The 72,089-nt window shown below is 37.2% G+C and overlaps 4 protein-coding genes across 4 annotated transcripts; 2 read left to right on the forward strand and 2 right to left on the reverse strand.

The window, feature by feature from the left end:
- Positions 1-9,157: 9,157 nt before the first annotated feature.
- On the reverse strand, positions 9,158-10,335 carry LOC149657108 (uncharacterized). Its single transcript, XM_089844798.1, has 2 exons — positions 10,127-10,335; positions 9,158-10,049 (listed from the first exon to the last, which is right to left on the reverse strand). The coding sequence occupies exons 1-2, from the start codon at positions 10,156-10,158 to the stop codon at positions 9,749-9,751; spliced, it is 333 nt and encodes a 110-aa protein (XP_089700924.1). The 5' UTR covers positions 10,159-10,335; the 3' UTR covers positions 9,158-9,748.
- Positions 10,336-30,134: 19,799 nt separating this feature from the next.
- LOC149657109 (uncharacterized) lies at positions 30,135-38,983 on the reverse strand. Its single transcript, XM_089844673.1, has 10 exons — positions 38,825-38,983; positions 36,659-37,252; positions 36,417-36,608; positions 35,379-36,279; positions 35,007-35,257; positions 34,393-34,907; positions 32,862-34,334; positions 31,615-31,888; positions 30,504-31,498; positions 30,135-30,381 (listed from the first exon to the last, which is right to left on the reverse strand). Exons 1-10 carry the CDS (start codon positions 38,981-38,983, stop codon positions 30,135-30,137), a joined length of 5,601 nt encoding a protein of 1,866 aa, XP_089700799.1.
- A 907-nt stretch (positions 38,984-39,890) lies between these two features.
- LOC149657110 (uncharacterized) lies at positions 39,891-40,759 on the forward strand. The gene is made up of 3 exons (XM_089844799.1): positions 39,891-40,034; positions 40,115-40,366; positions 40,606-40,759. The coding sequence occupies exons 1-3, from the start codon at positions 39,977-39,979 to the stop codon at positions 40,677-40,679; spliced, it is 384 nt and encodes a 127-aa protein (XP_089700925.1). The 5' UTR covers positions 39,891-39,976; the 3' UTR covers positions 40,680-40,759.
- Positions 40,760-43,038: 2,279 nt separating this feature from the next.
- LOC149657111 (uncharacterized) lies at positions 43,039-45,158 on the forward strand. The gene is made up of 6 exons (XM_089844674.1): positions 43,039-43,366; positions 43,486-43,542; positions 43,792-43,862; positions 43,916-44,039; positions 44,360-44,456; positions 44,855-45,158. Exons 1-6 carry the CDS (start codon positions 43,039-43,041, stop codon positions 45,156-45,158), a joined length of 981 nt encoding a protein of 326 aa, XP_089700800.1.
- Positions 45,159-72,089: the final 26,931 nt, after the last annotated feature.

Here is a 72,089-nt window from a genome sequence, read left to right on the forward strand (position 1 = left end):
TCAAGTTCAAATTCATTCAACAAGCTTTTACACTGTTCAAATTCTTGACTGTCGCTTAATGAAATATCGCTTAGTTTCAGTTTTTTGCAAGCTAAATAGAATTGGTGAAAGGAGAGGCAGGGAAAGTATCCCCCTACTATCACACACTCAATTGTGGGGATCACAGTATCAATGTCCAATTTTCAAAATAATGTCTCAAACTTATTCCAGACATTAGGTAACAAACCCATGAAAAATATCGCGATAAAAACACCCGCTGACGCGCAATTACAGCAGCTACAAAGGCACTCTTGAATAGTTCGTTGAATAGACCTCATACTGCTCTTAATGTATAAGGAGGGTTTTTTCTTTGGATGTAGTTTTTTTGTGTTGTATTAATTGTTTTGAAAAAAATCCACTGAACTAAAATTCGGACCCTTAATATGTGGTTCAAATTTCAAAGAGATCCCTCCATTAGTTTTTTTGATAGAAAATAAAGTTGCTAAGGGTGGTTTTCATTTCCATAAAAAATTCAGTCATTTTGGCAAAAAAAGGGAAATTTTCCCATAGGAATAACATGGGAGATGTTTCCTGTGATGGCCAAAGCTACTAAACCATTTTTTGAAGACTATTTATTCGATAAGTCTGAAAACGGTTTTAAATGAAAGGTAAAACTAGGTCTGTGCGAGTACTCGAATGAAGGCGAGTACTCGACTCGAGACTCGCAAATCAAAATTTTAGGACTTGAGAATCATTTCGAGTCCTTAAAAATCTTCACTATTGGACTGGAGGAGGACTCGAACCGAGACTTGACGCCTTATGAAGTCCAAAAATATTTACTTTGTGACACGGAATTTTAAGTAGAGCGCAGCATCTAGTGGGGTTTAATCGATTTAAAGTTTAGAATAGACAGGTGCTTGGACAAAAATTTAACTTCAGCAAAAGAAGTTAAGCAAACTATAACCAAAGTTAAAATTATTGTTACTGTGCGTCATTTTCGTCGCAAGATTTATACTTTGTGAGAAAAATTTATCCTTATTAGAAATTAATTTATTATAATTTTTGTATTATTAATTATGTAAAATTAAAATAAGTGAATTAAATTAAAGTTAGTATTAATAGAATTAATTTAATAGGACTCGAGTGGGACTCGATATAATTTGTCAGGACTCGACACTGGACTTGAAACCTAGTTCTTAAGCTGACTTAAGGACTCGAGGACTCGAGGACTCGATACCAATTAAAAGACTCGACTCGAAATTCTTTAAGAGCTTTTTTAAGGACTCGAGACTCGACTCGAACCCCAAAAAACTGGACTCGCACAGGCCTAGGTATAACACTTTTTTGGTGCCTTCCGAAGTTTTATTGAAATCAATTAATATTAAGTATTACTTTTTGTACTTTTAAACACATACTTAAACTTACGACCTTTTATTCTGTTAGACTTACGTGGTTTAATCCTAGCTAAAATCATAGAGAAACGTACTGTTGGACTTACGCTGTTTTACCGCTAATAGAGCGACTGAGCAAAGATTTTTGTTTAGACAACGCGTGTGGCTATGTCGAGCTTAAGGCGAATTTTTTAACTTTTCACATAAAAGAAGGCGTTAATTCGTCCTCATTTTATTTTAATTTCGTAAGTTAAACCTTATTATAATTTAATACAAAAGAATTTAAATTAAAGATTTAGCCGATGATTTTTAAATTCACGGATTTCACTAAGCCTCGGTCAAAATTTAAATACAGCTGATTGTATGTAGAGACTAGAGACCAATTGGCCGTGTAGCGTACGTTTTAAGGTGTTTCACCCGGTGCCATCGGCCAACGATAGCCGCTAATTAGGTATTTGTTTAAATTAAATCAATTTTTGTTGTTGAAACCCAAAACAAAACTGTATACTGGGAATGCAAAGATATTTGTAATGTTCGAACTCCAGCCATTGCAAAAGTACTAGCTTTCATAAACACAGTTGCCAATGCTAATGAAAAATCTTTGACTAAAATTTGTGAGTCTGATTTGGACCTTTGTGAATTAAGAAAAGAATTTTGCAAAAAATCAAACGTGTTTATACCACCAGATGGGGACGAAGTAGTGGTGAGAATAGTTCCGTTCCTAGGACACACCTCTAACTGCACTGATAGCGAAGAGTGCCAAAGTAATTTGCGTTCTTTCGCTGAATTGGCTCCACATTATTCGGGAATTATAACTATTCTGAATAAGATGTATCAAGTCAAAGCCTTGCTCAACGCGTTAACTAAAATTTCAACTGAAATTGAAAGTGGTGATTACGATTCTCTGACGACTGTCATGGCGGAGTCGAGAAAAATCCTAGCCACACGTGGGAAAAATTTAAATAACGAACAAAATAATGCTCCCACAGGAAGCATTAACGCTCCTCGGCCGACTCGCGATGAAAGTGAAATCTTGAGTCATTACGAGAATCAATTCGCTCGGGCAATGCTAAACACCAACGAGTTTCACGACACGCCTTGCGACTGCTGTTTTAGATTACTGAAAATAACTGATTTAAGAGCTGTAGAAAAACTAGTTAACTGTTTTTGATAACGAGGCCTATCTGATTTTAAGAGCTGGCTGGATAATGAATACTTCGGACGCAAGCGAAGCGGACATGCTTCTATGTCGTTACTGCGCTACGGATTTGGGAAAGGGTAAAGTTCCCATTAGATGTTTTCTGAACAACTTGGCGGTTGACAATCCTCCGCCAGATGTCACCAATTTAAACATGTTCGAGAGTGTTTTAATTCAGCTTGTGAAGCCCTTCCACACTGTGGTGCGGTTAGGCACTAAAACCAATTCCAACGTGAAGTTTGGTACGGTTAAAGCTTGAAAGGGAAGAGTAATTTATCTTCCAATTCCAGTGGAAAAAAATTTGAAGATGATTCCCAAGACGTTGCCCAAAAATCACGAACTGCATATCTTGGTGAATGGCGTTCCCACTGCGGACAAAAAGGTTTGGCAGCAGGTTGTTTGCCTCGAAAAAGTGTTGAAAGCTTTCAGTGTGCTGAAAAAAATTAATTCTTTTTACAAACATATTGATATTTCGGCAATGAACGAGGATTATATTTGTGGAACGCAATATATCGATGGCGGGGAAAATTCATTGATTCCCGATGAATTACTGAGCGTACCAGATCCACTTGCGCTGATCAACGATGGCTGTGATGCGGTGCCACGTGGTTCCGCTGCGCTTCCAGTGAATTGCAATCATGACATGCAAGTTGACCAAAACGCTTCAAATATGAGCGTTCAGGGTGAAAATCAGTTGACCCATGCAGCAGATGACTACGCAATTATAACACAACCCGAGGCTTTGCTGCGAAAACTTTCTGAAGGCGAAGCCAATGATCTGTACGATCATTACTCTATTCAATTCATCCGGTGAACGTCCAACCACCGAAGGATTTATTGGGTGCTTACCAAATGAAGCGCGTCGAGGCCGAGCCGGTTAGCACTTGAGACAAAAAACTGGAATACATGAGCTTCGTTCATTTGTTCCCTCGGGGTCGCTTTGGCAAGCACGATGATAGACCATTTGGGAAAATAACGGAAACCCAGTATCGTTTATCCCGTCTTTTGAACAAAAGTCCAATTTTTAGACGAGATTACGCCTATTTGTTCCATTCTTATCAAGAATGCGAAATGAAAGCGATTTCTAGCAGTTTGAACTTCGTTCTTCATGTTAAAAAAACCCATGCCAATTGGGCTTGAAAACTTGCTCAGTCGAGTTGAATGTGGCGATAAAGAACTTGAGAGTAATTTAGCCACTTTCTTGGGTCATATTTGAGGAACGAAGGACTACTGGTATAAAGTTCTTAGAAACGTTTTAGTGATGATTCGGGAATTTGGTCCTCCCACCTGGCTTTTAACTCTTAATCCGGCCGAGTACGATGATATGGAACTGCACGATCACTTGAGAAAAGTGAATTCAGACGTTCCGGGAGTAGAGTCGATGATGGTGGCTGAATTGTTGAATTTCGGCCCACTTAGCGTCAATTTGCACTTTCACAACAAAGTGCGGTCGCTGTTAAACAACTTTGTCTTGTGTAAGGAAAATCCAGTTCTTGGCATGATAGAACATCATTTTTGGAGGGTTGAATACCAATCTCGAGGTTTACCTCACTACCATATGCTTTTGTGGGCCAAGGACGCTCCAAAGATTGGAACTTCTTCGACCGAGACTATTTTGGATTACGTGCAAAAACACGTCACGTGTTCGATGCCAAGAGCATCGGTAAGTCCGGAACTGCAACGGCTGGTAAAAAAATTCCAAACTCACAAATGCACCTCCAGTTGTTATAAGAAGGTGAAAAATTCTAAAAAAAGGATTGAAAGTGTGTCGTTACGGTTTCCCTCGAAACGTAACAAACATTGCTACTATGAATTCTGTTAGATCAGTTACACGTCACCGTAAAATGAAAAAGGTGCAGAAACGACTGTAAGACTTGCCGAGAAAACAGCACCAAGTTTTAATCAATGATTACAATCCCACGCTACTTTTGGCTTCCAAAGCCAACATGGATTTGCAATTTGTCGCTGACAAATCGGAAATAGTGGCAAACTATGTCACGGCTTACGTGACAAAGGGAGACCGGGCTGACATGGACCAAACTTTTGCCGAGTTAGGGAACGAAAGTTTGTCCAAAAAATTATTTGCCTAAGATTGAAATCTTTGACGAGCAAGTAAATAAAAATTTATGAAGCTCTCGATATGACGCTGGGCCAAGACCTTTACAACAAGTCCGACAGCACTAAATTTATTAACACCAACTTAAAAGAAAACCGATCGAGAGTTTTGAAAGGTTACAAGGAACTCGCGCGTTTGAGGGAAACTGACCCCGAAAGCACGGACACTTGCCAAAAAGGGTTCGTCGACGACAAATATCCGAATCGTCCTGACAGCTTGGAAAATCTTAGTTTGCGGGAACTTGGTCAGTTTTACGATTATGCGATGCGCTCTGAGGGTGTCGAGAAAAATGCGAATGTAATCCAGTTGAAAAACAATCTGGGTTTCATGAGAAAGAGAATTAAGCCCAACATAATAGAGCACTTTACTCACGACCCGATAGAGGAGAAAGAACAGTATTGTCACGCTCTATTGATCCTCTACAAACCGTGGCGTGCTGAAACTGAGCTATTGGGCGATTTTGAAACATACGCCGATGCTTTCGAAAACTCGCTTTCTGTGTTGAAGGACATGAGAGAATATCACGAGAAACTCTCGGTTTCCAAAGAAGTTGAAAAGAAAGGGGAGGCTTCTAAAAAGGCGAAAGAGCCAGAAACCATAATTTCGGAGGCAGAAAGTGAGGACGATGAAAATATGCTGCAAGGGAAAGAAATTGTTATCGAAACCGAACACGCAATGGCTGATGTGGAAGCTGCCATGGAAATGAATTTCGAGACTGATGTTGACAATGTGGCGTCACTAAACTCGGATCAAAAGAGAATTTATGACCAGATCATGAATCACTTCTCCCAAGAGGGAGAAAAATCTAGAAACAAGTGCCTTTTTGTGTCGGGACCTGGTGGAACTGGCAAATCGTTTCTTATCGACACTCTCGCCAGCGCTGTAAGTCGACGCTTTCAAAATCCTGCTAGCGTGGCCATTGCCGCGCCAACGGGTTTGGCAGCGTTGAATTTTAATGGCGTAACGTTACACAGATTACTAATGTTGCCGGTAGATCATGGGCGTATCGCCGAATACCATTCCCTGAGTTCTGAGAATATAAGCATTATGAAAGAAACTTTGGGTAATTTAAAACTGTTAATTATTGATGAAATTTCTATGGTCTCATCGGTTTTACTGACTCAAGTTCACTTGAGGCTGAACGAATTTTGGGAAATGAACCAACCATTTGGTGGAGTTGTATTTATTCTTGTTTTGGGAGACTTTTTCCAATTGCCACCGGTTCAAGGAAATCCCGCGTTTATCAAAATCGCTTCCGAAGAAGCCAGACTTAGATTCAATTGCATCGGAGGAAGTGATCTTTGGAAGTTTTTTAAATATGATGAACTAACGCAAAATGTTAGACAAGCCAACGACCAAAGTTACGGCGACATTCTAAGCAGAGTTAGAATTGGAAATATTTCCGAAGCTGATGTTGCAACCTTAGGAACTAGATTGGTTGCTAGAGGAAAAAACATCGAGGTGGCTATGGAGCTTTTCACTAGCTGTCCAATGAAGGGTTTCACCCAGTTTGTTTGATGCCTAAATTAGCCATGTGCGTAAAATTCAACTTTGATATGCTGCGAAAAAACGGCGAGAAAGTTGAAGTCATTCCTTGTCAGGATAGACTCGCTGACTATGGCAGAAAAATGAATAAAAACATTCTCAGGAGACTGCAAGGGCTACAAAACGAACCGTCCAAAAAAGGCGGTTTGGAGAGCGAGTTAGTTCTTTGCGTTGAATAATGGTCAGAAGGAATATCAGTTTTGAAAAAGGCGTTGTAAATGGTACGATGGGTTTCGTAACTGGGTTCAAGAAGGACGAACATGGAAACGTTACTGGGATTTTTCTAATAGTAGATCGCGAACCGAATAACGACGACGCTAACACTGACTTTTTAGTTGAGAAAATTTGCGTCAAATTTTTGCTCATGGCAAACATTTACGTTAAACGCTCCCAGTTTCCCGTCATCCTGGCGTACGCTATTACGATACACAAAAGCCAAGGCATGAGTTTAAACTGCGCCATTATGGATTTGGGTTCGAATTTATTCGGAACGGGCATGGCGTATGTGGCTTTATCGAGAGTGACGTCCTTGGCCGGACTCCATCTATTACAGTTCGATCCGACTAAAATTAAGGCGGATGGACGAGCCATTATGGAGCATAACAGGCTTCGCAAAAAATATAGGCCAGATCTGCCTCTTTTGGAAATAACGGAGTCGAAAGAAAGTCGAGGTGGGAAAAGAAGTGCGCCTACACTATCTAAAAGCCTTTTAGAAGGCGAGGAAGAGAGATGTGAAGAAACACCGAAGAAGAAATGGAAAGCCCAACAGAGTTTGGATAGTTTGCCCTTGAAGGGTTTAGCTAACGATGATCAAGTAACGTGCTACTCTAATAGCGTTTTGCAACTGCTCTTATTAGTGCCGGAATTAAGAGAATTGGTTAAATCTTACAATGGGTCATTCATTGAAAAACCAGTTTTACGTTGCCTCCAAAACACGATAAACGACATAGAGAGTTCTCAAGGTAGTTTCAGTCGTAAAGGGTTGGAACTGAGAATGGCTGTCGGAAATCATTTTACGCAAAACGTTCAACAAGACGCCAGTGAATTTTTGATGGTCCTTTTGACGACACTAAGCCAAGAAATGGAAGCCGATTACTCTAAGGCTCTAAAAGATCTTTTTTGGTCAAAGTCACGAAACGTTACCAAATGCCCCAAATGTCAAGTTGAACAAAATTCGGAGAATATTGTTGAAAGCAACATTTTCAATCTTCCACCAGAAAACCAAGATAAAATTGATTGGAAATCTCTAGAAAAAAGGATGAGATTAACAGAGGTGCCATGCGTATTTTGTAACAACTCAAAAATACAAGAGCGTGATGTATTGATATCCAGCGGGAAGTACGTATTTTTGTATCTTCTCCGTGGCGATTACAAAGATGGTCGACCAATTAAGATTTCGACCAAAATATCAAGTTTTGAAAATCAAAATGTCACTATGAGTAAGATGCTTTTCAAAACTAAAGGGGTTATTATTCATAAAGGTGAATCGTTGGCCGAGGGACATTATGTGAACTTTGTGAGAAAAGACAACGGCTGGTACGAGGTCAGTGATACAATGATCAGAAAAAGGGACAGATTCGTCAGTAACTTGACTGACGTCACTGTTCTCCTCTTGGAAAGAGTCCACACACATTAAAGGGAATCTAACGTGCTTGAAGAATCCATACCAAATTTACCCCGGGTAAAGCTTAAAATTTCAATATTCGTACCAGAAAGGATCATCATATCTGTCAAAGATATACTAATAGTTTCATATTCCCTTTAAAGTAATTTGTTAATCCTAGAGCAAGTTTAAGGTAAACGATGGTTCTGGAGTAATTTTGATGTTGCCTACTATAATAACCGTGAAAGGGAGAGGAGAGAGGATTGTAGGGCCATGCTATTGTTACGAAAAAAAGGCGATGATTCTTGCATTCATTTTAGAATTTTCTAGTGAAGGGTTTTTAGTACTCTGTATTAGTCTTGCCCCAATGGTGTTTTATGTAAAAAACACGCTAAAAACGTAACCCCTGTTGGTAATGCTATGTGGTTAAATATAATTCTTTAATAAGCTGGTGAAACTATTCAGACAAACTCATCCTATTAGTTAACATTGAACAGATTTTTTGAACTGAGATTTAGGCACTCGTATCCAAATTTTAAATAAATACTGATTAAAATTAATATATTCAAAGAGTTTTCTAAATATCAGTTTCGCATCTTCCATTTTTTTCTCTTTTAAGCGCGCTATTTTTTTTTAAATTAAGACGCCCATAACTTTTTTACATTAACAAAACCATTCAAAAACATTAAATTAAATTAATCTAATCTTATATTATCCTGTTACAATATCAAAGATTAGCAAAGCCCGACTCTCTCTACCCTGCCCTGTACAGGGCTAAGAGGGAAGACTGGCTTGTAGCCAGACAGTTTGTCACGATTCCCAAGCTTCGGTGGGCTGTCAACTGTTTTGAGCCCTACAAGTCTCCGGGAACCGATGGGGTCTTCCCTCTGCTTTTGCAGGAGGGCTTAGACCACATCGCCTCTCCGCTTTGCAAGATCTACAGACTCTGCATTGCTCTCGGTCACATAACTCGTGACTGGAAACGCTCTAGGGTCATCTTTATTCCCAAGCCCGGGAAGGCTTCCTATCTCGAGGCGAAGGCATTTAGGCCCATATGCCTGACCTCCTTCTTCCTCAAAATTCTGGAGAAGCTGGTGGACAGGTACATTAGAGACGAGGTACTTTCGTTAACTCCTCTCTCTTCTTCACAATTTGCCTACCAAAAAGGCAAATCCACTGAGACGGCCCTTCACGGCCTTACGAATTGCCTGGATAGGGCATTCGAGTTTCAGGAAATTTCACTGGCCGTCTTCCTCGATATTGAGGGGGCCTTTGACAAGGTCTATAGCTCGGTTATTACTGAAGCTGTCAAGAGATTTGGCATCAGCGACACTCTTGGCCGCTGGATCAAGTCCATGCTTACCGACCGCGAGGTGTCGGCGTCCCTCCTTGGGGACTCTCTAGGGGTGACTACCAGCAGGGGCTGCCCTCAGGGTGGAGTGCTCTCCCCCCTGTTGTGGTGCCTGGTGGTGGACGAGCTCCTGGGGAGGCTCGGGGGTGCTGGGGGCTCTTGCTGCTTCGGGTATGCGGACGATGTAGCGATAGTCTTTACGGGGAAGTTCCCGGATACTGTTACCGCGCTTATGAGATCTGCTCTCTCTAGCGTGGAGCAATGGTGTCAGGCGGTTAACCTCACCGTTAATCCTGATAAAACTGTCCTTGTTCCTTTTACGAGGAAGAATACTAAGGATCTGTTCAATGATATCTCTTTCTTTGGCCAGGTCCTGACAAAGTCCTCCGAGGTGAAATACCTGGGGGTGACTTTTGATTGTAGACTCACATGGAAGCCGCATCTTGATCGGTGTATTAAGAAGGCCAAGATGCTCTTCTGGAGGACCAGGAGCTCTGTCGGCCAGACTTGGGGCCTCAACCCCAAGGCTGTACACTGGCTCTATACTGGGATCATCAGACCCATACTATCTTACGGGGCACTTGTCTGGTGGACAAGGGTCCGGCTTAAGACGGTGCAGGCTGCCCTGCGCAAGCTTCAAAGGCTTGCCTGCATTGGTGTTACGGGGGCCATGAGATCGACCCCAACTGCTTCCCTGGAGGTGCTCCTTGACATGCTTCCTCTTCATCTCTTCATTGAGGAGGAGGCTGTCATGGGAGCCTACAGGCTCAAGATTAGTGGCTGTTGGGTTCCAAGACTTTGGGATTACAGCCATACGAAGCTCTATCGGGAGTACGCCGCACTTGAGCCGTCGCTTACGATGTGCTCTGACAAAACCGTTACCAGTTTTGATTTCACTAAGCCATTCAGCATCCACTTCCCCAGTCGGGCAGACTGGACTAACCTGCTGCCTCTTGGCACTGGGGGTGAAACCATTTGGTTCACCGATGGCTCCAAGACTGATTCCGGCGCTGGCGCCGGCTATTACTGTCAAACCACAAGGGTCGGCTTTTCTGCTTGCCTGGGCACCTTCGCTAGTGTGTTCCAGGCTGAAATTGCCGCGATCTGTTATTGCGCAGATTACTGTATTAACAAAGGGTATACCGGACGGACTGTGAGAATTTGAGGCTGCCCTGAACGCTCTGAACCAGTGTCAGATTTCTTCTCAACTGGTGCGTAGCTGCCTCGACCTGCTAGCGCGACTGGCATCCTGCAACAGGGTTCTGCTGTACTGGGTGCCAGGGCATAGCGGATATTATGGCAATGAGCAAGCCGATAGATTTGCGAAAAGGGGTGCGGAGGCCAAGCTCTTGGGGCCGGAGCCGGCCGTCCCCATCCCCTACAGGCACGTCAAACGGTGTCTGCATGACAGGTTGACTGTCATACAAAATCAGCTCTGGCACAGCATGGAGGGCCAGAGACAGACAAAGTTGTTTGTCGATGGTCCCTGCAGGTCTCGTGCTAGGGACCTAATTTCGCTCGGCAGATGGGATATTAGGCTGGCCACCGGTCTTTTGACCGGGCATTGCCGGCTTAATAGGCACCTCCATCTGATGGGTTTTGCCGACGACCCTCTCTGTAGGTCGTGTCAGGAGATGGAAGAAACATCCGCCCACGTACTTTGCGAGTGCGACTACTTCGCCTCGCTTAGATTAGAATATTTTGATTCACACACCCTGGTACCCTCGAGGGTCTCCTCTCTCACGGTGGAGCGAATTCTTCGCTACGCTGCAGCTACAGGCCTATTCAAGGCCTGATTACGAGGATGCACAATATGCCTTTGGCATCGGTGCTAGGGCGCGTACCCTCCTCATCAACAATAATAATGGGTAGCTCAAAAGTAGAAGATGTTGTAGAGTTTGGAGATTTTGAGAGGTCAGGCTTGGACGGGTCGGGTTTCGATAGGTCAGGTTTCGGTAAGTCAGGTTCTGATGCGTCTGGAAATATATATATTTCCTCAACCTCTGTTGGCGAGGGGGTAGGCGGAAGTGGTTCAGAAATAGCGGGTTTTGATAGATCGAGTTTCGGTGTTGGAGTTTTCGGGTCATCTGGAAGTTTCTGGGGATCTGACTCCGGCTTTGGCTTTGGCTGTTCAACATTTGGTACTTCGGACTTTGTTGTCTCCGGCTTTGGCTTTGGTTGTTCAACTTTTGGTGGCTCTGTAGTCAAAATCTTTGAAGGATCTGAAGTAGACGGGGTTGGCCTAGTTGTTGTTGTTGTTGTTGTTGTAGTAGTAGATGTTGGGCTAGTTGTTGTGGCAGATGTTAGGCTAGTTGTTGTGGTAGATGTTGGCTTAGCCGTTGTGGTAGGGGCTGAATTAGTCGAGCTTGGAGGTATTAGTTTATCCGTACTTGGAGGTATTGGTTTATTTGAACTTGGAGGTATCGGTTTAGTCGAATTTGGAAGGGTTGGGCTAGTTGATGGCGAAGTGGTCGTTTTAGGTGGGTCGGTTTTCGGAAATGCTGGATAGTAGGGTTTTGCGGATCAACCTCTGGGAAGGTCTGTTTCGGAAGCGTTATTTTGGGTGGTGGTGGTGGCGGTGGAGTTATTTTGGATGGCTGTGGTTGCACCGGTACTACAAGCGTCGTTGGATCAATAGGTATCGGCAAAAAGGGGGTAGTTCGCGAGAGAATGGGTATAGATGGCGGTAGAGGTTTATATTCTGGTTGAGGTTTTTTTCTTATTGGCGGAACTTCATGGTTCGTTTTACGCTTAATGGCTGCCTTAGGAATGTACTTGTAATCATTTTTTTTAAACTATCTCCAGCATTATCAATTTCGATTTCCACGTAATTGTTAGTGTAATTTAAACTTATATTTTTAGCATGCTTTGATACAGGATATTTAGATATATAAGGAACATCTTCGTAATTATCCTCCTTAAACTCAAATAATGTAGCCAAGGGTGAAGCAGCTGGTATTCTAAACCGTATGTTCTCCTCTCCTAAAACTTGCAGGTAAACGGGAAAGTTTATATCTAATTGTTTTCCCAGGGCCCCGTCTATATATTTATTTACTAATTTAAAAGCTAGTTTGCCTTTTAAATACGGATGACTGTTTATATCATCATTTAAAAGATCGACAAAATTTTGGGGTAGTTCGTAATCGTAAGACTTAACATAGCGTTGGACTGGTAACTCTAATTTATGGTATTCAATAGGCTCTCGAACAGCCGTGTAATTGCCCCGATTAGAGTCATTTGTGACCTGAATTTCAAACTTGTTAAAATCCTCGCTTATATTCACCCAATGATTTGGAAATATGATTTCCGCCAACCCAACTTCATAATCACTAGTCAAGTTAAGGGGCTGATGCAAATAATTTTTAAAACTTGACTGGGTATTGTTTGGATATATATCGAGACACGTATTAGACGCTAGAGTTAAAAAGAAGTCGTCATTCATGACTAACGCTTGTTTACCAACTAACACTGACTTCTTAGGCCAACGTTATTTTATACATAAAAAAAGATTGCCAATGGTTCGGTGAACTGGCCGGGATTTGAACTCGCCACCTTTTAGGTATCACCATAGTAAACACTGCCTTAACCCATTGAGCCATTGGCAATCTTACAAAACACGCCGTTTATTTTTTATCAAAAACTTTAAAAATTCTTAAACTTTTAAAGTCGCTATCCTTGAAACATCTACGTGAATAGTTAATTAAACCCTACCCGCTTCCAATAAAATATTTTCCTCAAAACAAGGAAAGTTTTAAGTCGTCATCCTTGAAACATCTACATGCATAGTTAATTAAACCCGACCCGCTTCCAAAAAAATATTTTCCTCAAAACAAGGAAAGTTTTAAGTCGTCATCCTTGAAACATCTACGTGATATTCTAGTATATAAGAGTCGTGTTTTAAAGAGAGAGTTACCAGTTACCTGGCTACGCTCTCCTGTTTAACCGTGTTCAGTACCATCTCTACTAAGATGACTTTACCCGCCGATCGTGGACTCACACAGCTTTTGCTGTGTGAGAAGAGACCAAATTCGATTTTTCCCTCCGTCTCGTCTCAGTAATAGCCTGGGAAGAGACCAAATTCGATTCATGAGCTGGATTTGGGCAACTTTTTTTTGTAATCTTTACTGGTTACATTTGACTACGCAAAAGTTGTCTAAATTTGTGTGGAGGCGTCCCACAACGCAACATCGAAAAAGTTGCGGAAATTTGAGTGAAGTCGCATTTTTTTTTGCGTCCCACCACTCAACGTCGGCCATAGTTCGGGACCAGATGCAAGACATCTACGTCAAAAATCCGGAGAATTTGGTCCCGGATGATGTTGAGGAGGTTCATGAATCAAATTTCATTGCGATAGTCATTTGCGTACATACAACGGACTATCGCAATGAAGGAGAAGTTCTGGCGCAAACAACCAGACCTGAACAAGAAGACCAGGCCCCCACAGTGGCTCGGATGTAACTTCCTTCGGGAGGTAAAGGGTCAACGAAGAATTTTATGGGACATGGCTCGTACAACCCGACAAGCCCTGCTACCGCATAAGGTTCTGCGTACCCTGCACAAGTTGGAGCACGTTCTCTTCAAAGAGGCCTTGACTTCGATGTCCTTCTCAAACTTAACAGCTGTTCGCTCGATCAACGTGGATACGATTCGGAGCCGAAATGCCCAAGATCTTCTTGAATCAATGGAGGCATGTACTTCAAAATGTGTTTTTTCTAACGCTCCTCAACTACCCTGTTTCTCGGTTATTAAAATTCATCCGTCAACGTTTATCCCGCGCCTTGCCACTCCAGGCCACCAGAGTGCCTGAAAAAAGCTGGTGGCCGACGCCCCGCTAGAGTGAATGCCACGTTGATGTCGTGAAATTGTTAATAAAACGCGGCGCTAATTACGATTTAAAGAGCGGCTTTCAGTTAAGATTTCGACTAAAATATCAAGTTTTGAAAATCAAAATGTCACTTTGAACAAGATGCTTTTTACACTAGAGATAAGAACAATTACCTTCAAAATTACGATTTAAAGAGTGGTTTTCATTAGCGGTAAAAGTGGCGGTAAATATTTTATGTTTTTTAATTTAGAATTCAGTATGTAACACGGTTTTTTATGTGGGAACAAGCCACAACTCAAAGAAAAGAAGTATTGACCTTCTTAATGACAAACAATGGCACTATCTTTGTTTATATTTATATTCTTGTTATTCTCTATTTTATTGTATATATTATTTGGTATTTGTTATTAAAAAATCTTTATTTGTATATTTGTCTTTGTTTCTCAGACATGGGCTTATGGCGGGAAATTTAAACAGGGATCTGGCAAAATAACACAAGTCTGGGTTGATCCATTAAAAGGATCATAAAGGAGGCAAAGCATGCTGGAAGGCAGGGTATGTCAGGTAAGATAAAATAGGCTAATCTTGGTTTGGAAGTTTGGTATGAGTTTGTCTGGATGGGGAGAGGGCGACCATCTTGGGGTGGCGGCCATCTTGGATCCATATGTATCTGGTATGAGTTTGTCTGGATGGGGAGAGGGCGGCCATCTTGGGGTGGCGGCCATCTTGGATCCATGCGTATCTGTATAGCTATCACTACTGACGCTCACTTGGCAGAACGAAAATATTATGTTCTTGTCTGTTGGGCTCTTGTAGTTTTAATTTGTAGGTAAACTATTTTAATACGATTTCTGAATTTATCCCAAACCGAATTTTTGTTGCTCTAAATTCTCTCTGGCCTTTCTACTTCATGATCATGCGAGTGTAGACGCGTTTCGACGGTTTCGGGCTTTCAGCCCTTTTCCCCCGGGAAAGACTTCTGAGCTGAGATACACTGCGGGGGAAAGCGGGGGCGTAGGTTTTTTTCAATATTTCAAAGTGAGAAGCATCGTCGCACCCGTGAATCTCGAGACTCATATCGGCATTGTATTTGGTTACTGCTTTTAGCTCTTTATTTATTGTTTGTTTCAGTAATGTTACAGTTTATTTTACTTAATACTTATCTCAATTAAGTGACCCGCGAGATACTTAATAAAATTGAGTTCGAGGAGTAGTTATCGTTTTAAAGTAGAATGTTTGAGTTGCAAAGCAGTTTTTATCAATGACTATAAGAAACCTCACGAAGCACCTTGACATAATGGTAAGATAGTTACAGTTGAAGGGGGTTGGAGCACCTTCAAATACATTTGACGCTGAAAAACGTCGTAAAAATGAAGCTACTGATATTGATATACCTCAGAGTCACGAACATTCATGTGAACCAAGTAGTTCTATTACAAGGGCTTTAAGGGTTTAGGGTGAGAAAAGACAGAGCCATCTTCAAGTACAAACACACCATGGATTTGCCTTTGTCTCGCGTCGAACCAATCTCACAGTGCTCTGGGTCCATCGCGAGCGAAGCCACCTTGAAAGACAATGAAACGGACGCTAATGACGATCTGAAGTACATAGTTACTAAGCAGCAAGAAATGTGTAAAAAATGCAACTCCATATGTGTTGCGTGCAACACGTGTATTCACCAATTTACGTGTTCTTGTCCGGATCGGTTAATACACACAGTGATATGCAAGCACATTCAACTATGTATTCGGTACCTCAATCAAAACACCATTGAAGATAAAGATTCCACTCCTAGAGTTCATAGTTACGGAAATGCAGTCTCAGAAAAAGGGTCAAATTATGTGAACAATGAAAAAGGTCCAACTGAAGACATTGATGAAATAAGCGTTCCCACAGACAAAACTTTCCTGATGAAGATTTTGGCAGAATCAAGTGGAAAAGAAAATCTCGAGTTGAAAAAAGAAGCTCTTATTTCAGAAGTCATGTCATTGATTGGTGCCATTACAAAATGTGAAAACAGTAATATTTTAGACGTAGTCACCAAACAGACCAGGTCATATAAGTCACTCTTAGAAATTCAAACTGCCGAAACCAAAAAAGATAACCAAGCGGGTAAACAAATGACAGACAGTTCTAGGGAAGAACGTAATAAAATACAGAATGTCCCCCATAATAAGTTGGCAGAGAAACAAAAACGGTTCTTTTCAACAGTGAAGAAAAGAAAGACAAACAATATACGATACGCGAAACCAGATTTAAATGAAAAGGCCTCACTTGTTTTTTATTTGTCACAACCTAACAGCGGAGCCACCACCAGCAAAAATTCTGAATCTGAACATTCTTACTGCAGGTTCAATGCTTCAGATGTACCTTGCCGTTCAAAACCTATTTCTAAGTTATCAAGATCTTTCGGAAAGGAAAAAAAGAAACAAATTCAGGCGTTCCTCGAGTTCTTCGTGAACAAAGAAAAGGTTGAAGAAACTATTAATGGGACACGTCAAATAGACGAAGAAGACATAGATATGATCCCTGAAAATTTTGACGACGACGTAATTAACATCAAAGACACAACGGTAGAGTTCGTCAAAGAATTCATTTCGCCAGATGCCTGGCTTGCAATACGTGAAGTATTGAAAAGTAAGAAAGCGGAATGGAAGTGCGGAAAATGCCCTACCGTATCAACGAAAATTAACATGGTGCAATGTGAAGAATGCGATTTGTGGTACCATTTAAAAATTGTGTAAATTTCACAGAAACCGACCAAAAAAGCACATATTTATGCATTTCTTGTAGACCAATGTGAAAAATAAAGTTCACTTTACCAAAACTATACTTCAAATGAAACATCCATAGTATATCAAAGCAATCCATAATTTAAAGAAACCGCCTACAAAATCACATTCTCTGGTTGGAAGCCTTGCGGGATTTTTTTTTCGGGGTTGGGGTTCCTATATACATACTAAACTAATAAAGACGCTTAATCCACAAATATAAATAAAATATTAGTTGGGATTGAGGCATACTTGCGTCAGAATAACGTGAAAGTACTAGAATACTAACCAAACTAATGCATCTTTCATTACCAATCCAGTAAATATACTCCATGGAAAAAAGGTAAGAGAAAAACGGCTCTTAACGCTCTGTAATTACTTCCCGCTTAGACCTTCACTTGACAACTTTACAGTAACAGCCCCTATATCGCCATATGCCAGCGTCTGACCAACGTAAAAGCACTACTATATTAAAATAAATCGACCAATCCTAAAAGAGGCGGTTGAACCCGCCTCCAAAAAAGAGTCGAACATTTAGTCGCAAGTATCTATAAGTCAGTCTGAATTTGGAAATAAAGCACAAGCGCTTGATGAAACAAATCTTACTAGTCCTTTACCAGATATTAGAAATAGTGCCGATTTGGAAATTCTTAGAACCGTTCACAAAGAACTAAAATTATCAACTGAGTCTGAATCCCCTATTTTAAAGAAAGATTTAGGTGAAAGCACATCTTCAAAACCCTGTGCAATTGCAGCTTTTCCAATTAGTGACTTGGAAACTGAAGAAATTGAATTGCGACTTGAAACATTTATTGAAACTAGCGTTTCTAGTTGTAAGACTGGTGTTTACTGCTGGCTATTCTTTTGCTACAAACGAACGAAAATTCAGCCAATTAACTTTTGTAAAAATGTTTTACGTACAACAATGACAGACGATAGACTAAATTATTCAATGCTTCTCAGCAGTGAAAAGGACTTAACAGATAGCATAGATCTGACTGATATTGTTCACTCGTGGTCGCAATTGAAACATAGAAGAATTAATGTTTTAACTTAAAATAGTATTGCGGCATTTTATAATGTACTTTGATGACAATTCAGATATTTAAGTAAAAATATAATTTAAAGTAAATGTAATTCATCAAAACATTGTAATCTCTCTAACACATTTAAACCTCAGTTTATACATACAGTATGTTCTACTATCTTAGTCTGTACAGTAACTTGATACTACATTACCACGGTTCGCTTGGCAAATTTTGTTTTCTAGTTGACAAATTGAAGTGGGCTCCCCCCCACCTAGTCCCTTCGAACGCCCCTGAGAATAGGTGTCCTTATCTGTCTGTTTTTACAAACTGTATGAAATTTAAACTTCAATTCGAATCATAATCTTTCTTGATTTTAGCTGTTTGTTCCGAAATGCAGCAGTCATACCCGTTTTTGATGTAAAAATTCGAATCATAACAAATGTTTGACCTAAGCAATTAAAACTATATTTCTCTTATCGATTGAACTTAATTTCAAATTACAATACATATAATAATTTCTAATTTCTGGCACTTTGTGGGTTTCAAAAAATGGTCTTGCTTAGCCATGGATTGTGCATAAATGTATTTTTTTAAGGACTGCGAATCAAAAGTCGTTTTTGTATAATTTATGCTCTTGTTAATAAAGGGCTGCGTTCAGTAACCGGCATCAAAAACATCGATGACTAAAAGATGACATCGATGTCTTACTGAACGGTTTTTCGCGTCTTTGGGCGTGACGTCATGATGCTCATTGGATGCCCATCAGAAAAATCAGCTGTGAGAGGAGGTTTTTTTGATGAGCATCGGATTCATGACGTAAATTTCGTCATTTTGCGCCGCGACCAAAAATGGGGGGAGATACATCCCAATCTCTACCAATTTAAAATAATGAAGAATTGACAAATATTATCCTTATGGATAATAATACTGAAAAGCAATATATTATTTTGGTAAAAAAATGGATTCTGAGAGAATTTCTATTTAATTGATAAATTGAAGTACAATATCTTTGTAAATAGTTCGGATTTATTATTTAAGCCTTTGCCGTAACTTTATCATAATATCGTCGCCATTAAGAAAAGCATCGATTACACAAAATTATGCCGTTCAACAACTGCAACGTCATCATGACGTCAAAAGAACACCGATTTCATTTTCCCAAACATCGATGTTTTTCCTGATGAGTGTTACTGAACGCAGCCAAGCATTTAGTAAAAAGTGGAACTATTACTCTGTTTTTTTATTTTTTGGTTTGCACTTACGTTATCCGAGAGATTGGAGTACTCCTTCAGTTCTAATTTTTTGCATTCCTCAGTCTTATTAGGGATTAAAGTATTTGCAAGATCAGACTTTTCCTAAACAAATACTCTTAAACTTAGTACACTAAGGGTTATATGATCAGGGTTGGCCACCACCTGAGAAGGTGTTATAGCAGAAGCCGTTTAGGCTTTACAAATGAAGTGCGTAACAAGTGCCGGGACGGGGTCATCTTTTTAAACTGAACTTTGGGGGAAACAAATGCTCTAGATGAAAAACCCATATTATTTAAAGTACTTACAACGAATTTATAGACATTAGAAGAAAACTCGCATCCGCATATACAGTTTATGTTCCTATTTGAAAATATTAGATTTTGTTTTTAGAGATCAATTTGTTAATAGTTTTGAACCTTGACACCAGGTTTTCAATGGACGAATTTACAACGATTTTCGCATATTTTTCGGAAAATGATAAAACTGTATCCATTACTTTGTCGAACTTCGCGTTTCTGCATAGCGGATGCTATTTCTATTGTTGCGGATTTATCTGTAGGCGCGCCTTTTTTCCACTGTAGGCAAAAACCAATATTAGGCGGTATACGAGTGACGAGGTTTTGTGGGACCGCGTGGTCCGCTTTGTTGAATCAAGTGCCCATTTTGAACTTATTATTATCGTTCATCAAATTCCTTCGTGGCTTTTAATCAGTTCATCTTTTTGACATAATTTCAAAATGACTAAACTCGATTCTGATGATTTAGGAGAAGAAATTAGAAAATACCCATATCTTTGGGATAAGAAGAATTTTAGCTTCAAAGATGATGTAATGAAAGATAATAGGATGAGTTCCATCAATGGACAAGTAAGTTTCGTATTACGTTTTGTGTATAACATTATTAATATTCATATCATTAGAAACCAACTGACTTCGAAATGGAAAGGGCTTAGAGACCGATATCGCAAGTTTCGGAGGGAATTTAGTTATAAAGCAAGCGATAAATTATAGACCAGTTTAACAATTTTGATGAGTTATCACTCTCGTGAAAATTAAAAACGGTAAAATTTCAATTTTCCCACCTTGTTTCTTATTAGCACGAGCGAAATTCACAAGACATCCGCCACTTTTCGTTCAAGGTTTGATGTCACCTAAGACTAATCACCTACCTAGACATAGCGCTCTCATAGAACACACGAGGTTGACATAAACCCTTTAGACGATAGTTATTGCTTGCTAAAACTCGTTTAAAAGTTAGAGAATTTCCCCCAATTACTGCTTACTGCTAAAACGAGCCCGAAGGGTAAAAACTTGAAGGTGGTCTTTCTGCGCTGGTCTCTCGTTTATTTTCTATGGCAAAAACACTAACTTCGGGCCATCGAGGCTAAGCAAAAAAACAACAAAAAAAAAAGCAGTTACTAGCTCGATCATTTACATAAATATTATTACCTAGGGCGTGATTAATGCAGCAAGGGAGTGATTGGGATATTGGGGAATTTAGTGTTTTAAGACTTATTATGAAGGAAAGAAAACATGCCTGTTTAATGAATTTTTGAAAATTTTTAATATCTTTATTGATAATTAGTTAAAAATGTACAAGTAGTAATAAAATTTGGACGAACATTTTCGAAATAACAACACTTCCTTCGAGTTTCAAATTGAAGAATGTTCGTTTTCTTTATTGAACTCTTTCTTTTAAATAAGACTGTCAATTTTATTGGACCTCCCCTAACCCATAACCACATTCTTAATCTTTATTTAAATGACAGACATAAACTCTAATGAAATTAGAGGTAAAGCATTATAATATTCAATAGATTCGCAGGTAGTCCTTTCTCCGTGTGATTAACCAGCCCACATCGTGACCGGTACTAATATAAATAAGCTAATCAATATTCATGTCTAACTTAAATCATTGTTTTAGTGTATGGTTTCAGGTTCAGCACAACGATTGCCCAGCCCATGCGTCCCGACTCGTTGCAAGAATTCTGGACAACGAAGGAATTTACGTTTCGGACTGGCCCACTCTCTCGCCCGACTTGTACAGGCGATTTAGTGTTTAGTTTTAATAAAAGATTAAGAATGTGTTTAAGGGCTAGGAAAGGTACAATAAAATATTAAGCAACAATTGAAACTGAAAGTAACAGTCTTATTTATTGTAAATAGTTCAATAAAGCAAACGAACATTCTTCAATTTGAGACTCGAAGGAAGTCTTGTTATTTCCAAATTTTCGTCCAAAGTTTAATAATACTTTTCTACTTTTAACTAATTATCAGTAAAGATATTAAAAGTCTTCCGAAAATTCTTTAAACATGCATGTTTTCTTTCCATCATATTAAAAATCTTAAAACACCAAATTCCCTAATATCCCAATCACTCCCTAACTGCATTTAATAATTTTTTATAAAAGTGATCGAGCTAGCAACTGCATTGTTGTTTATTTTCTTTTTCTTTTCGGTTTTGTACTACTCATCGTTGCCCGAATTTAATGTTTTTGCCACAGAAAAAAAAACGATAAGAGTAGCAGGCCAGCAGCGCAGAGAAGCCAACTTCAAGTTTTTACCGTTAGGGCTTATTTTATCTGCAATCTGTAATTTTCAGTTGCGAACATTACCGGCTTTCATTTATTTTACATCAAATTTTTTAGGCTTTTCCATCGGTAGCTTGGAACGTCAGTTGTGAAATTCGCCTACGCCCATCCGTTGATTTCGGTCGGCTTTGTTATTTAGCCTCACATTTGCACTAAACGCGGGATTCTATAGCAGCCCCAAGATCCATTTAGCGACGCTCAATCGAGTAGCGAATGTTCCTAGCTTGGAAGCTGTCTACTCTAAAGTTGTTTTATAGCTTTGGTCCCATTCGACAGAAGAGTTTTTTTGTGGTGTCCCATTCGACCAAACGTGGCAAAAAGGTGCGATTTTCAATATAATAGAGTAATATCTTTCACATATATGGCAACGTCATAACCCTCTATCTCTTACCTTAGTGATATCCCCCCTTCCGAAGGCAAATAGTATTCTCTAATACAAAGTTGCCTCCAACGAAGGGGATACACAGTTCACTCCCCCTCTCTACCGATATTACTCTATACATTCCCATTGGACCGAAATTCCAGTCAACTGGAAGAAGACCTAGTGTGTGGTTTTGCATTAAAAATATTTTTATCTTTATCACTGCTTATTTTTCTTGAAATAAATATGAGTTGAAAATGAATTGTTGCACTTATTGTAACTATTTTTACCTAAGGTGAACCTAACATAACCCAACCCAACCTCGCCTCAACTAACCTAACCTACCCGAAAACAGAATATTAATATTTTAATTTGATTTTAAAACTTCAAGACATTGTTGGAACTACCATTAAGACTATACTTCATTTTATGCAAAATTTGCTTATTATTTCTACATATCTCCTGCCTTGAAAGGAATAAAAGTGAACGTTTTAATTAGTATCACGAAACATTTATTTTTAATATTATTAACATACCTTTCGGACATTCGAACTAACAATCCATCGCAGTCCTACACCGTATCCACTACACCACCGAATCTCTGACGGCTCTAGTGTTTCAAGTTATATTGATGTAGTTTTTAGGGGCATATTTGGACGAATGGGATTACGGTCCATCGGGAATATAGCCTTTGGGCTAGAAATCTAAAAATCATTGCGGGATATTCGGTAGAATGGTATTTCGGTCCATTGGGAATTTGGTTGAAAAGAAACATACCGTTTTGCTTATGGAATAGTCAAATTTGTCTTTTTGAGGGGCTTTAGTGTAGTTTTAAAATAATTCGGTGTTATTTCCTGGATATTTCACTGTACATATTTGTCTTATAATAAGTAGAGGAATAAATAAAAAAATCACTTTATTTTCCATTTCACCTTCCCTTTAATCAACGTCTGATTTGTTTCAAAGAATTGCGCCACAAGAACAACATATATATGCATAAAGTGCCATAACATCTAACAAGCATTTTCACGAAAATGATTCGATACTCGATTATTAATTATCGCCACTCAAATCAAAGTTGCCATATTTTGAATAAAGGCTGATTACTCGTGACCTATTCATCCGCATTGAATTTGGTGAAAACTTTTCAAGATGAATCGACCCCAAGGAATTCGAAAATCTCATTTATAACCACGATAATACAATATTTTAAAAAATGTTAATTTTGACACTTCCGGTTTCCGGTATGTAAGTATGCAAAGGACAACTGTTAAACGGATAAAATACAAAGGAGGAATGCAAAACTATTATAACGCACTTGGTTTCAGAGCGCTAGTTTCAATAGTCTTTGAAATATAGTAAAATATGTGCGAAAACTGCAACACGCAAAGGATTTAAAAAACGAACATCTGGATCCACGAATCGGATCTAGCAGATGTTATTGTCTTTCCACCCAATGAGAACCAACACGCGACAAATACCTTTGCGAAAACGGATTGTTCGTGTTTCACTCGTCTTTCGAAATTCACCCGCAAAGAAAATCGCCCAGTGAAAACCGGGCGTTAACCGTTAATGCTATTACCTAGCGCCTAAATAGTCGATGACATATTTTCCTGCTTCCTACAATACGTTTTATACTGGAAAGCCCAATAGTGAAATAAATACACAGCCCACCATTTGTCGGTGTCCATTTACGTGTTTTGTGATTTACGTTTGTTCTACAATGTTTTCCTCGTATAACAGTTATAGGCCAGGACAGATAGGCCAAAAAAGGGCTTGACCTAGAACATTTGAACATAAAGATGAAAATTGGTACATGGGTTGTTTTTGGCCCAACAAAAAATATACTAAAAGTCCCCTGCTGTAGAGCGCGAGCTTTCGCCACCATCTTGGAAAATGGCCGCCGTGAATTCCAGCTACAATGTATTCTACGTTCTTCTTCAAAAATTATGAAAATTGGTACACATTATGATTGGAACCACATGAACATCATGGCAAAATTTTACAGCTCTGTGTTTAATAGTTTGGTCGCCATATTGGAAAATGGCCGCCGTGAATGCTAGGTACAGTATATTTTACCATGTTGTTGGAAAATTATGAAAATTGATAAGTATTATAATCAGAGCTGTGTGAATCTCATGGTAAAATATTGAAGCAATTAGACAGATAGTTTGGCCGCCATGTTGGAAAATGGCCGCCATCAATGTCATATAGATACAGTATATGGTTCAAAATTATGAAAATTGGTAATTATTATGTTGAAGACCGTCTAAATATCATACTTGAATATTGAAGACGTGCTACTGATAGTTTGGGCGCCATCTTCGAAAATGACTGCTCGAAGTGCCAAATATATTACCTATATGTAAATTTTTTTCAATATTTTTTTATTGAGTAGATGATTTTCATGAACTTATTAAATGTCATAAAATTAACTATCTTCGAGTCTAAATTATCGCGCCATCTTCAAAAATGGTCGCTGAAATATTACTATCCTAAAATCTGAAAAAAAGAAAAGGAAAGCCATATTACTCGGATTTTGATTAGGAAAAACCGTTTTATATGGGGTATATACATTCTAGTGTCGTTAAGGATTAGATTTAAGACACATTTTAACATTTCGTTCATATTTCTCTTCATCCTGAAGATTTTTTATTACAGCTAATACCTTGACAATGACCACACATTGCCCAGCAAGCTAATCCAGATCATCTACATTCACAGTTCTTTATACAAGATGTACTGTAGACTGCAGGTACAAATAATGAGTGTTATAAGGTCATCTGATGCTGGAAGGAGAATGGTGTGAATGGGTCTTCGACTTTCCTGATCGCGAGCCAAACCCCACTGTTCGGGATTAAATCGTTTCCTAGCTTTTGTTGGCCTTGAAGATACGCTCGGAAAAAGTGTAGTTTTGCGGCGTCGGTTGTTGGATGAAGCTTAGCGAGATCAAATGAGGACTTGACAGTATGTGTGGCAACGGTTCCATTATACGTGTAGTATCTACATAGTTGAAGCGTGACGTGTCCATTATCACCCTAAAATTCGACAAGAAATCTCTCTTTGGTAGCAGATATGGCTTCCTTAGATGCAATATGGTTATTAAAAAAGCGCAAAGAATTTGTAAGATGTTGTTTATCTGTCATTACTTTAAAATACGCCTTATCATAACCACACCCAGTTACAGCACGTTAATGAAAGAAGTGTTCTCTTAACCTTTTTATCTCAAAGGACTTGTCGTGGCGGAGGGGTCCGAGTTCAGCGTGACGGCTCGGGAGTTCCTTGGGTTCGCCCTTGGTTCAGACCGTTCCTTGTCCCGTTCCGTGAAGGTTTAGCTGGACCGCTTCGCCCCCGCCCAGGTGTTGCCTTGGCTCGCCCCCGCTATTGGCAACCCTCTAGGGGTCGCGGATGCATTATTTGTTTGGGCCGTATGGCACTGTTGTGCTTGGAGGGAACTCTTCCGTCCCCTCGAGCCTTCTCCTACCTTAATCCTTCCCTGTCACTGACCACCTCCTGACTGGGCTCGACGCTGACGGTGTCCAGCTTCTGTCACCTGCTCAAGTGGCGTTTGTCGGTCCCACTGGCCGATCCCGTGTGCCATGACGACGGTTCAGCAGGTTCAATTTGGAAGATGATGGGGAGGGGCGCTGATAAGGCTACCAGCTATGTGTAGCGCCTAATCAAGGGTTCTGACATGCAATTATTATGAAAAATCTTCAGGATGACGATGAATATGTATGAAATGCTAGAGATCTGTCTAAATTCTAATCTTAAACAACAGTAGAATGTATAAACCCCATATTAAGTCATATTCTCTAATCAACATGTTGAGAATAACAGCTTAGAATAACTTTTCTTTCTTTCAGAATTTAGGGCAATGATTTTCATGTGGCCATTTTTAAAGATGGCGTCGATAATTTCGACTTCGAGATATCCATTTTTTGTTGTTTATTACGTTAATGAAAATCATCCATTCAAAAAAGGAATTTCAAAAAGATTTATATATTTGAAATATATTTAGCATTTCCAGCAGTCATTTTCGAAGATGGCGCCCAAACTATCAGTATCACGTCTTCAATATTCAAGTATGATGCTTAGACGGTCTTCCACATAATAATTACCAATTTTTGAACCATATAATGTATCTATATGACATTGATGGCGGCCATTTTCCAACATGGCGGCCAAACTATCTAATTAATGGATTCAATATTTTACTATGAGGTTCACACAGCTCTGATTGTAATACCTATCAATTTTTATAATTTTCCAACAACATGGTGAAATATACTGTACTTAGCATTAACGGCGGCCATTTTTCAATATGGCGACCAAACTATTGAACACAGAGCTGTAACATTTTGCCATGATGTTCATGTGGTTCCAATCATTATGTGTACCAATTTTCATAATTTTTGAAGAAGAACGTGGAATGCATTGTAGCTGGCATTCCCGGCGGCCATTTTCCAAGATGGCGGCGAAAGCTCGCGCTCTACAGCAGGGGACTTTTAGTATATTTTTTGTTGGGTCAAAAACAACACATGTACCAATTTTCATCTTTATGTTCAAATGTTCTAGGTCAAACCCTAAAAGTCCTGGGCTAGTTTGTTGGATTGATTGAAGTGGAGTCAGGAAAGTGGACCTCCAGCATATGCTTGAGAGTCTCAGCCCCAGACTTAGTGTACACAACCTCCTGCAACTTAATAGTATTAAGTCGATGTGTGTTGTCGTGCGCTACGATCTTCATGACCCTAGCCGTGGCAGGGACATTGGAGACTTGCTCACAGAAGGTACGCCAAGAGTCCTTCTTAGCAGCTCTAATGGCCCTGTTGTAGGTATTAAGGGACAGCCTGTATCCAGTCAAGTCTCCCGTGCGCTTGGCTTTGTTAAAGAGCCTGCGCGTGTATTTCCGGAATCGGCTGAGATCCGCATTCCACCAAGGGACAAGCCTCGAGCGGTTAACGGTCTTGAGTGGGCAGTTCCGGTGAAACGACTCAATGATAGAGCACTGTAAGTCACCAGCAGCCCTATCAAGATCGTTAGGTGAAGTAAGTTTAGGGGTGTGACCATCTCCGTAGCGTAGGATTAGGTCTTCCTTATAGCCGGCCCAATTGGTCCGTTTTGGATTGCGTATGTCCGTCCCCGCCGAAACAGAGGTAGTCGCGACAGTAAAGCAGATGTGCCTATGATCCGACAGAGACGGCTCATTAGACACATGCCAGTTAGACACGGAAGACACGAGGTTTTCCGTGGCTAGCGTCAGGTCAATGACCTCTCTTCTATTAGAAGTAACAAAAGTAGGTTCATTGTTTTGATTTGTTGAAATAATTGTTTATGGGAGTTCCAATTTACTATTAGGCCATCATTACTTTTCTCCGACGAGCTTTTTGATGAAATAAATATTAACCTTGAGGAAGTATCTGCAAAACTGAAGTTTTTAGTAATGGTTTCCCTAATGTCGGTGATTTCAACTTGCCTGGGGTAAAACTGGATATAGCTGACACATGCGGATGCACTCCCGCTAGGAAACTAATAGTTGGAGCTGTGACTGACTTTGCTAATGACCTAGGGCTTTTTTAAATTAATGCCAAAGTTAATAGCAAGGGTAATATACTGGATCTAGTGCTTACCAGAAGTAATTCGGTAACAATAATGGAAGATGACACCTACCTGACCCCAATAGATATTTTCCATCCGCCAATTGTAATATCAATATTGAGAAAAATCACTCAGAAGACAAGACTACTGGACGAAAAATATCTTTACCCGCATTATAACTTCAACAAGATGGCCCCGGCCATATTATGCTTTGCGCACCCTCTATTGGCTAGAACTGGTATGATTCCGGCAAATATTTTTGGCGGTATTCTCTTTTTCTTTATCAAATATCCTTTCGATCATGAAAAAAATCAATTTAGTATGACTTTCGTTTAATATAAACAGTACTGATCATTTTGACCTAAAATAAATTCCTTAACAAAAACAATTACAGTTGTTTTTATTTTATACAAACTGCTTTTGAATTAGTATTCACAATAAAATCTTTCTAGTGCGGTTTTGCAAACCTAACAAAATTAGGCTGCTAATATACATAACTGGGAACTAAATTTATTCAATGAATGTACGTTTAAACCAATATACAGCCATCGCATAGAGTTAGCCCCCAGTCATGTTGTATTGAAACTTGATGCTATGGAAAATATAACCTAATGTGTAAAAATCATATATCAGCAGGTTTCTTTATCAAAATTGTTAGATTGTTTTCTTACTAATTGAAATTAATTAAAAATTAGTAGATGTACAGTTTTGCAATGCTTCCCTCGTTGGGGGGCCTTGATTCTCTAATTTATAAAAAAAATGTTTTTGCAGTGTTGGCTCTATTACAAGTATAATTTATTGTTGATCAGGTAATAGTACTTGCTTTTAATGTTTAATTTCAATCTGGAACAGTGCTGATTTCGTTGTTTTATCTGGATTAATGTTGATGTTCCAGAATATACGTGGGCCTCTTTTTTCTAGTATCTGAAACTTAAAAAGGGTGTCTTTCTCAAGGATCCCAAGCCTTATATGGGTTTCTTACTCTAGGTTCCCAAGCCAAATAGGGGTTTCTTTTACTGGGTTCCCAAGCCCACTGTTGATCTTGACAGTTGTACGTAGTGCAATCTGGATATTGTATATCGAGTAGTTTGATCTGGATACCGTAGATCTCGTAGTTTCGTCCGGGTACCGTAGATCTCGTGGTTTCGTCCGGTTACCGTAGATCTCGTGGTTTCGTCCGGGTACCGTAGATCTCGTGGTTTCGTCCGGTTACCGTAGATCTCGTGGTTTCGTCCGGTTACCGTAGATCTCGTGGTTTCGTCCGGTTACCGTAGATCTCCTGGTTTCGTCCGGGTACCGTAGATCTCGTGGTTTCGTCCGGTTACCGTAGATCTCGTGGTTTCGTCCGGGTACCGTAGATCTCGTGGTTTCGTCCGGTTACCGTAGATCTCGTGGTTTCGTCCGGTTACCGTAGATCTCCTGGTTTCGTCCGGTTACCGTAGATCTCGTGGTTTCGTCCGGTTACCGTAGATCTCGTGGTTTCGTCCGGGTACCGTAGATCTCGTGGTTTCTTCCGGGTACCGTAGATCTCGTGGTTTCTTCCGGGTACCGTAGATCTCGTGGTTTCGTCCGGGTACCGTAGATCTCGTGGTTTCGTCCGGGTACCGTAGATCTCGTGGTTTCGTCCGGGTACCGTAGATCTCGTGGTTTCGTCCGGTTACCGTAGATCTCGTAGTTTCGTCCGGTTAACGTAGATCTCGTGGTTTCGTCCGGTAACCGTAGATCTCGTGGTTTCGTCCGGTTACCGTAGATCTCGTGGTTTCGTCCGGTTACCGTAGATCTCGTGGTTTCGTCCGGTTACCGTAGATCTCGTGGTTTCGTCCGGTTACCGTAGATCTCGTGGTTTCGTCCGGTTACCGTAGATCTCGTGGTTTCGTCCGGTTACCGTAGATCTCGTGGTTTCGTCCGGCTACCGTAGATCTCGTGGTTTCGTCCGGCTACCGTAGATCTCGTGGTTTCTTCCGGATACGATAGATCTCGTGGTTTCGTCCGGGTACCGTAGATCTCGTGGTTTCGTCCGGGTACCGTAGATCTCGTGGTTTCGTCCGGGTACCGTAGATCTCGTGGTTTCGTCCGGGTACCGTAGATCTCGTGGTTTCGTCTGGATGTCGTAGGTCTCGTAGTTTTGGTATAATCTGGATATTGTAAAACTTGTAGTATGATTATAACCTCAGATCATGTTCTAGCGCGAGAACCTCTTTGTCTAGCCCAATATGGCTTTTTTAACTAGGTTGTGGGAACCTAGTTAAAAAAGCCATATTGGGCTACAGAAAGAGGCCTAAAATGGGTTTCTTTAACTATGGATTATAGAGACAACTGTTGATATTATAGCTTCTTCTAGAACAATGTTGATCTTCTAGTTTCATTCAGAACAATGTTGATCTTCTTGTTTCATCCAGAACAATGTTGATCTTCTTGTTTCATCCAGAACAATGTTGATCTTCTTGTTTCATCCAGAACAATGTTGATCATTGACAATATGCAAAAATTGTTTTGAAAAGTCAGATGATGTCATAGATTCTAGGTTATTGAAAATGTAAACATATTCCTTTATGATAAGAATAGTAACATTCTCGATAAGTAGCGCTGAAAATGTTGAAAAATGCTTCATCGCCAAATGCTAAATCCAGTTGAGTACCACCATCAGTTGATTGCTTCAAGTTAAGACCTTGTAAATGTTGAAACCCATTATCAGAGAAGAAATCAATTAGCTTCTTGGTTTCAAGAGATGATGTCTCAAGAAGGTTAATGTTGAAGTCACCAACAATGACGCTGGGAATATCATCATCATATTATTCCGCCACACATTTCCCCATACTACATATATTATGTCGCGAATGTTGCAAGATGGGGAAAAGTAAACTGCTAGTACTGAAAGGCGTAAATCACCTAACGTTCCATCCATCCACAAGCATTCAATATGAGAGGTTATTGTTGGTTCGGCCGTGTATACACGAATCCTGGTGTTAGTTACATTTTCTTTCATATAAGCTGATACTCCATATGGTTTTCGTCGCGACTCACGAGGGAGGCGAATACCATTTAACTCCGAGAATCCAGGAAGTTTAAAATCATCCGTTTCTTTGGCCCAGGTTTCAACTAAGAATACCATATCTGATTCCATTATTTTCAGGTCTGAGGTCACATCTTTTAAATGACAATTTAAAGACTGTACATTATGTACATAAATAGATACTTTTTTATTCAAAAAAGGTAGAATCAACGGGCAATCTTTTCGTAGCCGCTCCATCTCTAAGGCAACAACGTCTTTATTTTTAATCACTGGTTTAGGCGCTGTGAACTTTCCCACGATGAACAAACCATTTGATGTCTCGGCTCTACTACAAGCGACGTATAATTGCGATCTTTTCATGGTTCGCTTTTGATTAAGATGAACAACTACTTGAGAGTAGGTGTCTCCTTGACTCTTGTGTACAGTAATAGCTTCGGCAATTACTAGAGGATATTGCTTTCTTGTTACGTAGATGTTCTTCTGTCCTGAACGTCTAGTGAAACTTCTGACAATCTTTTCAATGGGCGTCCATGATTCATTAATATTCTCGGCTGCCATTAATCCTTGCGCCTGCGCTCTAGTCTCTTTTCCAGTCTTTTCATCATTAAATTCAATCCAAACTCGAACAGGAACTTGCTCACCTTTTTGATTTTGGCCATACTGTATTTTTCTTAGCCTACCAGTTGCACCATTTACCAAACCATCGGCAGTGTTCAAATTGTTGGTGATCATGTACCTGAGACCAACCATTAGAGTTAATTCTCTTGGTAAACCGCTGGTTTCTTGGGTTTTTAAGGTTTTGACGGCTTCTAGAATTCTTGCTTTTATTTCGTTGCTGGCATCACCAGTGGCCGAGTCAAATGAGACTGAGAATATCTTTTCAGCATTCCGTGAACATAACTTTAATTCATTGAACGCATTTACTTCATCATTTTTTGCAAACAAATGAAGGGATTCCAAAGGTTGAGGCCTTGAAATAGATATTTCCAGACTTCGAAACAAATCAATGTCATCTCTCCCATGGACATTCGATTTAAAGCCATTGCAAATATTTTGTCATCATTCTGCCTCATAATTTCGCTAAGCTCATAGAGCTTAAATTCTTCCCACAGTGGACTTCCAATTTGGGCCGCATAGGGGTTATTCTTCTCCTTTAGGGGCATGAATGTGTAGTTATCACCAACAGGGGCTAATTGGTTGTAGTCTCCCACGAGAATAACAGAAATACCACCAAAATGCTTTGAAGATCCGAAGATTTGTTGGGCTCTTAGATTAAAGGGACACTATTGGCAAAAATTATGTATTTTTATTTTGATTCCTTATGTTGAAATATGCCGCCTTGAATTGTTTCTGATTTTTGAAGCGCTATTTATAGTACTAAACAATAATTGAAGTTTTGTATCCAAAACATGCATTTGAATTTTGGTAAAGCGACCTACCGGTCAATCAGCGCCCGCGATTTATAAGAGGCAATCCCCAAAGATTTTCTCAGTCGAGTCTCACTTGCGTCGGCTGCATTAGGTTCGGAAATCTATATTCTACTTTTCAGAACTCAAAAGAAAGGCGCCGGGTTTGATCATTTAACGAATAGCGGATAAGGAACATTAATAATTAGCAGGTTTATGCTTTTACATTTCACTTACACTCAAATTTTTCTCTTAAACTTACTATATTGAAATGCAACGTGTCGTAATTTTGTTGTATATCTGATAATCTGAGTGTCTAGTTTTTAGTCTTAGGAATGGGAAGATCAGTGTTCTTTGTGACGTTCGGGATTGAAAAAATTAAAAAACCCATCTTTTAAACCTCAGCAGAGTCAATCTACAACACAATTACTAGCGTCCTCAAACTTTAGCAGACGACGGGTCCCGGGGAGTCAATGGTGACGAGGCCACTCTAAAAAACTACTTATTTCCCGCCCTTTGAAACTCAGCTTTTCCTATTTGAAGCAGACAGCATACGACTAAATATTCTCTAAACTTCACGGGATTGGTTGATTTGTATCTATCCTTAAAGAGGTTTTTATTGGCCGGTAGGTAAGTGTGCTAAAATCGAAACCCATTGCTAAGCCTAACAAATTTTAAAAAATTTAATTTTCATTGAAAAAAATGTTTGAAAAATCAGAAAAAATTAGAGACTTCATATTTAATTAAAACAAACCAGGAAAAAATAAAACACGGCACTAAGATTTTCAGCTGAGAGTCTCCCTTTAATATAATTGAATATTTTGGCTCCACACATAGATATTTCATCTATTATCAGAAGTTTCAAGCCTAAAAGAGAACATCTTTTTCTGTTCAAAGTGTCGTTGTCCATTGGGTTCATCTTTCCAGAAAATTGGTTAGTTGGCAAATTAAAGGCAGAGTGAAGAGTGACACCATCAATATTAAAAGCCGCTTTCCCGGTGAAAGCCGTTCTTAGAACAGATAATTGTGATGGATCGGCACCAGGCTTGTTTTTTTCATGCCTTGAAACGGCTTCAAAAATGGCTTGAATCAAAAGACTTTTTCCAACACCAGCACCGCCTGTTATCAGAATCCTCAAAGGTTGTCCTTGAGATGTTTTGAAATGATTAAGTACGTAGTAGAAAATCTCTCGCTGCTTCGAGTTAAGTTTTCGAACCATGCTGTAATATTCTTCATTGTTGACCAGAGTAATTGTTGGAGTGAAGTTGGCAGCGCTTGTCTGTTGAATATCAGAAGTTACGTCACAAACGGCTTCTTGAAGAGAGTTGACGAAATATTGCGGATCATCCAATGAGAAACTTCTATCACGCTCGTTTTGATGTTCAATCATAGGTTGAATATTTTGAACGTCATTTGAGTGTTGGTTTTCTCTTACTTCTTGAATCATTTGGTCCAGATCCAGATCATCAACTTCACTTATAAATTCCCTTCTAGCTTGAGATATTTCCTGCTTATGGGCTTCGTAAATTTCTTCAACGTTAGCTTCCAGCAACTCGGTTTCCTCACAACGCCAAGGTAAAAATAACATCATTTCTACTCGACAGTAGTTTTTGAGATCTTTCACCATACTGTACTTTTTGAATCTGATTACTTTTGCCTGTATCCTTTTCCTGACGTATCCTGAAAAATCTTTCAGTTCGAGAGACGTTTCAACTGAAATCGTGTCATTTCCTTCATCTTCATCTTCGTTCAAATTTTGGGTTCTTCTATTGCGTTTGGTTCGGGAAAACTCATACCAGGAGGCGAAAGCGGCTAGACTGAGATTTTCCAAGTCATCCGGTCTCGCAATGTAGTGCTCGATGATGCCATCAGAAAAAACGTCAGTACTATCATCAGGCACTAATTCCAATTCCGATGGCCTTTTCAGAATGTGCACCCTTTCTTCCGGGGGTGAAGTATTGATGTAAATATGAGCACGACTGCTTCGACAAATTGGTATGGAAAGTAAGATGTAGCAGCATTCTTGAGCGCTAATTTCTTCACAGTGGATAAATTTATTAGCAATAACCTTTAATCTCTCTTTTATACCACTGCCTTTATTTTTTGCGTCTTTGATAGCTTCTCTAAGGAGCATTGACATACCCTTTTGGGTTTTACCAATGTACGAAACGATATACATGAGACAGGCGTACGGGTCTAAGACGTATTGGAGATCCATATTAGCGTTCCATAACTCCAAAATTTTCTTGTTGTATGGATTTATCCTAATTTCTTTTGGCGATCTTTTAAGAAGTACAGTGCACCTTCTAATTGGATGGATTTATCCTAATTTCTTTTGGCGATCTTTTAAGAAGTACAGTGCACCTTCTAATTGGATAAGTTACAGCTGCAATATATTGCTCTTCCGTCATGTTCAGAGTCCCCAAAAATTCTTCAAATGTTTCCGGTGCAGTTTCAACTTTCAAATTCTCGATAGCTTTTCGCACCAATTTGCTTAAGCCTTCAACCTCATCAACGCTTTCGTTTCCATCACGTTTTGAAGGGTCGTAAATAACGGTTCTTCCCATTGGCGGAAAAGGTATTCCAAAACGACACGATGACTGTCCACTATCATTCTTCTTACGACAGGTTTTGGAATGCTTGTGGGTTTGCAGCTTGACCAAGTTGTTCCATTTTTCACTTCCATCCCCTTTCGAGCAAGTAATGTTGGAATCAATGATATTGATAACCTCTTCCAGATTGGAGTTATCGGTTCTCAATTGTGGAGCGTTTTTGTTCCAGAGGAGAATATGAGCGTGTGGTGATCCCCTCATTTGGAACTCTATTCTAATATAGTAATCATCAATGGTACCAATCGGTGACTCCTTGCTTCGTAGAAACTAGAAAAATTCTCTCAAACGATAATCAAAATATCGGCTGCAGGTGACAGGGTCCTCGTTGATAAGCTTAGCTCTCTCCATAAATCCCAAGGTTTTCACATATTCTTTCGCAGTTTCTCGAGGATGCCCAGCAATGACGCACAAGGACTCCAAAAGCTCTTCCCATTTCGTCTCAGCCGCACTCAGAGTGAGGAACCATGTAGGATTACCAAGTTGGCGAACCATAGCCAGAAGATCTTTTTCACGCTGTTGTAAATAGCCAGGGGAAGATCTGACGCTTTCCAAAACTTTGTAACCATCATCGTGTTTCACCAGAGAATGCAAACTTCCAGGTGCTGTTAAGGCTCTCGCTGTGTATGATTGGCCAGCTTTGGACTTTGGTTTTTCTCATGCAAATATTAGTAGCGCTCCGTAGTTTTGACGATTCTAATTTAACGTAGGAATAAAATATTTTCGGAATACTAGACGCACAACGCCTATCGCTGCATCTAAATTCCCATTTTATTTGCTGTGTGTACGTTGCCTTAGGTGGAAGCCTCAAAGCTTGGCCAGCATAAATACCCGGGAAAGAAAGGTATTCGGAGTCCTCGTCATAAAGAATAGATTGTGGTGTCTGCCCTTCTCCAGGAGCATAAGCTATACTTTCAATCTGAGGTGTAATTAGATCTTCAGACGAAAGCAATAGGGTATCTTTATTGCCATTATTTAATTGCGTTTCTTCACAAATTTCTTCCCATTCCTCGTCACTGTCAGGTACGTGTTGAGGTTCTGCAACGGCACTCTCTCGTGCATCTGTACCAATAGAGGGCGTGTGCTCTACTTGAGTTGGCATATCTTCTTCATTTAAAAGGAAATCAATGCTATTTGATTGACTGAATTCCAAAGCCAGGTCATCTGGAACTGTAACTTCATGTTTTAAATATAGTGGAGTTGTTATTAGGAACTTTAGGGCATCCATAATTTTTCTGGGACGAACTGTTTCAAACATATAGTGGTGTTGATATTCCTTCTTCCTCAAGAGTTTAATTTGAACAACTTGAGTGTCAGTGGGACTCCTTGGTAAAATAGAAACCGAAGAGTCGATTGAAACTGGTACGTTTACGACATTACCGCGAATGCCTCTTTGCTGGTCAACTCCCAGTTTTCTTATCTGCATAAACGGTAATCGAGGTGAAACCATTCTACACTCCAGTTCTGAAAGATTTTTCAATTCCGGAGGTAAATCGGGAAAACAATAGCCATTTTCTTTAGCTAGTGGTGGTACTTTCTTTCGAGAAACATAGTTGAAGCAAGAACGACACAACAAAATATATGATGGAAGCTCTCTCTGATTTATTACTTCAACCGATAAGTATTTAACCGACTCTGTTTTCTTAACAGAAGTACGGAAAAATAGTCCAGAACAGCATTCGCATTTATGATCTGGACCATCGCTTATATTTTGGAGTTAAGTGTTTTCATAATATTGCGGGTGTTGTTTCGTAATGGTCCAGTTGGCATTATTTCTACCAATCTCCAATTAAAGATGTTTTCATGAAGTCTTCGAATCTGTCTTGTAGCGTTGTCCCTCCGGAGCTCAGCTTCTGCATAGATAGAGTTTTCACGTCTATGAAGTCTCGTCAAATTATCTCTCTGCAGTTCAGCTTGTCTATAGTCCTCATTTTCCCTTCTTAATTTTTTAGACTCTCTATCTCTTTCCAACTTAGAAAGAATATTATTGGGATTATTACGCTTTTTAGTACTTGTCACACTAACAACTGAAGAAGATCCATCATTTGTTGTGAGTTCTTGACTGGTTGTAATGTCTGCTCTTGTTGAATAAGGACCAAAAATGGTAGGGTTTCCGCTTGTACAAGGGCCGTCGAAAATGGTAGGGTTTCCGCTTGTAGAAGGGCCATCGAAAATGGTAGGGTTTCCGCTTGTAGACGGGCCATCGAATATAGTAGGGTTTCCACTTGTAGAAGGGCCATAGAAAATGGTAGGGTTTCCGCTTGTAGAAGGGCCATCGAAAATGGTAGGGTTTCCGCTTGTAGAAGGGCCATCGAAAATAGTAGGCTTTCCACTTGTAGAAGGGCCATCGAAAATGGTAGGGTTTCCGCTTGTAGAAGGGCCATCGAAAATGGTAGGGTTTCCGCTTGTAGAAGGGCCATCGAAAATGGTAGGGTTTCCGCTTGTAGAAGGGCCATCGAAAATAGTAGGCTTTCCACTTGTAGAAGGGCCATCGAAAATGGTAGGGTTTCCGCTTGTAGAAGGGCCATCGAAAATGGTAGGCACCAAACTGCTACTTTTCTTCTTTTTCTCAGCATATCTTTGACGAGAACGGGCGTTTTCTTTTTGTCTATATTCTGGATTTTGACGTAATTTTCTCATTCTTTCTTTCGACGTTTCATTGGCATTAGACGCCATTTCAAACTCTCAAATAGGTTTAATTTAAAATCAACAAAAATTAAGACCACACAAAAATAATACTTAGCTACAATAATTGATTAATTTATGTTGAAGTGAATCTTACTTATAATATAGCATAATTTTTAAATCTAATTAAATAAACCTAGTAGAAATATTAACTTACAAAATAACAACTGGAAAATGTATAAATCTAGAAATTCAAAAATGTATGTAGGACTACTCAGTGGGAGAAATGTCTACAAAGGCTTAACAATGGAAGAGCTCCAGGGTCTCTTTACACCACAGGAGCAACAATTAAAGATAAATTAAAATATGGAAAAGGTGGTCTTGCTTAGATCACAAAAATAATACTTAGCTACAACAATTGATTATTTTCTTTTTGTAGTGAAACTTGCTTATTCAGCAAACCTTGAACAACAACGAGTAAACGATATATAACGGTTACTAGCAAAGGAGCTCAAAAGTATAGCCTACTCGATCACGCGCATCACGACGCAAGCTGCACGCGCTATAGATATAGCAGCTATAGCGCGAGCAGCGCAGCGTCCGTGAGCGCGGATTGAGTGGGCTATTATAGGAATAAAGGCGGGTTATCTACTTCAGATCTATGCTATATTTAGCGCCATCATGTCAGGGATAAGGGAGCCTAATTTTAAATGCATATGCCAAAGTTATTTTAAACTCTTTTGTTCATACATAAAATTTGAAATTGAAAAACTAAATTTAATATAGAGTTAGCAATTAACAATTATTGCTTCCAAATTGTTGCTAAAATAGTATTGTACGTAGATGGCGACCATTTGTAACGTGTCCCCTATAAAGCTAAGGTTCGGTCAGCCAAAGATGAGAGGTTCGCTAGAAGTAATGATGTGGGACTAATAATAAAATGCAGAGATTCGAGGAGACATAGGCCTATTCCCTCAAGCTTTCGTCCGGTTTGGAAATTAAATTAAGGATGAGACATATCTTCAGTTCATCTTGAACATAAGTAGATCTTTATTAGAATCACTTCCATACTTTATGATTTCCAATTGGATGTCGCGTTATTGTTCTAACAATTTTATAATCCGAATACAAAACTGACCCGAGCCTGGTCCACGGTTAATTTGCGAGTGGTCCTACTCTTTTACAACGAAACTGTATCTGTCTACTATTTTACGGGCCGGTGCTTCTTTACACCTCGGTTATACAAAAAAGGGGAGTGGTTATGAGGGATCGACGAGGACGGTGGCTGGCTGAACTTAAGCAAGGACACTTGTTCAGCTAGCCGTCGTCTGCAACGGCTTCGGATGAAACCTTTGCAGAAGAATGGTGGAATGGGTTGTTAAGATTGTTGCTTGATAAGTCTCTTCACTAAATTTTTCCGTCTATTGTGTTGCATTTTCTTGTATTGTCTTTAAAATGTTTTAAAATTCTTCTGTCAGCCAGTCCAGTCGCTCATCATTGACATCTATAAAGGGCAATTTGTTGGTGTTTCGGAAAAAGTATCCATGTTTTAAATTGCATACATCGTGTATTTCACACCACTTCCGGTACTGTTCCATCAAAAAAATGGTAGCATCTAGATTTTCTATTTCCTTTACATCGCAATTTCTAAGCGTGATGATGGTTTTGAGGGCTGCTGTGACTGATGGATGAAATAGAGCTGCAGCACGCCCAACATTCATCTTTTCCAAGTTGGTTGGATAGACGTGTTTTCTGGACAAAAATCTTATAGGCTTAAAGGGATAGAACCATAATGTTTTGTTGCAGTAAAAATAAATAATTTTAATATCTGTGATAGAACAATGGTTATATATATATATATAAATCAGAATTTACTCGTGTGATAGTCGCGATAAGCTAAGTACGAGAGCAATGGCAACTAAGCCTTTGCCTCAAACATCTAAATGTAAGCGAAAATGTGCCGTGCCTGGTTGTTTTAACGACGATCGAAATGAAACACACTCTTTTCACTCATTTCCAAGTAATCCTTAGATCAGAGAAGAATGGATTAAAAGTGTGAAAACACACATTTCGCCATACTTTTATTTTAAGAAATCCATGAGTATTTGCTCGGGTCATTTCCAAAATGAGTGTTTCGAGAGAATACCTGATGTTGTGACAAAACTAAAAGTCTTGCAGCATTGTCCCAGATAGTAGACCATTTTTAATTAAAGGGTCAGTATCTCAATTTTTAAACCCATTCGCGAAGAAGCTTCCTTAGGACGGAATCCACCATTGGAGCCTAAAAATATATCTTTGGCAAAAGATTCTAACATAGAACTGGAAAAAAGAGGCGAACCATGGTAAGGAAAACATTCATTTGAACATTTACTGAAAATTAAAGTTTAATGTCTTCAAAACTATCATAGGAGACTGACTGAAGTTGCAGTGCTGGTAGCCAATACATTCAAACGCAACCAACTAAAATGCTGGGTTTTGCTGTAGATGCCAAAACACAAACGCCTCTTAAGCAGTTGGGCGTAAAAGGTAAGCCAATACTTGCAACTCTGATGTTTTAGCTAAGAGTCATTTCCTTTGGTTTGCCATAGGGTGCCAAACGGAGCCACACATCAGGCGTGATCAAGCAACTCAGACAGATAAAATAACATATGAAACTGATGAAATTGAAATGAGCGAAAGTGAAGAAGTTGAGAGCTTTTTGGATAGTCAGCCAGATGAAGGAATTTCTTCCAAAAATAAAACATCTGTTTGACTGTTGGCACATGGTGAAATGTAAGTTGCGTTCTTGGAAGGGTTTTGACTTTCTAAAAGAATTGTGAAAGATGTTACACGTCGTCTATTATAATATATAGCTCTAAAGAAAAGAATTCATGCTGCAGCCAAAAAGGAATATTCAGTTCTTAACGAATGGAACAAGAGTATACAGAATCCTCTTTATTGGAGCGCGACTTCTAGCAATGGAAAACCTAATCTAATTAAAGCTAAATTTATGTCCGTGCTTCGCCGTATTGCAAATTTCCAACAAGGGCATGGCAAGCCTTTTCCAAAATGCAAACACGCAGATCTTGCCTTGGATGAAAAAGAAAGAGAGTGGCTTATACCAGGTAAAACTACGATATTTTTTTGAAGTAATTTGATCAAAAACCAGTAAATTACAAAATAACCGCGGTAATAAGCTGTCAAAACATAAAATTACGGTAATTTTTGTAATTTCATAATTTCAAACGGTAATTTTCTAGTAATTTACCCGGTAAATTACCATATTTAAAAATTACGGTAATTTCTCATCTCTGGGTAAGCCACATTCAAACTTAATTGCGAATATTATAATTATTATCTACAGGATGCAAATTGCGGCGCTGCATTTTAATGAGAACTCGGATAAAATTCAAGCAAAAACCAAAGACGGAAAATTGAGGTGGAGCATTTACTTTCCAAAAGCTAAAAAGGGAGAATATTCTGTGAAACCTATAATGCAGGCTTCAACGTTTGGTAAGAAAGTTGAAATGTAGTGAGATTTTTCTTCACAGAATTTTTTGTAGAATATGTTGAGACACTGCTGGCAAAGCTACTCCTAAAATGCCAGAAAACGTATGAAGAAGGTTACAGTGAAAGCGAAATGGCTAGACCTGAATCTGACACTCCCAGACCATTATCAGCACAGTTTGAAAATCTAGACAAGGAAGAAGCGGTGGAAGGTTATAAAAAGAAGCGAAGATTTACACATTAACCAAAAAACTGTTTAAAAAATTTCAAAACATTGTTCATGTTTTAATAAAAATATTTCAAGCAATTGTACAGTTTTGATTATTATTATTATTACAAATTTACAATAGTGTGGAGCCTGCTGTAACCCTCAATAGAATTTAACTAAATAGGGAGATTCTCCCGAGGGCCATAAAAATAAATTAAAGACAACTTACTTCAATTATCCAAAATCAACAACAATTTTATTTCAGTTAACTGATATAGGGATAAACCCATAACTGACTAGTACAATATCCGTCTTAGGAGAAATCACAACAAGAACATATAGCAAAATTCTAAATTATTCTATATTACAACTGTGGAAGGGGGAGTGGCTTGTAACATGGAGGCTAGATATGCCCTGCCAGAACCAAGGAGTGGAAGCTCCAAAGATTCTGGCAGCCATGTTACATCCCCTCTCTTTAGGAACTTTTGTTTATAATACAAGAATATAGAATAGAAATATTTTTTTTCTCAGTTAAGGGTTACCCCGAGGAACCCTTAAAATCATTAGCAGGGGTATAGGTATTTTTAAGTTCGTTCACAAAATGTTTTTCACAGAAAAATGATTTTTTCTTCATTGGTGCTGCATGAGTTCTGTTCAATCTTCATACCCGAAGGGCTTCCTTTTTACTGTGATATTAGTCTCTCCTTACGGAGGATCAAAGTATATGGGTAGTGGACGTCCTCCTTTGGCCATCTAGAATGATACTCTTTTAGTACCCCCTCTTATTTGCTTGGAAATAAATTTCCAAGGGAAAACAGAGATTGGCTCTCGGGATAAACAAAAATGTTCCCTTGTTAAGTTCGGGATCTTATTATTTTGGAGGTAAACTTGGACCTCATATTTCGACCGTAATCGTTTATTATCAGGAGGTCGATAATAGATATCGACTTCATTACCTCCTGGCTGAACCGTCGCCTGTTTACTTACCTCTCGTCGCCATCCCAATCGAAATGGTTCTAAATAAATATCGGGTAAGGTAGCCCTGTTTAATCTAGGAGTTCTCATAGACTCTGATAACGTGGTCGATGAACTATGAGGCACACGCAGCGATTTGGATTGTGATTGAAGAATCGATTCAGGTGCCAAAATTTCCTCCGAAAAGCCAGAAGAAGGTTATTGGTGTAACGCTGGTTCCGATACTAATTGTTCAGAAGACGTTTAATTGTTTTCCGGCGTTAGAATTTCTTCTGTAAAACTAGATATTGACTAATGTAGCTCTGGTTCCGCGACTGATTTTTCATGATCAGACGGGGAAGCCTCCCCTGCCGCAGAAGGCGGACTATCCTTAGTGGGATGATTGAGCTGAAAAGCTCGCATATCATGAAAGGTATGGAGTAGGAGAGGAGGGTCTTCGAAAAGGGCCATGCCCGGTTCACTATCAGAATCTGTTGGTGGATGTGAATCATCTGGAATTGCAGGAGGGATCTGTTGATCCGCTGCTTGATCTTCTAGAGTACTTGATGTTGACGTAGAAGGGACATCTGGAATAGCAGGAATTGTCGGTTGATCGACATCCTGACCGTCCTGAGGCGGTGACGGTGAAGTAGAAGAGGATGATGATTCAGATGAAGTAGTTGAGGAAGTCGCCGTAGGAGGGTGGTCCATGGTACCACCGTTCTTTGTGGGACTAGGCTCAGGATCATCTGCAACGTTTGATTGTGAAGAGGGGGCCTTTTCGGCATTATCGAAGACCGCTACATTAGTCCAGTAGAGTTTCAAATGCTCTAAAGGCCTTTTCAGACGATACAACTTTTTGACTAGCTCGATGGGTCAAAAAGTTGTATCAACTTGCCCAATTTTTGGAAACGAAAAGCTGAGTAAATTCTTCCTTTTCACATGACTAAACTTTTACCGCCATTTTTTAAATCCATTTTTTAAGAGCCAATAAAATCAAAGCACTGGTCACATGACCCTAAAGGGTAAACAAACAAAACCGACCGATATACCTAGATTTACCAGTTAATGAGTTATTATTTGTGAAATTTGTTTATATAAAATTAATTCATCAGGATATCTAAAACCATGGCATTTAAAAGAAAAGCTGCTGGTGCCTTAATTCTAATAACATTACTTGACGATGACGAAGAAGGTTCTGAACGAAAAAAGAGAGAATTTTGGGTTAAGCCTTGGTTGGCCCGTCGAAAGAAGCAAGGCACTTCGGAGAATTTAATTAAGGAATTGAGACTTGAGGATAAAAATAGTTATAGAAAATTTTTGCGAATGAATGAAGACGCGTTTGTTTTCTTGCTCGGGAAAGTTAAAACCTTTATTGAGAAAAACGATACTGTAATGAGAGAAGCGATAAGTGCTGAAGAAAGGTTGAACGTAACCCTACGATTTTTGGCTTCAGGTAAGCATTAATATTAGTTTTAAATTTAAAGCGCTTCCATAATGTATTTGTAACAAAGTGAGGTTCAATTCATTGCGTTAAATCTTGATTTTAAGGTGATTATAATAAAAATTTTACAGGTGAGATCTTCACGTCACTTCATTTTCAGTTTAGGCTGGGGATAAGTACTATTCACGGTATTATTTATGAGACATGCAAGGCCTTATTTCAATCTCTGCGAGATGAGTATGTGAACAAGTCTGAATTTTAAGTATTTTTCTATAACTTGAGATTTCTCTTCCCTCTATATAGATATATCAAAAAACCTACAACATCCGCGGATTGGCTAAATATTGCCAAAGGCTTTGAAGATAAGTGACAACATCCTAGATGCTTAGGAGCATTGGATGGAAAACACATTTCTATTTATCCACCCCCTAATTCAGGGTCATTTTATTACAATTATAAAGGCGATTTCAGTCTAGTTTTATTGGCTCTCGTCGATGCTGATCTCAAAGTAATGTTTTCATGTTATCTTGAAATATGTAAAGTAATTTGTGAAATTTTTAGGCTATTTATCTTGATGTTGGAACTAATGGGCGAGCTCATGACACGGCAGTGTTTACAAAGTCCAAGTTGGGCACTATGCTTGACCAAAATAAGCTTAATCTCCCTAAAGCCAAGGCATTGCCAGGTATCAAATATGTTTTGAAGCAGGGCTGTTCGAGTCATGATTTTAGGGGCTCGAGTCCAAGTTTGAGTAATAGAAAACTGGACTTACCGAGTATAGTCTAATTTTTAATTACTTGTTCGAGTTCATACGCAAATTAGGTTGCTCTGATTCATGGCACAGAGACTATCGGTTTAGTGTTAACTTCGTAGTGTCTTGTTACTTATGAAACAACCAAAGATATGTTTTAACTTAAGGCAGATAACAATTAAACCAGGGCCCTTCAAACACATTTTAAGGTCCCTTTAAACAATTAAGAATAATACGGCACTTCTTTCAAATAGGGCAAATCAAACCAACAAATTACGTAATAGTGGCTGATGAGGGTTTCCCCATGAATCCACACCTTCTGCTTCCATATCCATTACGTGAAATAACACGGTATAACTCGATTCACAATAAACGGTAACTATTTTCATATACTCATGAGTATGAAGCTATTTCGGCTATTAAAATTAAAAATGAGCAGTTCTCGGTTTAAATACAACTTTGAATTTTTCGCCAAAAAAAACTCTGAAAATTGGTAACTTCAACTTCTTCTAGAATATTTATCATAAGCAATAACGATTAAGTAGTCGAATATTTATCGAATTGTAAACCGCGAATAATAAAATCACTATTTGATATTCGCTTGAATATCTAAAAACATGCCAAACAAATACGGAGACGATTATTCAGCTCGATATATTGGATCATGTTCTTTGTTATAGCTGAAGCATCGCCCATACTAAATTTATCACTGTAAGGATTAATGCAATAATTTATAATTTTATTTACAGCCACTCTCGTGCTAGACGTGTGTCTGAAATTTTTTTTGGCATCCTAAATAATCGATTTAGAATATTTTTAAAGCCAATTCAAGCTCTACCGGACAACGTTGTGACGATAGTTCTTGCGGCATGTACCATGCACAATTTCCTAAGAGCCACAGTTCATGATTATGCACCAAACAATAGTTATGAAATTGTTTCGACTAGAACCCTACAGCCCTTATCCAAGTTTGGGGTCAATAGCACAAAAGAAGCACAAGAAACAAGGGAAAATTTGAAAAAAATATTTCCCGACAGTAGGGGCAGGGAGTAAGGAACGTTAGAGGGAGTTTTGATCTAATGCTAAAAAACCGTCATTCTCTCTCTGCCGCCAGCTTCCACTTCTATCGACTGTTGCCCCACTCACTCTGTTCAACTTAGGTTCAACCAACAATCAACGTCTGTTGGGAGGAAACCGAGGCTTAATAAAAATGCCAAATTGTTTTTGTAACGGTTGTAGGAATGATTCAAGGTATTCGCTTGAAAAAGTATGAAAGGAATATCTTTCCACGCGTTTCCAAAGCCAAAAACCCAGATAAAAAATGTAAAAGATGGATATTAGCTAGTGGAAGACCGATTTCCACTAGCTTCTATTCACTTTCAATAAATTTCAAGCTTTGTTTTTGGTTTGAGAAATGGTTTGAAAACGAAATTTACCATGTCGGGTCTTGTTAAATACTTAGGGTTACTTGAATAATTAAAAAACAACACTTCTTATAGTTAACCATGGCAGAAATTCAAACACGACCTTCCCCTTCTAGTTCAAAGCCGGTTTTTAAATTTGACGCATGCGCGCGGACACCGCCATGAGTCCCTGAGTCAGCGCCAAAGAGAGACGATTTTAGCCACGAAGCGAAAGAACGCGCCTATTCACTTTAACACTCCCTCTCAAGTTTCTCCTCCCTGCACTTAATTAATAGTGAAAAAAGTGATTAACAATTTTAATAAGAAGTGATTAAACAAATGACCAAATAAAGGTATTTAAATGGGGTAAGCTGGGGTAAAAACATTTTCAGAGATGACCAATTTTCATAATTATTTTTTCATACATAGTTCCTATTAATGGCTATTAAAGGCAGTTTCCCAGTGTTGCCAGGCCATTGGTGAGTCAAAAGAATGCATAGATAAAGGCTAGCAGTTTAGTTTCACCATAAGTTTATAAGATGTGTTCCATAAGTATGACACTAGCTATACGTTGTAATTCTATAGGCTTACTGAGAGCTAGTTCGAGAACGACGCGAGAATTGACTACACTCGGTTTTGCAGTCCATCTTCCTACTTAGTCTTTACTAAGCCTTTGACAGCGCCTCACCAGGCGTCGCTTTACGAGAATCTATGACGTTTAACCTACGTCACTTCATAACAAGCTCTCATTAACCAGTGACACACTTATGGAACATATCTTATAAACTTATGGTTTCATTCGGTACTTGACCGCAACTTAACTCACAGAAGGCCTGACAACACTGCACTGAAGTTTAAGCCTAGATAGGGTAAGGAATTTTATGCAACCCCTTAGTGAAAACTATAATTAAGATAATTAGATAAGTCAGTTCAAAGGTCACCTCATCTCATATATGGTCAAGGGCCTCTCTCTATACTGAAGGTTATTTACCCCTTTTTACACAGAAAAAGGCTTATTAAACCAAACCATTTAGAAACGCATTTCAAGAATTTGCTAATAATTTCAAAAGTCCACGTGGTAGGCCTAGGCCAAGGTAACACCTGCAGGCTGTTGCCCTTAGCGCTGCCTCTTACTCAGAACGTAAAGGGGGGGTTTACATAAACACATGTTTTTCTGCACAAGTAATTCCCAAGTGTTGCTTTGCTTTTACGTTCTTTTGTAAAAAGGAAAACAATTAAACCATGAAGATCTCAATTTCTCAATGCAGGTCAAAGTTGAACTTGGTCCGATAGCACTGCAGCAACCCTTTCTTCCATAAAAGATAAGGGAGCGAGTGACCCGATACTGAAAACAATGCAATTGTCTCGAGCCCAGGTCCGGTTAAAGGGGGGGGGAAGTACCTATAACCGAAAACAACTTGACCTTCGACCACTATTTACTATTCCTGGTAAAAACCCATCTTCGTAAGTAAAGCATCGTTCTTATTGGACCATTAGAAAAAAGGGGGCGTGGCGATTGTAGACAATTAATATATTTAAGTCCAATTGAACACTATGATCTTCCATCATTCTTTTCTATACCAATTCCATAGAACAGTCATGAATATCAACCGACACCAAAGTAAACCCAAACCCCGTCACGGGGATTATCTCCCGATCTGGCAACGGTGGTCTGGGACCACAGGCCGGAATCCATATTCCCTCGACCATCGCCCCGGAGCCCAGAAAGCCGCGGCAACACCAGTCCACGGTCCCCAACCAAACGGGTACCGTGGACGAGGTCGCCATCCCCGCGGAAACCCATACCAAGGACGAGGTAGGGCATCATACGTCCTAGACAACAGGACGAAGACCGCGACGAACAAGACTACGGGAGCACCGTTGCCCCCTAGTGGAGCAGCCGTAGGGGACGTGAATGTTAGATTTTTCAAATGCTTGCCACTTAAACTTTTGCGTTTTTCGGAAATAACATTTCCAGCTCTTGAAAATAAACGTTCAGCTGATACGGAAGTACCCGGAATTACAAAATAATTTGAAGCTACCGCAGCTAACTCTGGGAATATTAGTTCATACTTAGACCAAAACTTAATTGGGCATTCTGTTCTTTCTATTAATGGAAGGCTCAAATATTGTTTCAATGATGGATCAATTTCACCATCAGAGTAAGAGCGATCTAAATTAACTTTCGAACTTTTAATTAAAGTTTCATGAACACTCCAAACGCTTTGAGGTTCAGTAGTAGACGGAGGTTTACGTGCAGCTAATTGTTCTGTTTCAGTTACAAGAGTATTAATTTTCATTTTCCTGTCAATTTTTCCAAGCATTTTGGAAAAAGCCAATGGCGACTCAAAATGTGTTTTCTTAAATCTAGGGTCAAGAATTGTTGAACAAGCAATTAGTTCATTTTTGCTCTAGAAAACAAAAGCGCTTGGAAATTTGTTCCAATAGTTTTGCTCTTAATGAAATACCACACTCCGTTTTACAGTCTTGTTGCGAAATGGAAATTTTTAAACATCTACTTAATGGAATTAATTTTGAAAGAGTAGTATGCTTTTCTGAAGAAGTCCCTGTTGTTACCTCAAATAAAGGTATCAACAAAGATTTCAGTTCTAGTAGTTCATCAAGTTCGGATGCCGAAATTATTGGCGGTGCTTGCCTACTTTTAGACAAAGCTACAACAACGTAACGTTTAATCATTAAATAACAAGAATTCCAACGAGTTGGTACCTCTTGAATAAGTTTTAAAATTGATTTCCCTGTTTTGGTCTGTGCATCATTTAATTGGGAAGTAGCTAAAGGACTAGATTTAAAAAAATGTACAAGGGTTTTGACTTTTTTAACTAAAGTCTTTGGTTTGTCGAGAGATAACGATTCTTGGGCCACCAGATTTAACGTATGAGCAAAACACGGTAAATGTTTAAATTCACCAAAGGTGTCTTTTACTGCCCTAACAATATTGGCTCCATTGTCTGTGACACAGCCTACCACTTTCATAACTGATATATTCCAATCAGCTAAAATTTCGAGATAATTTCGTTGCAATGGCCTCCGAAGTGTGGCTACCTGGGAACTCCTCTACAGTCAAATTATGCGATCTATGTTCTGCTTGCCTGGGCACCTTCGCTAGTGTGTTCCAGGCTGAAATTGCCGCGATCTGTTATTGCGCAGATTACTGTATTAACAAAGGGTATACCGGACGGACTGTGAGAATTTATTCTGACAGTCAGGCTGCCCTGAACGCTCTGAACCAGTGTCAGATTTCTTCTCAACTGGTGCGTAGCTGCCTCGACCTGCTAGCGCGACTGGCATCCTGCAACAGGGTTCTGCTGTACTGGGTGCCAGGGCATAGCGGATATTATGGCAATGAGCAAGCCGATAGATTTGCGAAAAGGGGTGCGGAGGCCAAGCTCTTGGGGCCGGAGCCGGCCGTCCCCATCCCCTACAGGCACGTCAAACGGTGTCTGCATGACAGGTTGACTGTCATACAAAATCAGCTCTGGCACAGCATGGAGGGCCAGAGACAGACAAAGTTGTTTGTCAATGGTCCCTGCAGGTCTCGTGCTAGGGACCTAATTTCGCTCGGCAGATGGGATATTAGGCTGGCCACCGGTCTTTTGACCGGGCATTGCCGGCTTAATAGGCACCTCCATCTGATGGGTTTTGCCGACGACCCTCTCTGTAGGTCGTGTCAGGAGATGGAAGAAACATCCGCCCACGTACTTTGCGAGTGCGACTACTTCGCCTCGCTTAGATTAGAATATTTTGATTCACACACCCTGGAACCCTCGAGGGTCTCCTCTCTCACGGTGGAGCGAATTCTTCGCTACGCTGCAGCTACAGGCCTATTCAAGGCCTGATTACGAGGATGCACAATATGCCTTTGGCATCGGTGCTAGGGCGCGTACCCTCCTCATCAACAATATATATATATATGTTCTTCCTCAAAAATGTAATGAACCGTAACCCCAATAAAAGAGGTGTTAGAACAACTTTCCGACCATATATCGGAAGTTAATGAAACATGTTCTACAGAATTTATTACAGATTTAAGAGTTTCAACTAATTTTGTGTATTTTAAATCTAAACCAGCCGTTACTGTTTTCCTACATGGGAGTTTATAACGGGGGACTGCAACTTTCATTAAATAACGAAAGCCCTCTCCGTCAACCACACTAAGGGGCAATAGGTCTCGAGCAACCATGAACTGAATAGCATCAGTGAGTTCTAAATTCTTATTGCCTCCCGAATTAAATGCTGCTGCTCTATGAAAACTTTCGGTTAAAGTTAGCTGGTTGTGAGTTTCTGAAGCTACTTGGATGCTAGGTATTTTTTAACGCTACTGATTCAGTTGAAGATGTACTTGTACTTGGTAACGAAGTCGCGGTGGGGTTTTCATTTTCGATTGAAGTCGCGGTTCCCAATAATATTGTGGGGTTTTCATTTTCGATTGAAAGTGCAGCAGGGACTTTTGGTTCTTGAAAAGGCGTAGATATGTAATTTTTTCAATTAATTTAGAGGGAATAGATCGATTAACAGTAAAATCAGTTGATTGAGTTAAATATTGATTAAGGATTGAGTGGATAAAAATAACTAGAAAAAAATTTCAATATCTGAACTTCAGTCAATTGATAAACCTCACACATATCGTTTGTTTTTTCGGCCTTGGTCCAAAGCAAGACGTTTTTATATAATCCATTATGACAGTGCAGATAATGTAGGGGAGAATTATACACCTTCTGTTTTGTTCTGCCAACTACTGTTGGTTCTTTACATGTACATGAAGGAAACAGATAGAAATCGGGTTTGTGGTAGGAGGGGTGTTCAAAGACTTGAAAAAAGGAGACAGAAGTAGATTACCGTGGAGCGAAAACTTTATTTTTGAATTTCGGCTCTAATTTCCAGAAAATTTATGGTTGAAATGTAATTATTATTATCTGGGAGAGTTTCTTATTGTGTTTGATAAGGCTAAATATGTTTAAAATTATTTTATGGGCTTGTTGAAAAAAAATTTAACATATAGTCGTAGCTTTAAGTTCATTTACTTCTGAGGAGTAAATCTGCGTGATAAATTGTAGGCGGATTTATATATAATGATAATACATGAAAGGGACAAAATAGTTCCGATAACAGAGACAGATAGCAACACTTGACGTGGGGCCTTTGGGACTTGGGCTAAATATATTTTTGAAAGTGGACAAGCAAGTTTCACTCTTCGGTTCTCTTTGGGTACATTTTGGGTTTCTCAACCGAAGGTTTACGAATAACTAAACACGTGGACACTGCAGGCTTGTGTTATGTGACTTCAGGGCCGTCGAGAGAGGGGGACAATTCGGCCATTTTCCCGGGGCCCGCACCTCTTGGGGGCCCTGCCGGGTCTCGACCTTTGTTAATTCTAGTGGATAATGGTTGTAAAAGTATAAATATAGAACTTATAAAAAATGTTTTTTTTCAACTGAGTTTAAAGGGACTGTAAAGTTGTCAGCGGACCGCTGAATTTGATTTGAATAAGCACCCTCCCTAAAAATCATTTACATCAACAGCTGATGTAAAACGCGTCAAAGAGGAATTATTTCGTAAATGTAAAGCTGTTCCTAACGTCAGGTTAATTTTTTTGTGATTGGTTGTGAGCCGCCCCAAACAGCGTTTCTCCAATTCCCACTTCCGAGAGTCCGAAATTCCACTGCGTTTGCTAGAAGCAGCGATGGTACCAATAGAAAAGGAGCTGGGATTCAGGGTGAGCCAACATGAGCCAAGATTTTCTACTGGTGCGGGGGCAAAATGGCTGCCTATTATTAAAGTCCCATAGAGCCTTCGCCCCCGCTGCCCCTCTAGTTGCTACGCCCCTGCTGGGATTGGCTCAATTGTATCATCTGCCGGATAAGGCTCAATAACACAAAAAAAGGAAAATTCCTTAACACGGGGCGGGGGAGGGTGACGTCAATAATGACTTTCAAAAATAAAAATTCAACGGTCTGCTAACCTTTTTACAGACCCTTTAAACATTGAAAGGTCAAAAAGAGAATAAAGAGTGCTAGTTTTAAAACTTTAGAATTCTCTTAAATTCTTCTCATTCCATTACTCGCCCGTTTTCTCAAAAAGCATGAATCACTTAAAGTAAAATATAAACGGAGGTTCAAGTTTTGTTTCTCTCGAGAAAAACCCTACACGGAAAAACGTCAACATTTTTTCAGTGGTTTCTTTACTGCGGACAATCGGGCAGGCATAAATATTATTATATATTTCATAAGCCAATAAGTCATATACCAACAGCTTTCTAATTTTAAAGCTGATTATTATGGGTTTAGGAAAAGTAGTCTAATAATAAGTAGTCTAACAACACAACAAGTAGTACGGAGAGCGTCTCAGAGTCGCTCATAAATGGGTTGCTTAATTGTAACTCGATATTTTGTGAGATAAAATTAAAGAAACCTAAAGAACATGAACTTCTAAGCTAATTATCCGTACAAAAACAATAACTCGTAAAAATATGACAAGCTTCGGTCTGGACCGGTTAGACGTAAAATGTTCTGAAATACCATTCACAGCCAAGTTTTAAATAAAATTTTGTTCAGTTCCTTTATATCATGCATATCTTCACTTGGTTATCTCATTTTTGATGTGCTGTAGAGACGAGACAAAATTTTTATGTGTATAAAATTCTAAAATATTTATATGAAAATTGGTCGTACATCTGATATCAGAACTTTAACGGTGTAGCAGTTTCAAAGCAAAGCTTTGCGTATATTTGCGCGTTAGTGTTTCCGTTAGGATCTCACTTCTTTTCATAGGTATAATTTTTAAAGTGAGAACTAGAAAAATATATCAAGAAATTTCAGTATTTTTAAATTTTTCCTTACTTTATATATAAAATGCAAAATAAATCCCAAATTTTATTTTTCTTCGTCTTCTAGAAGTACCTTAGTTTTTATGATCGGACGGCCAGTGAGTGAAACAATGGAAATTTGATTTAAATTATTTATTAAACTATATTAGGTTCAAATTTGTAATTTGGCGGTAGAGGTAGGCACAATAAGTTACTGCAATTTCAGAATTTCACCATTAACCAAAACGAAGATACCAGGGCTTAAAAGTGCCTAAGTAAGGAGTATTTGGAGTGCTTTATGCAAGTGCACGGAATGCTTAAGTTGGTGGACCCGCAGCTCTGAACCCAGATATTTTCCCTCCAAAGAGTTGGTAAATTTTTCCAGGGGCCCGACACATAACCATTATACAAATTTAGTATAATCATGATTAATTATAGTGTCGTTTAAATGGAAACTGGTTCCAAGCTTAATTGGAATTATTGCAGACATTTGTGAGATATCAATGTTGGATTAATTACTTTTAGATGGCGAATCATTCTCAAATAAGAAAACAAGGGGTAATCTAATTTTTATCGGTTATGCCAGCTAATCCACCTTTTTCCCTATGGTTGGAAGTTGGGGCTATCTCGGGATTCGTGGAGAGCATTAACGGGAAGAAAATCAAGAAATTCGTCTGTCGTATGCTACAGTAGCAGCCGACAGAGGAATTTCTTCCCGTACCTCTCCTCCACGAATCCCGAGATAAGCCTATGTTCTGGCTATAGGGAATAAGGTGGATCATAAGTTAATATCATGTGTTCCATAAGTATGAAACTTATGCCAGAGACTTACTTAGAGCTATCGAGAACGACGCGAGAATCGAGTGCAGTCCATCTTCCTATTTAGTCTGTGGTAAGCCTTGGACAGAATCTATGACGTTTTACCAGCGTCACTTCAAGACAAGCTCTCAGTTACCAGTGACATACTTATGGAACGTGCTAATGCCCTTATGGTGGATTGAAAATATTAATAAGTAATAATTCGGATTCAAAATAAAATAGGCAAATTGAAGCGTTTAAATAGTTTTTAAAGCCATAATTGATTACTCGAGACTTAATCGCCAATCAATGCCTAGAGATGGAAAGTTCAAACAGAGAACTTCGAACGGTATAAGTCGTAGGATTTAAAAGATTTGTTATAAATGCTGGCGCGATTTATCTATTATGAATAATTGAGGAATGTTTTCTATAATATTTTGATTCTGGAAGGTCTAGAAGTACAGCTCTAAATGAATAGACATAAAGGGTAGAAACACTTTGTTTCATTCGTATATTTAATACACTTCCTATCAAGTAATTTCATGTATATTATAATTTTATAGTTCAAATAATGATTATTATAATGAAATTTAGGTAATTGGACCTATTAAAGGCTTAACACTTAAGTTTTGAGCTGATTTCAGGTTTACAAGTGGGGACCTAAACCGTCTTCCTACCTTATATCTGGGGACATTTGTGTATAAATTATTAGATTTTGAATTAGTGCCAAAGCCTATATGGTTCCATCAGGTATTTCAATCTCATTTTTCACACTCGATAAATTTACAAGTGGGGACCTTCACTGTCATTTCAACAGACAAGAGGGGTCTTTTAAACACACATTTTCTAATTTCATATATATTTTAATTTTATAGTTTAAATACTAATTATTATAATGAAATTTAGGTAATCGGACCTCTTAAAGGCTTAACACTTAAGTTTTGAGTTGATTTCAGGTTTACAAGTGGGGACCTAAACCGTCTTCCTACCTTATATCTGGGGACATTTGTGTATAAATTATTAGATTTTGAATTAGTGCCAAAGCCTATATGGTTCCATCAAGTATTTCAATTTCATTTTTCACACTCGATAAATTTACAAGTGGCGACCTTCACAGTCATTTCAACAGGTAAGTGAGGTCTTTTAAACACACATTATCTAATTTCATGTATATTATATTTTTATAGTTTAAGTAATGATTATTATAATGAAATTTAGGTAATCGGACCTATTAAAGGCTTAACACTTAAGTTTTGAGATGATTTCAGGTTTACAAGTGGGGACCTAAACCGTCTTCCTACCTTATATCTGGGCACATTTGTGTATAAATTATTAGATTTTGAGTTAGTGTCAAAGCCTATAAGGTTCCATCAGGTATTTCAATCTCATTTTTCACACTCGATAAATTTACAAGTGGGGACCTTCACTGTCATTTCAACAGACAAGTGGGGTCTTTTAAACACACATTTTCTAATTTCATGTATATTTTAATTTTATAGTTTAAATATTGATTATTATAATGAAATTTAGGTAATCGGACCTCTTAAAGGCTTAACACTTAAGTTTTGAGCTGATTTCAGGTTTACAAGTGGGGACCTAAACCGTCTTCCTACCTTATATCTGGGGACATTTGTGTATAAATTATTAGATTTTGAGTTAGTGTCAAAGCCTATATGGTTCCATCAGGTATTTCAATTTCATTTTTCACACTCGATAAATTTACAAGTGGGGACCTTCACAGTAATTTCAACAGACAAGTGGGGTCTTTTAAACACACATTATCAAATTTCATGTATATTATAATTTTATTGTTTAAATATAAGTTATCAGAGTAAAATTTAAGTAATCAGTCCTATCTCTAGCTTAACACTTAAGTTTTGAGCTAATTTCAGGTTTACAAGTGGGGACCTAAACCGTCTTCCTACCTTTTATCTGGGGACATTTGTGTATAAATTATTAGATTTTGAGTTAGTGTCAAAGCCTATATGGTTCCATCAAGTATTTCAATCACATTTTTCACACTCGATAAATTTACAAGTGGGGACCTTTACTGTCATTTCAACAGACAAGTGGGGTCTTTTAAACACACATTTTCTAATTTCATGTATATTTTAATTTTATAGTTAAAATATTGATTATCATTATGAAATTTAAGTAATCAGTCCTATTTCTAGCTTAACACTTAAGTTTTGAGCTAATTTCAGGTTTACAAGTGCGGACCTAAACCGTCTTCCAACCTTATATCTGGGGACATTTGTGTATAAATTATTTGGTCTTGAATTAGTGTCAAAGCCTATATGGTTCCATCAAGTATTTCAATTTCATTTTTCAAACTCGATAAATTTACAAGTGGGGACCTTCACAGTCATTCCAACAGACAAGTGGGGTCTTTTAAACACACATTTTGAAATTTCATGTATATTATAATTTTATAGTTAAAATATTGATTATCAGAATGAAATTTAAGTAATCAGTCCTATTTCTAGCTTAACACTTAAGTTTTGAGCTAATTTCAGGTTTACAAGTGGGGACCTAAAGCGTCTTCCAACCTTATATCTGGGGACATTTGTGTATAAATTATTAGGTTTTGAATTAGTGTCAAAGCCTATTTGGTTCCATGTAGTATTTCAATTTCATTTTTCACACTCGATGAATTTACAAGTGGGGACCTTCACTGTCATTTCAACAGACAAGTGGGGTCTTTTAAACACACATTTTCTAATTTCATGTATATTTTAATTTTATAGTTTAAATATTAATTATTATAATGAAATTTAGGTAATCGGACCTCTTAAAGGCTTAACACTTAAGTTTTGAGTTGATTTCAGGTTTACAAGTGGGGACCTAAACCGTCTTCCTACCTTATATCTGGGGACATTTGTGTATAAATTATTAGATTTTGAGTTAGTGTCAAAGCCTATATGGTTCCATCAAGTATTTCAATTTCATTTTTCACACTCGATAAATTTACAAGTGGGGACCTTCACAGTCATTCCAACAGACAAATGGGGTCTTTTAAACACACATTTTCTAATTTCATGTATATTTTAATTTTATAATTTAAATATTGATTATTATAATGGAATTTAGGTAATCGGACCTCTTAAAGGCTTAACACTTAAGATTTGAGTTGATTTCAGGTTTACAAGTGGGGACCTAAACCGTCTTCCAACATTATATCTGGGGACATTTGTGTATAAATTATTAGATTTTGAATTAGTGTCAAAGCCTATATGGTTCCATCAAGTATTTCAATTTCATTTTTCACACTCGATAAATTTACAAGTGGGGACCTTCACTGTCATTTCAACAGACAAGTGGGGACTTTTAAACACACATTTTCTAATTTCATGTATATTTTAATTTTATAGTTTAAATATTAATTATTATAATGAAATTTAGGTAATCGGACCTCTTAAAGGCTTAACACTTAAGATTTGAGTTGATTTCAGGTTTACAAGTGGGGACCTAAACCGTCTTCCAACATTATATCTGGGGACATTTGTGTATAAATTATTAGATTTTGAATTAGTGTCGAAGCCTATATGGTTCCATCCGGTATTTCAATTTCATTTTTCACACTCGATAAATTTACAAGTGGGGACCTTCACAGTCATTCCAACAGACAAATGGGGTCTTTTAAACACACATTTTCTAATTTCATGTATATTTTAATTTTATAATTTAAATATTGATTATTATAATGGAATTTAGGTAATCGGACCTCTTAAAGGCTTAACACTTAAGATTTGAGTTGATTTCAGGTTTACAAGTGGGGACCTAAACCGTCTTCCAACCTTATATCTGGGGACATTTGTGTATAAATTATTAGGTTTTGAATTAGTGTCAAAGCCTATTTGGTTCCATCTAGTATTTCAATTTCATTTTTCACACTCGATGAATTTACAAGTGGGGACCTTCACTGTCATTTCAACAGACAAGTGGGGACTTTTAAACACACATTTTCTAATTTCATGTATATTTTAATTTTATAGTTTAAATATTGATTATTATAATGAAATTTAGGTAATCGGACCTTTTAAAGGCTTAACACTTAAGTTTTGAGCTAATTTCAGGTTTACTAGTGGGGACCTAAACCGTCTTCCTACCTTATATCTGGGGACATTTGTGTATAAATTATTAGATTTTGAATTAGTGTCGAAGCCTATATGGTTCTATCAGGTATTTCAATTTCATTTTTCACACTCGATAAATTTACAAGTGGGGACCTTCACAGTCATTCCAACAGACAAGGTGGGTCTTTTAAACACACATTTTGAAATTTCATGTATATTATAATTTTATAGTTAAAATATTGATTATCAGAATGAAATTTAAGTAATCAGTCCTATTTCTAGCTTAACACTTAAGTTTTGAGCTAATTTCAGGTTTACAAGTGGGGACCTAAAACGTCTTCCAACCTTATATCTGGGGACATTTGTGTATAAATTATTAGATTTTGAATTAGTGTCGAAGCCTATATGGTTCCATCAGGTATTTCAATTTCATTTTTCACACTCGATAAATTTACAAGTGGGGACCTTCACTGTCATTTCAACAGACAAGTGGGGTCTTTTAAACACACATTTTCAAATTTCATGTATATTATAATTTTACAGTTAAAATATTGATTATCAGAATGGAATTTAAGTAATCAGTCCTATTTCTAGCTTAACACTTAAGTTTTGAGCTAATATCAGGTTTACAAGTGGGGACCTAAACCGTCTTCCAACCTTATATCTGGGGACATTTGTGTATAAATTATTAGATTTTGAGTTAGTGTCAAAGCCTATTTGGTTCCATCTAGTATTTCAATTTCATTTTTCACACTCGATGAATTTACAAGTGGGGACCTTCACTGTCATTTCAACAGACAAGTGGGGTCTTTTAAACACACATTTTCTAATTTCTTGTATATTTTAATTTTATAGTTTAAATATTGATTATCAGAATGATACTTAGGTAATCGGACCTTTTAAAGGCTTAACACTTAAGTTTTGAGCTGATTTCAGGTTTACAAGTGGGGACATAAACCGTCTTCCAACCTTATATCTGGGGACATTTGTGTATAAATTATTAGGTTTTGAATTAGTGTCAAAGCCTATATGGTTCCATCAGGTATTTCAATTTCATTTTTCACACTCGATAAATTTACAAGTGGGGACCTTAACTGTCATTTCAACAGACAAGTGGGGTCTTTTAAACACACATTTTCTAATTTCATGTATATTTTAATTTTATAGTTTAAATATTGATTATTATAATGAAATTTAGGTAATCGGACCTCTTAAAGGCTTAACACTTAAGTTTTGAGCTGATTTCAGGTTTACAAGTGGGGACCTAAACCATCTTCCTACCTTATATCTGGGGACATTTGTGTATAAATTATTAGATTTTGAGTTAGTGTCAAAGCCTATATGGTTCCATCAGGTATTTCAATTTCATTCTTTACACTCGATAAATTTACAAGTGGGGACCTTCACTGTCATTTCAACAGACAAGTGGGGTCTTTTAAACACAAATTTTCTAATTTCATGTATATTTTAATTTTATAGTTAATATATTGATTATCAGAATGAAATTTAAGTAATCAGTCCTATTTCTAGCTTAACACTTAAGTTTTGAGCTAATTTCAGGTTTACAAGTGGGGACCTAAACCGTCTTCCAACCTTATATCTGGGGACATTTGTGTATAAATTATTAGATTTTGAGTTAGTGTCAAAGCCTATATAGTTCCATCAGGTATTTCAATTTCATTTTTCACACTCGATAAATTTACAAGTGGGGACCTTAACTGTCATTTCAACAGACAAGTGGGGTCTTTTAAACACACATTTTCTAATTTCATGTATATTTTAGTTTTTTAGTTTAAATATTGATTATTATAATGAAATTTAGGCAATCGGACCTTTTAAAGGCTTAACACTTAAGTTTTGAGCTAATTTCAGGTTTACAAGTGGGTACCTTAACTGTCATTTCAACAGACAAGTGGGGTCTTTTAAACACACATTTTCTAATTTCATGTATATTTTAATTTTATAGTTAATATATTGATTATCAGAATGAAATTTAAGTAATCAGTCCTATTTCTAGCTTAACACTTAAGTTTTGAGCTAATTTCAGGTTTACAAGTGGGGACCTAAACCGTCTTCCTACCTTTTATCTGGGGACATTTGTGTATAAATTATTAGATTTTGAGTTAGTGTCAAAGCCTATATGGTTCCATCAAGTATTTCAATCACATTTTTCACACTCGATAAATTTACAAGTGGGGACCTTTACTGTCATTTCAACAGACAAGTGGGGTCTTTTAAACACACATTTTCTAATTTCATGTATATTTTAATTTTATAGTTAAAATATTGATTATCATTATGAAATTTAAGTAATCAGTCCTATTTCTAGCTTAACACTTAAGTTTTGAGCTAATTTCAGGTTTACAAGTGCGGACCTAAACCGTCTTCCAACCTTATATCTGGGGACATTTGTGTATAAATTATTTGGTCTTGAGTTAGTATCAAAGCCTATATGGTTCCATCAGGTATTTCTATTTCATTTTTCACACTCGAGAAATTTACAAGTGGGGACCTTCACCGTCATTTCAACAGACAAGTGGGGTCTTTTAAACACACATTATCAAATTTCATGTATATTATAATTTTATTGTTTAAATATAAGTTATCAGAGTGAAATTTAAGTAATCAGTCCTATTTCTAGCTTAACACTTAAGTTTTGAGCTAATTTCAGGTTTACAAGTGGGGACCTAAACCGTCTTCCAACCTTATATCTGGGGAAATTTGTGTATAAATTATTAGATTTTGAGTTAGTGTCAAAGCCTATATGGTTCCATCAGGTATTTCAATTTCATTTTTCACACTCGATAAATTTACAAGTGGGGACCTTCACAGTCATTCCAACAGACAAATGGGGTCTTTTAAACACACATTTTCTAATTTCATGTATATTTTAATTTTATAATTTAAATATTGATTATTATAATGGAATTTAGGTAATCGGACCTCTTAAAGGCTTAACACTTAAGATTTGAGTTGATTTCAGGTTTACAAGTGGGGACCTAAACCGTCTTCCAACATTATATCTGGGGACATTTGTGTATAAATTATTAGATTTTGAATTAGTGTCAAAGCCTATATGGTTCCATCAAGTATTTCAATTTCATTTTTCACACTCGATAAATTTACAAGTGGGGACCTTCACTGTCATTTCAACAGACAAGTGGGGACTTTTAAACACACATTTTCTAATTTCATGTATATTTTAATTTTAAAGTTTAAATATTGATAATTATAATGAAATTTAGGTAATCGGACCTTTTAAAGGCGTAACACTTAAGTTTTGAGCTGATTTCAGGTTTACAAGTGGGGACCTAAACCGTCTTCCAACCTTATATCTGGGGACATTTGTGTATAAATTATTAGGTTTTGAATTAGTGTCAAAGCCTATTTGGTTCCATCTAGTATTTCAATTTCATTTTTCACACTCGATGAATTTACAAGTGGGGACCTTCACTGTCATTTCAACAGACAAGTGGGGACTTTTAAACACACATTTTCTAATTTCATGTATATTTTAATTTTATAGTTTAAATATTGATTATTATAATGAAATTTAGGTAATCGGACCTTTTAAAGGCTTAACACTTAAGTTTTGAGCTAATTTCAGGTTTACTAGTGGGGACCTAAACCGTCTTCCTACCTTATATCTGGGGACATTTGTGTATAAATTATTAGATTTTGAATTAGTGTCGAAGCCTATATGGTTCTATCAGGTATTTCAATTTCATTTTTCACACTCGATAAATTTACAAGTGGGGACCTTCACAGTCATTCCAACAGACAAGGTGGGTCTTTTAAACACACATTTTGAAATTTCATGTATATTATAATTTTATAGTTAAAATATTGATTATCAGAATGAAATTTAAGTAATCAGTCCTATTTCTAGCTTAACACTTAAGTTTTGAGCTAATTTCAGGTTTACAAGTGGGGACCTAAAACGTCTTCCAACCTTATATCTGGGGACATTTGTGTATAAATTATTAGATTTTGAATTAGTGTCGAAGCCTATATGGTTCCATCAGGTATTTCAATTTCATTTTTCACACTCGATAAATTTACAAGTGGGGACCTTCACTGTCATTTCAACAGACAAGTGGGGTCTTTTAAACACACATTTTCAAATTTCATGTATATTATAATTTTACAGTTAAAATATTGATTATCAGAATGGAATTTAAGTAATCAGTCCTATTTCTAGCTTAACACTTAAGTTTTGAGCTAATATCAGGTTTACAAGTGGGGACCTAAACCGTCTTCCAACCTTATATCTGGGGACATTTGTGTATAAATTATTAGATTTTGAGTTAGTGTCAAAGCCTATTTGGTTCCATCTAGTATTTCAATTTCATTTTTCACACTCGATGAATTTACAAGTGGGGACCTTCACTGTCATTTCAACAGACAAGTGGGGTCTTTTAAACACACATTTTCTAATTTCTTGTATATTTTAATTTTATAGTTTAAATATTGATTATCAGAATGATACTTAGGTAATCGGACCTTTTAAAGGCTTAACACTTAAGTTTTGAGCTGATTTCAGGTTTACAAGTGGGGACATAAACCGTCTTCCAACCTTATATCTGGGGACATTTGTGTATAAATTATTTCGTCTTGAATTAGTGTCAAAGCCTATATGGTTCCATCAAGTATTTCAATTTCATTTTTCACACTCGATAAATTTACAAGTGGGGACCTTAACTGTCATTTCAACAGACAAGTGGGGTCTTTTAAACACACATTTTCTAATTTCATGTATATTTTAATTTTATAGTTTAAATATTGATTATCAGAATGAAATTTAAGTAATCAGTCCTATTTCTAGCTTAACACTTAAGTTTTGAGCTAATTTCAGGTTTACAAGTGGGGACCTAAACCATCTTCCAACCTTATATCTGGGGACATTTGTGTATAAATTATTAGATTTTGAGTTAGTGTCAAAGCCTATATAGTTCCATCAGGTATTTCAATTTCATTTTTCACACTCGATAAATTTACAAGTGGGGACCTTAACTGTCATTTCAACAGACAAGTGGGGTCTTTTAAACACACATTTTCTAATTTCATGTATATTTTAGTTTTTTAGTTTAAATATTGATTATTATAATGAAATTTAGGCAATCGGACCTTTTAAAGGCTTAACACTTAAGTTTTGAGCTAATTTCAGGTTTACAAGTGGGGACCTTAACTGTCATTTCAACAGACAAGTGGGGTCTTTTAAACACACATTTTCTAATTTCATGTATATTTTAATTTTATAGTTAAAATATTGATTATCAGAATGAAATTTAAGTAATCAGTCCTATTTCTAGCTTAACACTTAAGTTTTGAGCCAATTTCAGGTTTACAAGTGGGAACGTAAACCGTCTTCCAACCTTATATCTGGGGACATTTGTGTATAAATTATTAGATTTTGAGTTAGTGTCAAAGCCTATATGGTTCCATCAGGTATTTCAATCTCATTTTTCACACTCGATAAATTTACAAGTGCGGACCTTAACTGTCATTTCAACAGACAAGTGGGGTCTTTTAAACACACATTTTCTAATTTCATGTATATTTTAATTTTATAGTTAATATATTGATTATCAGAATGAAATTTAGGTAATTGGACCTTTTAAAGGCTTAACACTTAAGTTTTGAGCTAATTTCAGGTTTACAAGTGGGGACCTAAACCGTCTTCCAACCTTATATCTGGGGAAATTTGTGTATAAATTATTAGATTTTGAGTTAGTGTCAAAGCCTATATGGTTCCATCAGGTATTTCAATTTCATTTTTCACACTCGATAAATTTACAAGTGGGGACCTTAACTGTCATTTCAACAGACAAGTGGGGTCTTTTAAACACACATTTTCTAATTTCATGTATATTTTAATTTTATAGTTAAAATATTGATTATCAGAATGAAATTTAAGTAATCAGTCCTATTTCTAGCTTAACACTTAAGTTTTGAGCCAATTTCAGGTTTACAAGTGGGAACGTAAACCGTCTTCCAACCTTATATCTGGGGACATTTGTGTATAAATTATTAGATTTTGAGTTAGTGTCAAAGCCTATATGGTTCCATCAGGTATTTCAATCTCATTTTTCACACTCGATAAATTTACAAGTGGGGACCTTAACTGTCATTTCAACAGACAAGTGGGGTCTTTTAAACACACATTTTCTAATTTCATGTATATTTTAATTTTATAGTTAAAATATTGATTATCAGAATGAAATTTAAGTAATCAGTCCTATTTCTAGCTTAACACTTAAGTTTTGAGCCAATTTCAGGTTTACAAGTGGGAACGTAAACCGTCTTCCAACCTTATATCTGGGGACATTTGTGTATAAATTATTAGATTTTGAGTTAGTGTCAAAGCCTATATGGTTCCATCAGGTATTTCAATCTCATTTTTCACACTCGATAAATTTACAAGTGGGGACCTTAACTGTCATTTCAACAGACAAGTGGGGTCTTTTAAACACACATTTTCTAATTTCATGTATATTTTAATTTAATAGTTAAAATATTGATTATCAGAATGAAATTTAAGTAATCAGTCCTATTTCTAGCTTAACACTTAAGTTTTGAGCTAATTTCAGGTTTACAAGTGGGGACCTAAACCGTCTTCCAACCTTATATCTGGGGAAATTTGTGTATAAATTATTAGATTTTGAGTTAGTGTCAAAGCCTATATGGTTCCATCAGGTATTTCAATTTCATTTTTCACACTCGATAAATTTACAAGTGGGGACCTTAACTGTCATTTCAACAGACAAGTGGGGTCTTTTAAACACACATTTTCTAATTTCATGTATATTTTAATTTTATAGTTAAAATATTGATTATCAGAATGAAATTTAAGTAATCAGTCCTATTTCTAGCTTAACACTTAAGTTTTGAGCCAATTTCAGGTTTACAAGTGGGAACGTAAACCGTCTTCCAACCTTATATCTGGGGACATTTGTGTATAAATTATTAGATTTTGAGTTAGTATCAAAGCCTATATGGTTCCATCAGGTATTTCTATTTCATTTTTCACACTCGAGAAATTTACAAGTGGGGACCTTCACCGTCATTTCAACAGACAAGTGGGGTCTTTTAAACACACATTATCAAATTTCATGTATATTATAATTTTATTGTTTAAATATAAGTTATCAGAGTGAAATTTAAGTAATCAGTCCTATTTCTAGCTTAACACTTAAGTTTTGAGCTAATTTCAGGTTTACTAGTGGGGACCTAAACCGTCTTCCAACCTTATATCTAGGGACATTTGTGTATAAATTATTAGATTTTGAATTAGTGTCGAAGCCTATATGGTTCCATCCGGTATTTCAATTTCATTTTTCACACTCGATAAATTTACAAGTGGGGACCTTCACAGTCATTCCAACAGACAAATGGGGTCTTTTAAACACACATTTTCTAATTTCATGTATATTTTAATTTTATAATTTAAATATTGATTATTATAATGGAATTTAGGTAATCGGACCTCTTAAAGGCTTAACACTTAAGATTTGAGTTGATTTCAGGTTTACAAGTGGGGACCTAAACCGTCTTCCAACATTATATCTGGGGACATTTGTGTATAAATTATTAGATTTTGAATTAGTGTCAAAGCCTATATGGTTCCATCAAGTATTTCAATTTCATTTTTCACACTCGATAAATCTACAAGTGGGGACCTTCACTGTCATTTCAACAGACAAGTGGGGACTTTTAAACACACATTTTCTAATTTCATGTATATTTTAATTTTAAAGTTTAAATATTGATAATTATAATGAAATTTAGGTAATCGGACCTTTTAAAGGCGTAACACTTAAGTTTTGAGCTGATTTCAGGTTTACAAGTGGGGACCTAAACCGTCTTCCAACCTTATATCTGGGGACATTTGTGTATAAATTATTAGGTTTTGAATTAGTGTCAAAGCCTATTTGGTTCCATCTAGTATTTCAATTTCATTTTTCACACTCGATGAATTTACAAGTGGGGACCTTCACTGTCATTTCAACAGACAAGTGGGGACTTTTAAACACACATTTTCTAATTTCATGTATATTTTAATTTTATAGTTTAAATATTGATTATTATAATGAAATTTAGGTAATCGGACCTTTTAAAGGCTTAACACTTAAGTTTTGAGCTAATTTCAGGTTTACTAGTGGGGACCTAAACCGTCTTCCTACCTTATATCTGGGGACATTTGTGTATAAATTATTAGATTTTGAATTAGTGTCGAAGCCTATATGGTTCTATCAGGTATTTCAATTTCATTTTTCACACTCGATAAATTTACAAGTGGGGACCTTCACAGTCATTCCAACAGACAAGGTGGGTCTTTTAAACACACATTTTCAAATTTCATGTATATTATAATTTTACAGTTAAAATATTGATTATCAGAATGGAATTTAAGTAATCAGTCCTATTTCTAGCTTAACACTTAAGTTTTGAGCTAATATCAGGTTTACAAGTGGGGACCTAAACCGTCTTCCAACCTTATATCTGGGGACATTTGTGTATAAATTATTAGATTTTGAGTTAGTGTCAAAGCCTATTTGGTTCCATCTAGTATTTCAATTTCATTTTTCACACTCGATGAATTTACAAGTGGGGACCTTCACTGTCATTTCAACAGACAAGTGGGGTCTTTTAAACACACATTTTCTAATTTCTTGTATATTTTAATTTTATAGTTTAAATATTGATTATCAGAATGATACTTAGGTAATCGGACCTTTTAAAGGCTTAACACTTAAGTTTTGAGCTGATTTCAGGTTTACAAGTGGGGACATAAACCGTCTTCCAACCTTATATCTGGGGACATTTGTGTATAAATTATTTCGTCTTGAATTAGTGTCAAAGCCTATATGGTTCCATCAAGTATTTCAATTTCATTTTTCACACTCGATAAATTTACAAGTGGGGACCTTAACTGTCATTTCAACAGACAAGTGGGGTCTTTTAAACACACATTTTCTAATTTCATGTATATTTTAATTTTATAGTTTAAATATTGATTATCAGAATGAAATTTAAGTAATCAGTCCTATTTCTAGCTTAACACTTAAGTTTTGAGCTAATTTCAGGTTTACAAGTGGGGACCTAAACCGTCTTCCAACCTTATATCTGGGGACATTTGTGTATAAATTATTAGATTTTGAGTTAGTGTCAAAGCCTATATAGTTCCATCAGGTATTTCAATTTCATTTTTCACACTCGATGAATTTACAAGTGGGGACCTTCACTGTCATTTCAACAGACAAGTGGGGACTTTTAAACACACATTTTCTAATTTCATGTATATTTTAATTTTATAGTTTAAATATTGATTATTATAATGAAATTTAGGTAATCGGACCTTTTAAAGGCTTAACACTTAAGTTTTGAGCTAATTTCAGGTTTACTAGTGGGGACCTAAACCGTCTTCCTACCTTATATCTGGGGACATTTGTGTATAAATTATTAGATTTTGAATTAGTGTCGAAGCCTATATGGTTCTATCAGGTATTTCAATTTCATTTTTCACACTCGATAAATTTACAAGTGGGGACCTTCACAGTCATTCCAACAGACAAGGTGGGTCTTTTAAACACACATTTTGAAATTTCATGTATATTATAATTTTATAGTTAAAATATTGATTATCAGAATGAAATTTAAGTAATCAGTCCTATTTCTAGCTTAACACTTAAGTTTTGAGCTAATTTCAGGTTTACAAGTGGGGACCTAAAACGTCTTCCAACCTTATATCTGGGGACATTTGTGTATAAATTATTAGATTTTGAATTAGTGTCGAAGCCTATATGGTTCCATCAGGTATTTCAATTTCATTTTTCACACTCGATAAATTTACAAGTGGGGACCTTCACTGTCATTTCAACAGACAAGTGGGGTCTTTTAAACACACATTTTCAAATTTCATGTATATTATAATTTTACAGTTAAAATATTGATTATCAGAATGGAATTTAAGTAATCAGTCCTATTTCTAGCTTAACACTTAAGTTTTGAGCTAATATCAGGTTTACAAGTGGGGACCTAAACCGTCTTCCAACCTTATATCTGGGGACATTTGTGTATAAATTATTAGATTTTGAGTTAGTGTCAAAGCCTATTTGGTTCCATCTAGTATTTCAATTTCATTTTTCACACTCGATGAATTTACAAGTGGGGACCTTCACTGTCATTTCAACAGACAAGTGGGGTCTTTTAAACACACATTTTCTAATTTCTTGTATATTTTAATTTTATAGTTTAAATATTGATTATCAGAATGATACTTAGGTAATCGGACCTTTTAAAGGCTTAACACTTAAGTTTTGAGCTGATTTCAGGTTTACAAGTGGGGACATAAACCGTCTTCCAACCTTATATCTGGGGACATTTGTGTATAAATTATTTCGTCTTGAATTAGTGTCAAAGCCTATATGGTTCCATCAAGTATTTCAATTTCATTTTTCACACTCGATAAATTTACAAGTGGGGACCTTAACTGTCATTTCAACAGACAAGTGGGGTCTTTTAAACACACATTTTCTAATTTCATGTATATTTTAATTTTATAGTTTAAATATTGATTATCAGAATGAAATTTAAGTAATCAGTCCTATTTCTAGCTTAACACTTAAGTTTTGAGCTAATTTCAGGTTTACAAGTGGGGACCTAAACCGTCTTCCAACCTTATATCTGGGGACATTTGTGTATAAATTATTAGGTTTTGAATTAGTGTCAAAGCCTATATGGTTCCATCAGGTATTTCAATTTCATTTTTCACACTCGATAAATTTACAAGTGGGGACCTTAACTGTCATTTCAACAGACAAGTGGGGTCTTTTAAACACACATTTTCTAATTTCATGTATATTTTAATTTTATAGTTTAAATATTGATTATTATAATGAAATTTAGGTAATCGGACCTCTTAAAGGCTTAACACTTAAGTTTTGAGCTGATTTCAGGTTTACAAGTGGGGACCTAAACCATCTTCCTACCTTATATCTGGGGACATTTGTGTATAAATTATTAGATTTTGAGTTAGTGTCAAAGCCTATATGGTTCCATCAGGTATTTCAATTTCATTCTTTACACTCGATAAATTTACAAGTGGGGACCTTCACTGTCATTTCAACAGACAAGTGGGGTCTTTTAAACACAAATTTTCTAATTTCATGTATATTTTAATTTTATAGTTAATATATTGATTATCAGAATGAAATTTAAGTAATCAGTCCTATTTCTAGCTTAACACTTAAGTTTTGAGCTAATTTCAGGTTTACAAGTGGGGACCTAAACCGTCTTCCAACCTTATATCTGGGGACATTTGTGTATAAATTATTAGATTTTGAGTTAGTGTCAAAGCCTATATAGTTCCATCAGGTATTTCAATTTCATTTTTCACACTCGATAAATTTACAAGTGGGGACCTTAACTGTCATTTCAACAGACAAGTGGGGTCTTTTAAACACACATTTTCTAATTTCATGTATATTTTAGTTTTTTAGTTTAAATATTGATTATTATAATGAAATTTAGGCAATCGGACCTTTTAAAGGCTTAACACTTAAGTTTTGAGCTAATTTCAGGTTTACAAGTGGGGACCTTAACTGTCATTTCAACAGACAAGTGGGGTCTTTTAAACACACATTTTCTAATTTCATGTATATTTTAATTTTATAGTTAAAATATTGATTATCAGAATGAAATTTAAGTAATCAGTCCTATTTCTAGCTTAACACTTAAGTTTTGAGCCAATTTCAGGTTTACAAGTGGGAACGTAAACCGTCTTCCAACCTTATATCTGGGGACATTTGTGTATAAATTATTAGATTTTGAGTTAGTGTCAAAGCCTATATGGTTCCATCAGGTATTTCAATCTCATTTTTCACACTCGATAAATTTACAAGTGCGGACCTTAACTGTCATTTCAACAGACAAGTGGGGTCTTTTAAACACACATTTTCTAATTTCATGTATATTTTAATTTTATAGTTAATATATTGATTATCAGAATGAAATTTAAGTAATCAGTCCTATTTCTAGCTTAACACTTAAGTTTTGAGCTAATTTCAGGTTTACAAGATGGGATCTAAACCGTCTTCCAACCTTATATCTGGGGACATTTGTGTATAAATTATTAGATTTTGAATTAGTGTCGAAGCCTATATGGTTCCATCAGGTATTTCAATTTCATTTTTCACACTCGATAAATTTACAAGTGGGGACCTTCACTGTCATTTCAACAGACAAGTGGGGTCTTTTAAACACACATTTTCTAATTTCATGTATATTTTAATTTTATAGTTTAAATATTGATTATTATAATGAAATTTAGGTAATTGGACCTTTTAAAGGCTTAACACTTAAGTTTTGAGCTAATTTCAGGTTTACAAGTGGGGACCTAAACCGTCTTCCAACCTTATATCTGGGGAAATTTGTGTATAAATTATTAGATTTTGAGTTAGTGTCAAAGCCTATATGGTTCCATCAGGTATTTCAATTTCATTTTTCACACTCGATAAATTTACAAGTGGGGACCTTAACTGTCATTTCAACAGACAAGTGGGGTCTTTTAAACACACATTTTCTAATTTCATGTATATTTTAATTTTATAGTTAAAATATTGATTATCAGAATGAAATTTAAGTAATCAGTCCTATTTCTAGCTTAACACTTAAGTTTTGAGCCAATTTCAGGTTTACAAGTGGGAACGTAAACCGTCTTCCAACCTTATATCTGGGGACATTTGTGTATAAATTATTAGATTTTGAGTTAGTGTCAAAGCCTATATGGTTCCATCAGGTATTTCAATCTCATTTTTCACACTCGATAAATTTACAAGTGCGGACCTTAACTGTCATTTCAACAGACAAGTGGGGTCTTTTAAACACACATTTTCTAATTTCATGTATATTTTAATTTTATAGTTAATATATTGATTATCAGAATGAAATATATTGATTATCAGAATGAAATTTAAGTAATCAGTCCTATTTCTAGCTTAACACTTAAGTTTTGAGCTAATTTCAGGTTTACAAGATGGGATCTAAACCGTCTTCCAACCTTATATCTGGGGACATTTGTGTATAAATTATTAGATTTTGAATTAGTGTCGAAGCCTATATGGTTCCATCAGGTATTTCAATTTCATTTTTCACACTCGATAAATTTACAAGTGGGGACCTTCACTGTCATTTCAACAGACAAGTGGGGACTTTTAAACACACATTTTCTAATTTCATGTATATTTTAATTTTAAAGTTTAAATATTGATAATTATAATGAAATTTAGGTAATCGGACCTTTTAAAGGCGTAACACTTAAGTTTTGAGCTGATTTCAGGTTTACAAGTGGGGACCTAAACCGTCTTCCAACCTTATATCTGGGGACATTTGTGTATAAATTATTAGGTTTTGAATTAGTGTCAAAGCCTATTTGGTTCCATCTAGTATTTCAATTTCATTTTTCACACTCGATGAATTTACAAGTGGGGACCTTCACTGTCATTTCAACAGACAAGTGGGGACTTTTAAACACACATTTTCTAATTTCATGTATATTTTAATTTTATAGTTTAAATATTGATTATTATAATGAAATTTAGGTAATCGGACCTTTTAAAGGCTTAACACTTAAGTTTTGAGCTAATTTCAGGTTTACTAGTGGGGACCTAAACCGTCTTCCTACCTTATATCTGGGGACATTTGTGTATAAATTATTAGATTTTGAATTAGTGTCGAAGCCTATATGGTTCTATCAGGTATTTCAATTTCATTTTTCACACTCGATAAATTTACAAGTGGGGACCTTCACAGTCATTCCAACAGACAAGGTGGGTCTTTTAAACACACATTTTGAAATTTCATGTATATTATAATTTTATAGTTAAAATATTGATTATCAGAATGAAATTTAAGTAATCAGTCCTATTTCTAGCTTAACACTTAAGTTTTGAGCTAATTTCAGGTTTACAAGTGGGGACCTAAAACGTCTTCCAACCTTATATCTGGGGACATTTGTGTATAAATTATTAGATTTTGAATTAGTGTCGAAGCCTATATGGTTCCATCAGGTATTTCAATTTCATTTTTCACACTCGATAAATTTACAAGTGGGGACCTTCACTGTCATTTCAACAGACAAGTGGGGTCTTTTAAACACACATTTTCTAATTTCATGTATATTTTAATTTTATAGTTAATATATTGATTATCAGAATGAAATTTAAGTAATCAGTCCTATTTCTAGCTTAACACTTAAGTTTTGAGCTAATTTCAGGTTTACAAGATGGGATCTAAACCGTCTTCCAACCTTATATCTGGGGACATTTGTGTATAAATTATTAGATTTTGAATTAGTGTCGAAGCCTATATGGTTCCATCAGGTATTTCAATTTCATTTTTCACACTCGATAAATTTACAAGTGGGGACCTTCACTGTCATTTCAACAGACAAGTGGGGTCTTTTAAACACACATTTTCTAATTTCATGTATATTTTAATTTTATAGTTTAAATATTGATTATTATAATGAAATTTAGGTAATTGGACCTTTTAAAGGCTTAACACTTAAGTTTTGAGCTAATTTCAGGTTTACAAGTGGGGACCTAAACCGTCTTCCAACCTTATATCTGGGGAAATTTGTGTATAAATTATTAGATTTTGAGTTAGTGTCAAAGCCTATATGGTTCCATCAGGTATTTCAATTTCATTTTTCACACTCGATAAATTTACAAGTGGGGACCTTAACTGTCATTTCAACAGACAAGTGGGGTCTTTTAAACACACATTTTCTAATTTCATGTATATTTTAATTTTATAGTTAAAATATTGATTATCAGAATGAAATTTAAGTAATCAGTCCTATTTCTAGCTTAACACTTAAGTT

Source organism: Phalangium opilio, unplaced genomic scaffold, assembly GCF_054372755.1.
Source record: "Phalangium opilio isolate 3A_F unplaced genomic scaffold, DU_Popi_V2 ptg000077l_1, whole genome shotgun sequence".
In the NCBI taxonomy this organism is placed as follows: Eukaryota; Metazoa; Arthropoda; class Arachnida; order Opiliones; family Phalangiidae; genus Phalangium; species Phalangium opilio.

Excerpts from the sequence above, each read along its gene's own strand:
- LOC149657108 (XM_089844798.1), bottom strand. The coding sequence starts at position 10,158 with ATGGTTTCACCCCCAGTGCCAAGAGGCAGCAG. Across the intron at positions 10,050-10,126 it reads CCAGTGCCAAGAGGCAGCAG|AGCACATCGTAAGCGACGGC; the intron begins GTTAGTCCAGTC and ends CGGTTTTGTCAG.
- LOC149657109 (XM_089844673.1), bottom strand. The coding sequence starts at position 38,983 with ATGAATGTTGGGCGTGCTGCAGCTCTATTTCATCCATCAGTCACAGCA. Across the intron at positions 36,609-36,658 it reads TGGATCTTCTTCAGTTGTTA|TTGGAAAGAGATAGAGAGTC; the intron begins GTGTGACAAGTA and ends ATTCTTTCTAAG. Across the intron at positions 31,889-32,861 it reads ATAATAGATGAAATATCTAT|AGCCCAACAAATCTTCGGAT; the intron begins GTGTGGAGCCAA and ends CTTTAATCTAAG.
- LOC149657110 (XM_089844799.1), top strand. The coding sequence starts at position 39,977 with ATGAAGGAATTTCTTCCAAAAATAAAACATCTGTTTGACTGTTGGCAC. Across the intron at positions 40,035-40,114 it reads CTGTTGGCACATGGTGAAAT|CTCTAAAGAAAAGAATTCAT; the intron begins GTAAGTTGCGTT and ends TATAATATATAG. Across the intron at positions 40,367-40,605 it reads AAGAGAGTGGCTTATACCAG|GATGCAAATTGCGGCGCTGC; the intron begins GTAAAACTACGA and ends TATTATCTACAG.
- LOC149657111 (XM_089844674.1), top strand. The coding sequence starts at position 43,039 with ATGGCATTTAAAAGAAAAGCTGCTGGTGCCTTAATTCTAATAACATTA. Across the intron at positions 43,543-43,791 it reads GGGGATAAGTACTATTCACG|GGTCATTTTATTACAATTAT; the intron begins GTATTATTTATG and ends CCCCTAATTCAG. Across the intron at positions 44,457-44,854 it reads CCATTACGTGAAATAACACG|CCACTCTCGTGCTAGACGTG; the intron begins GTATAACTCGAT and ends TTTTATTTACAG.